A 60,948-nucleotide genomic window follows, 5' to 3' on the forward strand; every position below is an offset into this window, starting at 1 on the left:
TTGTTGAAGTTGGCAATGTTCCTACCTCATTTTATAAAATGGTGGATTTGGAACTTGATTTTGGGCATGTGTTTTTCTGTTGATGAGAAAGATGAATCATTGGAAGACTTACAATTAAGTGAGGATGATAATGATGTTTATGTTGATGATCTCTATGGTGATGTCTATGATGATGTTGTTGATGATGATGATGATGATGATGATATGTATGATGATGTTGATGATGGTGACATCAATGATTACGATTACGATGACATCGAATATGACAATGAGGATGCCTACAAGAATGATGATCTATGATGATTTATTATGTGTGCATTTTGAACAGATTGTTTGTAGAGAGATGACTTTAATCTTGAAGCAACATTACCCTGTCCCAGAAGTCTCAGTGTTAGTGTCTACAAAAGTCCGCGTAATTTCGGAAAGCTCTGGCATAACTTATGAATTTCAGTATATATTATATTTGTTCAATGATTTGAATTGGCTGCTTGTTTTATCATCCAGCCATGTTAGAAATGTGTGCAATTTCCTAAAAAGTTGTGTCTAACTTATATTATATCTCTGTGTTGTATCTTTTTAATCAAGCGGATGTCCATGCAAAAATTAGGCAGTGGATGGCACATTACACATTTTGTTTTCAATAAGTTTTCATCAGATTCATAAAACAATGGCATCCTTTTGCGAAGCTTAATGTGTTTTTTTTTTTTATCAATTCACTAACTGTAACAATTACATAGAAATAAATTATGTAGAAAGCAATGAAATCCATTGTCAAATTTGGAGATAATTCTTTATTTTGTCCAAAATTTGGTTGTTTTGTTAGGGAAAATCATGTTTTGAGCTATCCATTGTCTAGTTCAAATCTTTATGCCATTTGACATACCAGTAGATATGAAAGAAACATTTCATTTGAAAAAGGATTTCAGTGGGAGAAAGTTGATGTTGTGCCACATATATCATAGGATTTGCATGGACAGCCTCTCCAAACTTGGTATCTATCTATGAGATATGTACTTAAAACAATTATATGGATAATCTATATGTGAAACATTATATAATGATCAAATTTTAAAACATGTCATCAAAAACATTTACTCTAAAGCGTAGTTTAAGTTTAAAAAAAATAATAATGCACTTACACTATAAGACCATGGGAAATACATAATCTAAACCAGGCATATTGAAGTATTGGAGTGCCCCTACCCAGCCTCCTTGAGAAAGAACATAATCCAAGGATAATTACTAGACAAAGAACAAAACACAACAAAATTAACAAGTACATAGAAATAAAAATAAATGAGTAACCTGGATTCTACTAAAAATGGGAGCGCATACCAGGTACACCGGTAGGGTAATTGTCTTCTACTTCATATATAATCATTTTCTAACCTCAAAGTTGAAACATATTCGAAACAGGAGTGTATCTCATTGATACTCATTCGATTCATTGGTGAATTTACCAATATCTTTCTACTGTTGTTTTTTTTCTTGAATTCGTTGTATTTTGTTATCTTAAGATATAACTTTTCTAATTGAAATTAAAGAGCAAGGATTGTACAAAACCTTCTTTGATAAAAACATCGTATTTGACATGCATTGTTTTACCTTAAAGATGTAATTTATCAGTCTAAATCAAGGTAGTGAAAGGGAACCAAGATCCTAGCGGAAATCAAAAATCATTGTATTCAACGATAACAGACAAACACAACAACGAACATAAAATAACCAAAATAATACGTACAAAGAAACATAAGTAAATGAGCGATTCGGACTCCTTTATGGGCCTTGTGCATTGGTAGGTGTCCGAAAGACCACCTTAACTAAATACAATGGGACACAGTGACTTCCAAACTAAATATTGAAATTAAGGTTAAACATGTTTTTAAAATATTTAATCCAGAAAAGATATACATATTAAAAATTGGAGATGTGGTATGATTGCCAATGAGATAGTTATCCACCAAATGCCAGCAATGAACAACTAATCCCTACAGGTCAGCACACGGTATTCGATGATGGGCAAACCCCATACCATAAATTAAACATTAAGTATGTGGCGGTGTAAAACATATTTGTGAGCACGGTGTAAAAACATGGTTGTGAGTTTTCAATCATCCCCTAACCCGAGACAGCTGGGGATAGTATTGTCGAGATTACTTTAACAGCGTCAAAACAAAATTTTCTTCAACTTCCGGGGTCACTATTACGGGGCGCCGAATGGGAATTGTAATCAAAATCTATTTTGTATACACAAACTTTAATAACGTCATAACAAAATCATTTTTGTCGTACAAAACTAAATTAGACTTGTTTTATGACCACTTCAATGATTCATTTTGGTAAACGTAATTCATTTTTGTCATGACAAAACCACATTCTCATTCGACGAATCGTAATTATACGATGATCTTAACATCTGGTGAACTGTCATAGGTAATTTAGTAACAACTCTAAAGATATATCATACAAGGAGAATTATTTTATGAATAGCCTAGCTGGCCGAGTTCGAGTCCCACAGAGGGAACAACCAAAAAATTTGCTTTGCATATTTGAAAGTTCTAACATCGTTGGGAATTTTTCAGACCCTTATGTAAAGATGAATTAAACAACATTGCTAACTCGTTTAAACGACTCAGTATCTCATTATCTCATTCAACGAGATGCTAAGTCGTTTAAACAAGTTAGCTATGTTGTTAAAACGAGATACTAAGCCGTTATAACGAGATACTGAGTTGTTATAACGACTTAAAAATTAGTGAACACCTGGCACTAATAGGCTTCCGTACTTTTCAGTGATCAGTTCGCACCCATTCTAAAAACCCATTCTAAAAAAGCCTTTTCCGCTACAGTAAAAAAAAACTGTTCTGTGTAACTAAGAAGGCTGAGGTGTTCCGATTGCAATTTACTGTATCACAATTGCAAAGATCAAGGCACTTGAAAAAAATGAGAATTCGTCCGTTTTAATAAAATCAATAATAAAATAATGTTATATGTCAAATTGTTTATAATATTATATTAGTATGATACATGTATTTGCAATGAACTACCTTCTTTTTCATTAGACCGCCATGCTGGTCAAGACTGTGGCAGGTGTGTTAATGTACGTGTCTATGGAAATTTGAGCAAAAAAAGCGCTTTTGATTAAGTGACACAGGTGTCTAAGCGATAATTTGCACCACCCGAGTTCTATAGCTTATCAACTGAGAAATTGTTGTAGGTAGTTGAGATTTTTAAATAGTTCAATATAAACCATTTACAACAACAGCCTTATGATTGTTCCGATGCGTTTGAAGTCGACCTCCGTTCTTTCCTTATTCCCAGCTTTATCCTATTTTGCTATTTCACGATTGTTTGAGGCGTAAACAAAAGATTGATATAAATTGAGTTAGTACGAGAGTACTTTGATTGAATGTACAAACCACAAGTCCAATTGCAGCACGGAATCAGGCGCGGGTCAAAAAACGATTTTAATGTTCCCCGCCCCCTTTTAACTTGGAATCCTTGATTATCCCCTGCAGAATTAGGACAAAAGATGACCTACAAATTGCTGATAAATAAATCTTTAACCAGATTTAATATTCTTAAATCTGGTTGAATATTCTTTTGTAGGGAAGGTTTGTTTGTTTGTAAAACACAAACAAACAAACAAACATTCCCTACAAAAGAATATTTAATCTGGTTAAAGATTTAACTTGATTAACAATTTGATACGTCACAATGTAATGCACGTGAAAAATAGCGCCGAAAACGGTCGTTTGCTATTATATAATACAGAGCAATGCCTTAATTTGGAAAATAAGTAAGTTTTTTTTCTATTATGTCTCTATTCTATGATAATGAATCCATTTTGAGGCTTTGAAGAGCACTTATTGATGAGATTACAAGCTCACGTCGTTGGGGGTTCATGTTTCAATGTATCAAGCAAAAAAATATATAAATCGATATTTCACTCCTTGCTACTAGTATCAGCTTTTCTAAAAAGCCAATCCGCCTGTTAACTTGATCGGCCTATTTGAAACACATCTCCAAATAAAAGACAAAAATATTGCCTAAGTATCAAGATTTCTGACGTTTAAATATTGTCTCACGAGGTTCTCTTGTAGATGATGCACCTTTTAATAATGAACGATGATATTCTCACGAACTCTGGAAATATAACACAACTGTTTTGACAGACTTACATGGAGACACTTGGCGAAGACTGACCAATTCTACAAGATTCACATCACATGTTACAAGATTAACAGAAAAAAAAATAAAACTGTAGTAAAATGATGTTATAAATCTTGCATTGTCATGTTTTTTTTTTCAGACAATTCCATATATCTCAACCATTTTTAAACATGCACAAGATATGCCTGTCTTTTAAAACATTTCTTTATTTGTTTCTTTATTGTTCAGGTGTGCCTAGTTTAAGAGCACCATCCTGTGTTTTGTGTGGTTTCCCATCCAAATTTCAGCCAAACCAGTGAATTGACGAATCAGCACAAATTATTTTCTCACCTGTTACCCATGTTTTGTGACTGGTTTCCCATGTTTAGCTTTTAATTATGTATAATTTTCTGGGCAAAGCCAGTGATTCAGAGATTGGTCTTTTCAAATAGAGAAAGCATTCTTGAGTGTTATTACTTCGTCAGATAGGTGGCTTTTTGACATGCATGTTTCAGATTTTTTTTATTTTGCCCGATTTTTACAAATACTTACACTTAACCAACAGAATAGAAATAAAGTGGCATGTATCATTGTCATATGATATTAAAAATGGTAACAGATAATTGATAAACTTTATGAGGCTGTCCATGTAATAGTTGGGCTGATCATATATTGGTGGCACAGGGTTAATTTTATCCCTCTTTTTGTTCCATTGTAAGGTTTATATAATTATGCAAAATAGCAGAAAGGTTTTTTTAATTGACAATAGATGGTAATAATAATGATTCTAAATGAACAAATCTTTTACAATGTAGAGTTGTCTTCTCTTTTCAATGATTTTCAATTCTTTCTATACAATTTATTTCTCTTCCAACATTGCAGTTAATAAAAAAACAATTTTCAACTTTTCTAAAAGATGCATTTGTGACGTTAAATAGATGACAGTTTTTGAAAACACAATTTGCCACCCTCTGCTTGAATTTTGCGTGACCACCCTCTTACAATCACATGGAAACTTGGGAAGCCCCTTATAGTAGTGTATTAAACATGACGTATATGTATATGTAAGACATACTATAAAGGTGAAATTGAATGTTGTACAATTTTTCATTTTTTTTTGTATTTATGGGTCTGTTCTCTCTAACCCTGCTGCCTGGGTACTATAAAAATCTTAGATTGATTTCCTTAAATCCTAAAGTTTTTCCTCATATCTTCAATTTCAAGTGATTTGATATAATGAAGTTTGTGTTGAGGAAGGATTGGAAGAAAATCTCAATTTTGACTTCATTATGAAAAAGATATGCTAGAAAATATCATTTCCCATAATTTGCTTCGGGTTAGAAATATAAAAAAGACCCATTTAGTTGTACCAGTATATTGCATCTTACAAATACAAATAGCTTTTGAACTTTGCAAATATTGAAAATGAGCACTTTTAGATATGAGTTTTGTAGTGAAATGAAATTGAATTTCATTCGCCTTCACATTCATCTCAAAGACTAAACTTTCTTATGCGACTGTGACTGTGACATTGTCTGGGAAGCAAGTCCTGGTATTGGGAATTACCCCCTCTCCTCCCACCAATTTAGGGTACCATCCCTTAGATGATGTTTGTTTTTAACCATTATAAAAAAGTAAAAAAGTTTTCTGATTATGAAATATAGTAAAGAAATGTTAATATTTGTGTAATTTAGAAGAACTTTTGCCAAAAATGTATATTTCTAAAGATGCAGATCTAAGTGAAATGCAATATTTTTTAACCTTTAATAAATATACATGTATCAGAATGTTAAACCACAATAGAAAGCAGTTAAATGTTTTTAAGTGTTTGCCTTTTTAAGAGAATGTTTGATGATAAAAAATCAATTTGGAAACACATTGTATCTACGTATTAAATAATATCCTGGATAAAAACAAAGAGAGAAAAAAATATCTTGTAGTAAATTGTGAACAGAAAATATCAGTTTTATTAACACTTATTATGAACTGTTTAACCAAATAAAATCCAATCAACATCTTCCCATTAAAGATAATCTAGTTAAGTTCTTATACATGGACATCAACTAGATCTGAATGGTTGATCCATGAAGGCTCATCAAATCCTTTCCACTTTACATAAACTTCTTTTCTTTTTTTTTCTCATTCGTGTCTTTAGTATCTCCTTCACTTCATACAAGTCATCTGTGAATGATACAAGAGAAAAAAAATTCTAGTGTTACAGTAATGTTTGTTGTAAAAGGTATACTATGTGTAAATATAAATAAGAAATACATCATGGGTACCCTGTTGCTATCTTCTATATAAGTCAATGGCTGAGTTCATTTTACTATACGAGACTTAATTTCAGGCACTTTTGGCAGATCCTCTCAGAAAATTTGCACGAATTGTTCAGTTCTTTTTCAAAGCACTCTTGATGTTTGATATCAGAACAGCAAACATGTGGATGTTGAAACCAAGTTATTTATAAGCCCAAAAAATACCTTGTGATGGTGTGACAACTTCTTGGGTGGATGGATTCAAAATGTCAAGGAGAACATCAATATCTTCTGGTGAAAGACCTAGAAAAAAAAGAGTTTGTTATTTACCAGTATCTTTAGTTACAATATATATATTTCGTTTATGCCCCTTAAAGCAATAGTTGTCATTTTTGTCAAAATTTATTTAACTATTAACAATTTTCATTTGGTAAAATTTTACAGAGCTGAAAGAGCTTGTAACAGATGTAAAGTTTGGGGTTGGTGAGATCCGTTCATACATTCATGAACGACTGAAATCTCCTGTTTAACCCTTATAATTTTAACCCAAAATTTGGGAATTATTATTTTTATTTTTGACATGTGTTGAACCGATAATTGTATTTATAGAATCTAGTTATGTGACAATTTAATTTTGGGGCGAATTTATCTGTAATTAGATTTTAAGCATTTCAGAGTTAGAAATAGTAGCCATATAGTAAATATATTGAATAATTGTATTCAGGACTGGCTAGATTTTGAGTGAGTTTCCTGCCCTGAGCATTTAAAAGCTTTTTTTCCGGAGCTGAAAATTACTCTCGATAAACACACTGTACCGGTAAAATCAATGTGGGTGTAATAAATCATTCTTTCGGCTATATTATGCGTTTTAGTTCGTTGCCACACTCTTTTGAACTACAAGGCTGCCATACTGGTTTCAAGTTGACTGGCGTTCATGCATGTTACTGTATGAACCATCTGGCAAAGTTCATGCAAGTATGAACTTTCTGTTAAAGACGTTCTAGACTAGTCAAAAAAGACTATAAGCATGAAGAATCTTATGATTAGAATTATTCAAACATTCACCATGACTTTGTTTCTTTTATTACGGTGCAAATTATACCAACCTACCTGTTTCAATGTCCTGTTTTGTTGTATTTTCTAACTCTGTCCCTGAAATTATCAAAATAAAAAAAAATAATTTGAAACAAATAGGGTTGGTAGAGTATAAAAGGGAAATACTTTTTTTAATTTAGCATACTGTTAATTTAATCATCAGAGCTAGTTACACTTATTAATAAAATACAAATTTTTAAAAGAAGCCAGGTAAAAAACCAGGCTGTTTTGGCAGAAGTTAAGCTGCAGCAGCACTTGGAGGAATATGTTGCGAGTTAAAAAATGATGACATAAAAGGGAGAATAATTTGAAACAATTATGTTTCTCCTATTGCACTTACTGGTAGGTACTATACTGTTTTCTGTAAAGGCAGTTTCAGTCTTGATCTTCTTTGTTTTGGCTACACAGGAAATAGTGCAATGCAAGATTTAATGTGAATCAATCAAAAATTAAATTCTTTTAATATAATATTTTGTCTCGATTATTTTTTATTATTTAAGTAGCACTCCAGGTACGAATCATGCAAAATGCAATTCCTGGTTGGAAAAAGCCTACATATTTTTATTTTAAATATTTTGTTTAAAACGTTATAGTCAACAGAAATTAACAAGTAGCTTCTCATATAACCCATGCTCTTATGAAATAAAATATATAAAGAATGTACTGTAAAATTCAAACTTAAGGGAGATAACTCTATAAATGAGACTTAAATACATTAGATACTACTAGATTTTCATTGTGGATCATGAGCAGACAGATTAGAATGAATGATTACATTTCATCATGTAGACCCACAAAACAACTTAATAACAACAATAAAAATGTGTAGCCTTTTTTTATGTGTATAATTATAGAATTTGCATTATTTTTACAAAGACTGCTTCTTGGTAATTAAACACAGAATATCAAGATCCATCTTTAAGAGACTGTTATCATACTATTTCATTCTTGTGTATGTGCCTTCCTTAACCATTTTTATCTTTCTCAGTTTTCTCAGCAACTACTCACCACAGTGGCTTGAAATTTTGACATATGTTTCCTGCCACTAGTGATTCATCGCTCTTAGATTTCTTTTTGTTCATTAATTGAAAAAAGTTATTGTTATACTTGTGCTCTAAATATACTTGACACAAATAGGAATGATCTACTCTTTCAAGAAAAACAGACCACCTACTTTAATTGTGTTTTCATGCAAGATGTTAATAATGTACCTTTCTCATTTTTGTGTTTCCTCTTGACCAAACCTGCAAAGATACTGATATAGATGGGTCATATGTTGTAAGCTATTTTATGTGCTAACCATTGACTTCAATATCAACTTCTGCACAAGTGAAGATACATATTCGCGGCATGTATATATATAGCATGAAAAATTCAGTTTGCATTTTCGAGATAAACTCATTCTTCAAAAAAGGAGAATTACTTTCCTGTTTTGCAAAAAAATCAAAAAATGTTTACACTATCTGTAAATTTTTATTAATTTACATGTATAAGTTGATGGAAAATTCATAGAAAATCTACTATGCAGCTAACTAAATTGGTGAAAAGTTGCTCATTTATTTTTTTGCTTTTGTAAGTGTTTTGGAATTACTTTGTTCCATATTACTTTCAGAAAACACTCACCCAACATGGATGGTCTAGGATCGTCATGAGTATCCGTAACAGTCATATTTTGCAGATCAATGCTTGCAGGTGCTATAATTGTGCTATTATTGTTATATAAAAGAAAAAAAAACATACAAGGAAGTTTTTCAATATTTGTCTTGCTCATTACTTTCATTTCCAATTTTAAAAGATAATGATATAGAAAAATACTTTCATCATACCTATAGTTACTTTGTATCACTCAGAAGTATATTTTCAATACATGTAAAAAGTTTGCTGTGAGTATTTTTTAAACTATAATCTTTGATTTCTGGATCAGACATTTTTATATACTGTATTTTCAACTCATGATGCAGTTAGTACATCTGTGATATCAAACATGGCTAGTTAATATGCTACATATGATTTATGTTTTTGATAAGAAAAGAGGAAAAGCAAAAATTCAAGTTGACAAGACCTTTTAAGGTATAATTTTACAAGTGAGGTTATACTTGTAAGTAATTACCTGTACAGTATTTTCATTTAAGTAAAATTGATGGAATGTAAGCTATGACCTATATCCTATTTATGTAGATGCTCTGAAACATAAATTGTTCAGAATAATTCTGTCATAGGTGACAGAATTCAGAAATGATGTATGCAGTTGGGAAGTGATTAATGTTAGAACTTTTGATGCAGATGCACAGTTTAATAAGTGTTATGTAGGAAATCTCACATATTCTGCTGGTCCCTCACAGGCAAAGCCCAAATTCATATTTACTTGTACAATTATAATAACATGTAGACAGCTTATATACATACATGTATCACATTTAGATCTCTTTATTTCTTGATTTGCACTGTTAGTTCTTGGAAAGAAAAGTAACATTCAAACTTCTTCATATAATTTCATTTTAAAATATAGGGATTAATTTGTAACACTCCAATAACAAAAAAGGTGTACTGTAACCTAGTAACTTAGAGAAAAAAATATATCCATTAAGGTTCATAATATGTGAAAAAGAATACTGCATTGTACATTATAATTCAGGCATTTGTATTCATAATGTAATTAACTATTTAAAAAACAGAAATTCAAACTTACATATATATTTGAGGTAAAAGAAATTCAAATCAATCTTGAGTGAATATTGTGCATGCAATACTAAATACAGTATTTCATTTTAAATTGTGATAAAAAAAATATAGTCCCAATTCCCTATATAGATTTATGTGCATTTGTATGGTTCTCTACTGAATTGGGTTGTCTTTCCGACAGATTTCCCATTTCATAAATGCCATAACAAATTCATTTGGACTTATTAGTATTATATACTTTGCTTCAGTAAAAGAGGTTAAAAAACATAGGCAGTATGCACTATAATTATATGAATATACCGTAAATAGCCAATTGAATGATGGGGTAGAATAAAAATGCTTCTAACATCCCCACCAAATATCTTTATTTACAGATCAGCCCTTGTTGCAGAAGTGACGGATCCTTTAAAATTTGTATTGGCAAATTGTAATGTGATGGTTACCTAGAAAGTAGAGCATGTATATATATAGTTTTAATTAAATTAAAAATTTACTGGATATGATGCTTTTAGTTTTTTTTTTATATACCTCAACACAAACTTTATCTTGCATTGTAGAATTTTATTTAATACTGCATTTCCATAGCAGCTAGGATCATTTATGTTAATATCCTCAGGTAGTCCAGATATTATAAACTTCGATAAGCCGTCTTTTAAGTCTTTGTACGGCACGGGCTTTCCTGTACCAGTTGCTTAAGCTATAAAAATAGGTAAATTTAAAAAAAAAAGGTACATCTTTTCTGCATGAAAAACTATTCATATATTTTTAAAAGTTTTGAGTCATTAAATGTTGGTGTCACGCTGTCTCTGATATATTTTTAGATGACTGTAAAAGGAGATAATCTAGTTTGCTGTTTTATCATGATAATACGTTGTAAGAGCAAATCCTAACTAGTCATGACAAAATTTGAAGAAAATTTCATAGGAAGGTGGGAGATCTAATATACATGTATATGAAGTAATATAAAAGTTGGAACTACAAAGGGAGATAATTCAAGTTTCTTAATCTGAGGGAAAAGATGGGTGTCAAATATATTGTATGAGTATCATAGTCATAAATGTAGTACATATGAATTTAGTACATTAATGTATTTAAGATGTTTTTCATTGTATTGTTTGTATTCATGCCATGACTTGTAAATACGTTTATGCAAATGAATATTGTCTATTTCATTATATGTAGATGTGGATGGATTAAGGAATGTCCTTTGATATTACTGGTCAAAGTTAATAAATTGAATACCCTAAATTATATTAGGTATAGACAAGTGCTATCTTTGTTAGCTTCAATAATTATATAAAATGTATTGATAAACAAATTTGATTCCATTTGACTTCTGTGTAATACTTGAGATGTATGTAAAAACAACATAAGAATTAAGATAACATTATTATTCAAGTTCTTTTCACAATATCAAAGTCATACCCCAGGCTTCTTTCAAATAATTTCTGACTTGAAGTCTTAATTCCTTCTTTTTTTTCTCTTTTTTTGGTTGGGATGGAATTATTGAAACCAGCTTGCTCTTTGTACACAATTTGAATAAAATTAATGGCAATGAGATAAGATAAACTCAGAGGTTTCATGAAATAAATACCAGTATATACTAAATGAAATAAAATTATTTACTCGTTTGTCTACCCCGGAGTTGACTTTTTATGAGCAACTCGGCGAGTGTTTCTAGAAAAGCAGAGGACGCTTACCCTACCGGTGCACCTCGTCCATGCTCCCAGTTTTTAGTGGAGTCCGAGTTGCTCATTTACTTTTGTTACTTTGTATGTATGATTTTAGTTACTTTATGTTCTTTGTTGTGTATGTCTGTTTTCCATGTCTGGTCTTTGTCCCTGGATTACATTCTCTTGATTACCGCTATAACCTTGATTCCCTTGATTACTCTTTTATATATACTTAGTAATATTGTGCTAGTAGCAATATGGGTAGCACTATTAATAAGAATAGGGAATGCAACAAATTTTTGGGATTTTTTTATGTTTGGATTAATTAAATGTTCAGTTGCAGAGTTGGTCCAATAAAAGCTAAAACAAATACATTAAAAATGTATATATACACACAATTGCTGTGTATAAATCTATTTGAATAAATGGTATGTTCAAATATTAAAAGTTTATCTAGTTCAACAATTATATTTACAAAAGATGATTACCTGTTAAGAAATGTCGGAAATTTAATTCCATTTTAGGATCTGCAAACTTTATTCCGGCTGGAGATCCAAACAAAATAGGGGAGCATTCATCTGCTACATCAGTCCCTAAGCCACATACATCATAATGTAATGAAGAAAGCACATTAATCTGCAAAGAGTAAAGGTAAAAATATTAAACATTTTTATACCAGTAAACATTTAACAAAACTTCTGCTGGGTAGTAGTTATTGTAGTTCTTAAGTCTTGTTATGTTTTACTTATGAAGTATGTATTTTATTTTAATGCAATCTGATTTATACCTCACAAATGCTATGAAAATGCATACAGTTTCTAACTATCACAAGGAAAGATTAATAAAATTGTATCAATTAAGGCTTGTATTTCTTGTGTATCGAACAAGCCAGAAATGAGTGTATCGTGTGCTTGATTTCTGCATAACTTTTTACACATCCACTTATTGTCTTGGGGGCCTTAACAACCTGTCCAGCTGTATGTCCATTAAACAAGATTTCTGTGACAGATTTCTGAGGTTCTATTTGAGGGTATGCTTAAATGCAGTTTGATAGATTGCTTTTACCAAGTATCTTTTCCAGGATATTCAAAATTAGTTTTTACTTCCACTCGATTTACTGAATAACTTTTTATGGTGTAGATTTTTTTTTCAACTAAAGATTTCATGTATTTGGTATTGCTTTGGCATGATTATTTGTACAGAATATATTCCCCTTGACATGTTTGACATATATGCAAATGGTTGACTGGGAAAATTCTGAACACAATGTAGTGTGCAAAACCTTGTTTAATATTAAGTGGTAAATTTTATAGTGAGAGATCCGGTAACATATATGCTTGGAATATTCTAAGGCCCATTTACATGGTGATACAGGATGCATGCATTTTTTGTTTCATAATATAAACACATTAACACTGAATCATATGTGTGGACAAATTTTCATTATGTGATTTTAATTGAGCCAATAGGATGAGATGGGAACTAGATACTGAGGAATTGCAATATTATTTCTTATATATGAGTGTATTAAATTATTTATGTGCTAATAAATGTTAAAGTGAATGATCATAAAAAATAGAAAAAAGGACTTAATTATTGCATTATTTATAACTGTTAGCTGGAATACCACCAATTCTTCTCTACTCTTTCCTTTATGGGGATTATTTCTGATTTTGGAGCTCTCCTTGTAAAAGTGCTCCTTCTCATCAGCATCCAGATTTTTCCATTTGTCTGAATCTGAGTTTAAGAATGTTGGGCCATCCAAAGATCCTGAAAAAAAATTTATACTGTGTACAGTACTGTAACTACATATATAATTATAGGCAAGTTTAAACTGTGTTAACCTTATTTAGTTGAGGTATCAAAATAAAAATTGCTAATGCATATATTGATGATTAAGAGAGCAATATGAAGCCATTAAAAACTAATATCATCTTGTCAGTGCAATTCCTTCTAAACCTCTCAAGGGATTTTGATGAAATTTAGTATTAATGTTAGGCAAATATTTGCATGAAGAAATGTCACAAAGTTACTGTTGGGAGGCTCAAGAGGGATATAATCCAACTTCAAGGTTTTAGCATGTTAAAAGTAAATGTTTTAAAAGGGAGGTAATCCATTACTTTGTAAAAGTTGGGTATGCATAGTACCACAATGCCTGAAACGTAATGACTTTGATTATCTTGTCATGCACTGGAGATACAAAAATATTTGTCATCAAGATCAAAGGATAAAATGTAGACATTACCGATAAAATTGAATGCCTGCTTCATTGCAAGTTATGTAACGATCTTAAAAATGCATATTTATCTACTATCAGACATTATATACCACTTTCTAATGTGCTAACAAAGAAGGAGTAAGCATTTGGGCCATTAATACTCTTTTTTTCTTGGTAGGTGGCAAATTTCCATTTATTTTTCTGTTTTCTTTTGCCCTTTTGTTACCTATCCATACCTAAAAAAAATGTTATTATTTGTTAATTTATTTGCATTTAAATATATTGAATTTATAGTAAAATAAATAGCTCACATTATAGAACATCTGGCTTTTATAACCTTCAGGCAATATTGATTTTAGAAATACCAAGGACAGATTTTTTTAAATATCAAATAATTCACAAAATTTAAAAAACACAGTAAGCTTATTTCAATGATTCTACAATTTTTGTGGTTGTATAATTGTACAGTGTCCTGTTGTTGTTTGCGTTCTTTCATTTTCCACTAATTAATAAAACTTATCTAGTTTTTAGCTCACCTAACAATCTTTGATCTGGCAAAAACATGACCACCGTTACTAGAATATATCTATATTATATTCAAAAAATATCTCCGGCGCCGAACCCCAAAAGGGATTACACTTAAAACAGTCATGGTATTTTATTAATGTTTTGCACCTTTGAGATAAATCTGTATAGGGTGTACACGAAGTTTGTACTGTCAAGAGTTATACTTGATTTGCTTTGATTTAATCGATTTTAATGTGAGATGAATGTATACTTTTTTCAAAAGGGCAGATCGAAATATAGGAAAATTTAATGTTATCTAAAAATATAGCATCTGAGGACCGAAAAATTACAGAAGTGCTAGTGTATAGATCTGCTTAAAGTTGAATCGAATTGCACATCAAGGAAAGGTAGGAATCTTAGGGTTTGATTTTGATCTCATGGATTAACTAGGTGTGTAAAGCGATTTTGCCTAAATATATGCGGTTGTATCTAACTGCCATGCGTAGTAATTTATTTATCTTAGGATCATTTTTTTTCATTTTTATAAAATCGTAACTTCATCGTTCCTGTATAGTTTTGCTATTTAGTATATATTGAGCAATTTATAACGAGGCTAAATTCTATACAGGGTTCTATGGATTTCCGAAAAAAAAATCTAAGAAAAAATATTTATCAAAATAATTTGACTTCTCTGCTGTGGGCTCTTTCTATAGTGCATACAAACTATGGCAAATATTTAAAGAAAGTTATCAATAAAACAAAATTCGCATTCGGTTTAATGGAATTCTCTTTTCTTTTTTCTATGTTTGCTATGTAATTCAGGTAAATAACTTAAGTTGTAAAGGTGTGTAACAAAAGTACCAGTGGAAAATTTCATATTGAAAATTCCTTTAAGAATATTTATAAGGTTTATTACGTTAGGAACAAATATTACAATCAAATTTCCGGAGGAATTTGTATTCTGTAATATTTGTTCTTTTGGTATATGTGTGGAGAATGTCTGTTCCATGACAAAATGATGTTAAGTGAATATCTAAAGATTTCACTTTTAATGGCCATAAGTTCATTATAATAATTCCTAATCCTGTTTTGACTTATATGATACTGAAATTTCTTGGTGTTAAGGTTATTGCGTTTTCTGAACGCTGTATTTATAGTAAATGTTTGAGGGAAAAATCAAATCAAATAAAAATTTCGGGACTTAATCAGTATAGGAAATAAACAGATAAGCATTTGCTTGAAAATGGGATAAAAACAATGATAGTGTAGTTTATTGAACTTCATACTGCGGTAAAACGGAAAAGTATAATCGTCTATTCCTACATAGCTGAATGTACGAATTTTGATCCATCATTTTATTCTAGGTTGGGGTTGTTTAAAATGCATTTAATGAATATATGGTTCTATTATATTGTATAAAAGAAAACATTAAAAGGTAACTTTTTCTTAACATAAATAGGGTGCACGAGCTATTTGAAGCTAAGGGGCTGTCGTGAATCTTTATTTTTGTGAAAAGACTGCGTATTTATAAACAATGTAAAGGAACTTTATATGACTAGTAGTACACAGGTTTTTAGTATAGTGCAAAGCAGATCTTCATAAATAATATATAAATAAATATTTGATAAAACGCATAGGAATTAAGCAGGGCGGTAGCCAGGTTTTCTGCATTGGGGAGGGGGGTGCGAAGTAATCGCTGATAAGTAATTTTACTTAATTATCTGGTATGATTTCTCTTGAATTACAGGATAAGATGTAAATTAAAGTTGTTTCTTTCAAGAGGGGGTATACGGCCTTGGATTCTTATGCTGGGATAAGGATCTATTGATAAATTAATAATTGCTGTATTGATTAATTGGTCAATTTCCCTGCTTCCCTGGTATTAATATCTGATAAAGTACACCATTATACGAATGATACTTCGATGTTTTCATGATAAAATTGAACATGGTTGTATAAAAGAACCTAATTGCGGGTCTTAAATTGTGTTTATACATGTATTTGTACGTTTAAGAGGCTGTACATGTAAAAATATGGCAGATCCTATGATATTGGTGGCATAGGGTAAATTTTATAACACAATTTCTGTTAGAATGTAATGGTATGTGCAATGTATGGCTCAGAAAATTACTTTAAAGTTCCCCAACAAAGCAACCGAAGTTTGCTACTAATAAAGAGTGATATCCATTTCTTCAATGAATTTCAAGAAGCTTGAATTTCAATGTAATTTATTTATTTTCAATAATTGCAGTGCAAATATTGGAAAAGATAAATTTGTTATATAAAATAGATTTTAATGAAAATGTGCCATGCACCCACTGCCTGGATTTTTGCACGGACTCCTTAATAATAAGCATTGGGTTTGTTATTAGGGAAAATGAAATAATTCGAACTTTCGAAATTTAAGAGAAAAGTTATACATTACCTTTATTCAAACCATAGGAACAAAGTTAACATTTGCGTTGACCATGAATAGTAATAATGAATGAACTATGAAAGGATTTTAGGTTAAAGACCACCAATGCAACAAATGAGCATTTGGAACGTACGCAAAAATAGTCCTACGCAGAAAGTACCCTCTCATAGTGCTGTGAAAAAAGTTCTCATTTTATTTTAAAAATTGAAACAGTTTCTGAAAGGAAAAATATTTCTGTACATTTTATAGGTGCAATTTGCTTATTGTGATGTGAAGTCTAATCTCCATAATGATTTCTAAATATACCCCTATCTTGTGAAAACACTGGGATTTCCCATGCTATTTATAGACCCTTCACTTCCGGTGACCAGTACTGCACTGCAAGTCTGCTAACCCCACATGCCATTGTGAGGATTGTGAGCTGACATATGTAGAATCGTGCTGATATATCGTCCTTGCAGGATAAAGTTAAGGTAAAGTCCAGAGAAGCCATTGAATATTGTGAAATTAGCATAGAAGTTTCTAAGGGATTAGTGGTTCCTAGCCTTTTACGCATTTATTCGGAATTGGGTTCTTTTATTATAAAGACGTACACGCCTTGGAAATATGATGCCAGTGTTTACGTATTACATATTTCAGCGTTTTCTTGTTGTATAAAATAATGTTTGAGAATTACTTTTTACGTATGAAGTCGTCTTTAAATCTAGCATTAGAAAATAAATATTCCGTTCTGACCAAAACGACTGCCAGTACCCTTAGAACTTATTGCCCCTCCCCCTTTTCACAAATTTCTCTGAGGAGAGGAGAGTAATGGGGACCGATTCAATTATAAAGTTTATATAGAGGTTTGATATTTTCTAAAATTCTAACGATTTGTTAGTGAAATGCCCTTGTTTAGTGATCTATAACTTTGTACCCCAGGGCCGTAGCCAGGATTTCCGAATGGGGGAATTTATCATTGATAAGCACTTTTATTTGCTTATCTGGTATGATTGCTCTTAAATTAAAGGCTAAGGTGTAAATCAAAGTTGTTTTTTTTATAAAAGGGAGTGCGATCGCACCCCTCTGACTATGGCCTTGCTGTAACTGAGTGTAAAAGAAAGTGAAATGTTGTTTCACGTTGAACTATGTAATCTGAATAATATACCTACATCAACACGATCCATAGTTAACAGTTATTTACTCATACATGTATAAAGCAACTGTATTTTTTCTAATATGGCGCTTGTTTTGAATTTCCGAATATGATGCTGACCATGCCGTTTTCAAAACTGAAAATTGATTGGTCACTTACAAAAATGCCACGATAAAATATCCCTTGTCTGGTGTTACCGGTAGTAGCGCTAATATTAATCTGCTGTTAGCCGTTATTAGCGTTAATATAAATACTGTACAGTATGGAAGTCCGTCTTTGTTAGCACTAGTAGCAGACTAACAACACCAATAAATATTCACTGATAGTGGCTAATATTACAGGAACGGGTGGTAAGATCATATCCTGTCAATTTCTCTGTTGATACATAAATTTGGCTTAAGTGACTCGGCTTTCCTTTGGTTATTACTTTGCGGTGAGTGTGTGAAATATCTATTCGACAAAGATGTTCAACACAGAGAAAATCGAAAGCGCAAAAAAATGCATAAAAAGAGAAATTGACAGCATATGATCTTACTTGGATTTCCTTCCTCTATATTGGGAGTGTGATAATTGCCGTTACCGCACTCCCTTTGTCACCAGTGAATTTTGTGCAATTTTGTGTCGAAACCATAATGAACTGTACGTTCCTTTGCTTCGGTGTATTGAAAACTAATATTGTATCCACACTTGCCCAAAGTATACAGACTTCAAAACGCCGTATTTGTTTTGGACACGTGGATTTTAAAGAAATAAAAAAAAAACTTATGTACTGAAAAAGAAAAGGTTATTTTCCTATTTTTTTTTATCGTCACAACAAAACTGAAACTTAAGAGGTGTTGTTATATGATATAATAATTATGGCAAAACAATGTCAATATTTTTTGGGCGGATTCGTTTTAAGATATTTGTTTTTCTTTCATTTTTTTTTTGTTTAAGAAAACATTAGAATTTTGTTACGAGATTAAAAAAACAGAAGTTATTTCTAAAATGAATTTTAAATTATCAATTAATTAAATGATATGTGTATATGATTTAAATGTTTTTATACATACTATTAGGAGTCAAGTTTATTTGCGATGTTATTTAAAGTACTAGTTATAAACATGTAAGTTTATGTTCTAAGTTTATTTACCAATTTCACAATTGATAGTTATCGTGATAAATCATTAAAATGACATTTCATGGAACACTATCACCCATGCATCCCTTCCTCAAATTCAATTGTTTTCACAGAAATTTTCTGCGATATTTTAGGATACTGTAATTAATATCTACCAAATATACCCTCCGCACGTTATTTTCCCCAGTAATTTACTGCAATATTTTACAATATTGGACTGAAAATATTTCAGTTGTTTGGATTATTACAACAGTGCAAAACATATATATGTTTTTATTTGTTCGTATATATCAAAGTAACATAGCATGAAACACTATCATCCATGCAAACACTCCTCAATAGTTTATAGTTTCCAGAGTAATTTACTGAAATATTCGTAAAGGGCGACTTAATAGTGCTCAGAACTCTCGCCGGGGGCTAGGGCGGTCTGCTCATAGACCAACTGGGTTGTGTTTCCCAAGTGGTAGAAAGGGGTATCCCTGGCATGTTACATACTGGGGTCGTCAGGTCATAATACAGAAAACCTGACCGAAAATCATAGTAGTGACGTGTTTGGAAAGACGCCACGTTCCTCGCAGAACCCTTCTGTGGTATTCTATCGGAATAGGAACAATTTGGCTCAGGAACCACAGGAGGCTAAATTGCCCGAACCTATCAACCTCTCCCTATTTCCAATGGCAATCAAAATTTATCGACCCCATTATCCTTGTGTCCCATGTTTTTCATTTCATCATCATTTCATTTTCATTTTGTCATCCATTTATGTTCATCGCCTGAATATAGCTGAAATGTTGCTGCTCGGGCGTTTAACGCCAACAATCAATCAACCGTACTGAATATTTAAATATTTAAATATTTTATAAATAAACTAAATATAATATTATTAAAAGCTTATGGCTAGGTACCTTAATACAATGTCTTTCTTAAAAAAAATACTAAGACAACTGTAACCATACATTATGTTAGCGTCACAACAAGGTTTTCTTACCACCTTTATTCTTGTAACCGGTTAGAAGGACTGCATTTGTTTTAAGATGCAAATTATACATAGTGAAGTTGGTTGATTATTATATAAGGGTCACTAATCTTCGCCATCGTGAGGCAGAAATTGTGTTGTTATGCTGTCTTTCTTTGCTACTTCAAATTTTGTTCCTACATTACAATTTTGCTCAACTGATGAACACTTTTTTTTTATTTAATGCTTATGGACATCGGAAATAATTACATGTGAATCAACTTGTTATGTTAAAAAGGTGTATGTTGTTCTTAAACATTCATACCACATCATTTCTATCCAGTTATTAATAAATAATTCAAATCTAATTAGCATATGCCTTTTTCGTACATTAGGATTGGTTGTTCACCCTTTACGATCGATCTCAGCAGTAACAGTTTTTACAACAGTGTAAATTCAATGTACATTTCATAAAAAAACATGTCTACCATCGCCTCAACAGAAAAGGGCCGTTTAGAGGCTTAAAACGGTATTTTCTGCTTTATTCAATTCATTTTTGTATATTTAAAACAAAAATATTTGACAGAATGCAGATATCAGTAGCCCATAAATACTTTGTAATTGAATTTCGGACTTTAATTTGTTTTATGAGTTGATGGTCCGATTTTACACAAACACACATCGAGAAATTCTGGAAAAAAACAGCATTTAATCCTATAAATATAAGTTAAATAATGAAAAGTTGATTAACATTAAATATAAAAGAGCCCTTGATTAACATGTTAACATCAGATATAAAAGAGCCCTTGATTAACATGTTAACATCAGATATAAAAGAACCTTTGATTAACATGTTAACATCAGATATAAAAGAACCTTTGATAAAATAAAAATAAATGTGAGTTATTAACTTTATAGTTGTGCATCCATATCAAAAGATGATATAAGTAATTTGAAAATTAAATATTAAAACATAATTTCATTACATTTGAACATTAGAACTTATAAAAGTAAATTTTAAAAATTGTCATATTCCCTCAACCAATCAAAAGACATAGGACGTCACTGGTGACCCGGGGTTATATTTGAGAGAAACTTGTAAAACGAAAATATTACCTTCTTTCCTATAGCATTGTATAGCAAGTTGATATCAGAGAGCAATCAAAAAGTAAAAACATATGATCCATATATATAAAACCACATGCCAAATTTCAATCATTGCAACGAAATTCGGATGAACGGACAAGGTAATTATACACGTAAAATACATCTTACTCGTTGAATAGGGGTATAAAAAACAATTAGGACAGAAAACCAAACTACAAAGATAACCAATGAACAGAATATAGCTCTACATGTAAATGTGTATAGAAGATTTAATTGCAATATAAACATAACAAGAACCATATGGAATGTTTACAGAAGTGCCTGTTTTGCCAAAGTTTAGTCAAAATCTTTCAGAGGCATTATGGGAATGATTCGCGTTCCCATAAACGGCAAACAAGCCGGCAACACAGTAGGCCGGTCGCTAGTAGAACTTACGGAGTTCTTTGGTCAGGTATCTTGGAAACGGAGTTCTTTGGTCAGGTATCTTGGAAACGGAGTTCTTTGGTCAGGTATCTTGGAAACGGAGTTCTTTGGTCAGGTATCTTGAAGCTTGGCTCCTTACAAAGATTGTTTTTAACAAAAATCAACAGAATCTGCACAAGGATCTGTTCGTGTGATATCCACAACGATCCACTGAAAAGAGAAGGGTGTAAAAACCGTAAAGCATCATTTTTTTTCAAAATGAGCAGAATGCGAATCTATGTCATATCACAATAAAAAGATAAAAAAGACAAAAGAAAACAACAAAAAACTTGGTTTTTCCATGATGATAACTTCTTTGTTATAATTTTATTTTTACATTTAACTCATGTAGTTAATTATACATATAAAAGTAAATACAATTCGTGAATATTTTTTTCGTCATTTATTCATGTCATCAGATTTGTTTAAGACATCCTTGAATAATTTTTCATCAGAGAAATCTTCGAGATACAACTTAAGACTATCTTAATTCTATTCAGAAATTGGTTTTAGGACGCGTCTTAGAATGAATTTTATGATATTTTCGAGGACACCACCCTTGGTTTTCGAAAGTATCCTAAGATTGATCCTCAGATAAATCTTAAAACAGTCTAATGACTAACTCAGGACAATCTGAAATAGCATATCAAAAATGTCTTAGGATTGCCTTAACTAAATTGGTCATACGGTGGTCTTAGGAGAGTCGTATGATTATCAAAATGTTTACGGAATGTAAAGCATTATACCATTATTGATCAAACAAAAAAATGGGAATTCTTTTGAAATCATCTTTGATTTAATACACAGATTAACGCTACATCCCAATAATCAATCAAAAATTCGAGCATGAGAGGGCCACCCCAGTTTCGGTCTACCTTTTAAGGCTTACTTTGTCGACCTAAAAGTACCTGTATCATATTATATTTTTACAAAATATATAAAATTGCAATAGTATTGATATATTTTAATTGACTTTTATCACATTTTTTTTAACTTATTCATTAGAAAAAAATCTGACAAGAAATACTTAACATATAAATTATTGTTATAATAAATATAACGAGAAAGGATAGGCTTTTTATAAATTAAACATGTGTATAGTTAAACAATTTTGATATATAAAATGGCTTGAATGATAAATTTAAGAACAACAGTTTGAAAAAAATTGGGCAAAATATTCCAAGACTAGAGTGTGTTCTTTATATGCAGCTTAATCGGTAACATTCACACATTAGTAGACTATATATCAATATTGACAATCAAAGACTGGCATTTTCTTTGTAATTTATAACATAACATTAAATTTAGAGAAGAGACTGATACATTATTTCTATCAACCTCACTTGAAAAATGTGTGAATAACAACTTTTCCTAAAACAAAACTTGTGTTCATTGTAATCGTAAATGTAATTCTGAAATCATTCGCGAAAGATATGTTTATTATCATTAAAGGACTTGTCTAAAATTAAATCTCTTTAATCCGTTGTTGAATAAATATAGTAATTTGTACATGCTCTCATTCAATGGAAATGGTAACACATTAATAACAATGACAACTCACGATGTGTTGAGAATACTCAATTTCGTCCATTTCTGAAAATTACGAGCAAATAAACGACTAAATTTATAACTCAATATAATTTTACATGTCAGACAAAGGAGGGGTGTAATTTTTATGGATATTTTGAGTTATAACACATTAGAACAGTTTCTAAATATGATTTATAGAAAATTAATAAACTAAATCAATAACATAAAAAAAATCCAAATTGTGTATTTTATTAAAAAATATCAAATTGTTTAATTCATAATTATTTTCACACTTTTGTTTCTCGAATAGTACAAGCAAATGAAGAAAAATACTCAGTCGAGCGTCTCTTACACATTTTACAAGTTTAGCTGCAAATTCATTACATGAAATGCTCCCTTTACGGATGGATCTACTTTAATTACTTTCCTTTCCCACCGAAGATAAAATGATTGATAATTACCTGTGCTAACTGCTAGATAAAGAATGCAACCCTTAGCACAATTCGACCCCAACCCCATAAAAAAGGTGTTTGGGTTTTTTTTTTTTTTTTTTTTTGGTTTTTTTTTTGGTTGTTGTTGTTGTATTTGTTTGTTTTTGTTTTGTTTTTGTTTAGTTTTGTTCTGTTCTTGGTTTGTTTTGTTTAATTTCGTTGTTGTTGTGTTTTCTTCTTTTTTTTTTTCTTCATCTTCTTCTACTTTTTTTGTTTTGTTATTTTTTGTTATTTTTTGTTGTTGTTTTTTGTTTGTTTGTTTGTTTGTTTTTGTTGTTTGTTTTTTGTTGATTTCGTTGTTGTTGTTTTTTTCTATTTCTTCTTTTTCTTCTTCTTCTTCTTCTTCTTCTACTTCATCTTTTTCATTCTTTTGTGTAACCAGGCCATTGTAAACTTTTTTATCTTTACTTATTCAAGAATCAAAGTTGACCCTTCATCTTAGCATTCTAAAGACTCAATGGAAGTGACCATCCAAACCACAAAGCAAAACACAGGATTTCAATCAACAGTTTTGATCAATGAAGACAGTTATATTTGTATGCAATGCAAATATACCCTAACATAGGAACCTCATGAAAAGTCATGAACATTCAGATTTAACTTTGGGAATAGATTAATAAGTATTCTGGTCATCTTTTAAAAATTCACCAATTATATTTTTTCAAGCCATTTCTGCTAGTAAATGGGTTTATTTTATATTCATATTATTCAAAAAGATTGTAATTCATATTGTCTAAATCCGAAAATTGAAATGGGCTACCGGCGATAAGACCCCTCAAATATCTGCCTGCTGAATTTGCATCTCTCAATTTGGTAAATCTGAAATTTGTGTCCTACTATATTAGCATCTGCAAACATTTTTCTACGCGAAGAAGGTTTTATATTGCAAGATAAGGTTTTTCATGTATATTAGGAATGCTTCTTATTGCAAATTCACTTTATGAAGTGGCTTATATTTTAAACGTATCAACATTGACATGCAGGAAAATTGAACTTAACGAAAAAATGGAAGTTTCGTAGTTCAATGTCGTGCATATGTGTTTTTGGGCTATTCGCTTTTCGACATTTATAAATAATGAATAGATTTTGCATGTATGTATGATAAGTGAATATCATCTTCTAATAAAAAGATTTTGTGTGTGTGTGTGTATTTATCATATTGGTGGATTATACCTGTACATTTACATAAATGTTGGATTGCTGAAAAATTACTACACATCTTTATTTTTGTGGATTTTTTTCAGTGGTTTATGGCTTATGCGTTTTCTGATCCTTTAAAATTGTGTTACTTACCCAAATAATTTTGTGTTTGCAGCAATGTTTTTTAATTTATTTTTTTAAACTTCAATTTTTACCCTTTTTGATGCAACTGGTTAAAATAGTTATGACCGAATTTTCTTTATCAATTCCTATCAACTTGTGTATAATACTAAATGCAATAAAAGGGGATATGCTTAATGTTTTAACATAATATTTAAGTTCATATCAAACTTCTTTAATTTGTTTCGTGCTGTCTTGTTTTCATTATCTTCAGATTTTTTTTTAATATAATTGTATTTTATTTTGATGTCTAGATTCTGTATACAGATCGTCTCTAATTTCTATTTTCAAGTTTTTGGATTTTCATGTCTAAGAATTGCTACATATTATAATGCTTATGTTTCGAACTTCCTTGAAATTATATTATTTCATAGTAATTGTAGTTCCAAATTAAATGACTTTCATATAATTTTTAATCTACTTAAAAGGGTTATACATAATTTTATTTTAATTTTAAATATTTCATTTATATGATTCTGCTTAAAAGGATTATAAAATAAAATTGTAGAAATTTCAGGGTGTTTCTAAGAAATATTGCTTGCATTAAAGGACATTCATAAAGAAATATTTTGACTTTAATAGGATTTAAGAGTTTACTTTAAAATGACGATGTTTTGTCATTCCACGTCGGTTTAGTTTTACGTTTAAGCTAATTGTCCACTTGCTTGTGAAATTGCAAGGACTTATTTTTGAAACCATGAGTGTGGTTTCGAGTGGTATATTACTTAAATGGAATGTCGGAAGAGAGGTATTTCAAAATAGGACAAATCTGAGGCCAATTTTATGATGTATCAAATGAGCTAGACTCTTACCGGCCTTTACTCGTGACAGCTGGAATGTGACGGGTGCTTCTGTTGGAGCAGGAAATGCTTACCTTTCTGTAGCTCCTGGTGTCACTCTCGATCGGTTAAATTTGGTTTATCTTGCAGCCCTTTAATGTTTTGTCTAGTTTTTCCGGTTTTTGTATATAATTGTATTTTAATCTGTTTGTTACATCGTGTTTATAAATCGTCTCTGTTACCTGTTCTCACGTTTAGATCATATTTTGGGATTTTAATGTATCTAAATTGTCTCATTTTTTACGCTACGGTATTTTCTTTGATATTTACACATCAAAGCTACTGTAAAATTATGTTTTGGTAATTGGTCTCACATTAATCAATAAAGCGATTCTTTTTTAACATTTATATGTATAGAAACCACGCTTTATATTTAATTTTTTTTTCAAAATAGAGTTAATCGAAATTTCTGTGTATTACTTTAGGGGTATATCCAGTTTGCGGAGATGTCTGTGTCCTTGTGTGCCACAATTTATTTGCACCAGTGTTTCGTGTGTGCAAATTATTCTTTTTAATAAACTAAATTTCCTTTCTTCTCTCAACTACCCCGGACTCGACATTTTTTTAGCAACGCTGCGGGTGTTTATAGTAAAGCAGAGGACGCGTACCTTACCAGTACACCTGATCCAGGCTTCCAGTTATAGTTGAGTCCGAGTTGCTCATTTACTTTTGTTACTTTGTATGTATTGTTTGATTAACTTATTCTTTGTTGTGATTGTTAGTTTTCCATGTCTGGTCTTTGACCCTGGATTACATTAGTTTTATTTCCGCTAGAATCTTGGTTAACTTGATTACTCTTATACTTAGTCTAATGTAAACTTATTTGCGTCATAAATTCAGTATTCGATTATTTCTTCTTGCTTCATCCTGACGTTCAGTTTGTAGCTTTTCGTAGCAGAATTAAAGTCATTTTGAATATTTTGATTTCTATATTTTTAAAAGAATTACAGAAAAATGGTAAGAATATTAGGTTATTCAGTACCCTTTTTAAAGACAATACACCAAAAAGTATTAAAATATTTTCTGAATTAAAAAAGAAAATCAGTGCAATACATGAGCAATGTTTCAAATCGACATGGCACATGTAATTAAGTAGCTGTCTTTGTAAGAATCATGTAAAATCTGAAAAATGTGATACACCCCAAAAAAGGCTACACATTTTTATTTTTGTAATTAAGTTGTTTTATGGGTCTATACTATGAAATGTGTAATTATTCATTCAAGTCTGTCTGCTCTTAGGAGATAATCGACATTGAAAATACAGTATGTTCTATTGTATTTGAGCGCCATTTACAGATTTATCTCCCTTAATTTTGAAATCTACAGTGCATTCTATATAATTTTTATCTCCTAAGAGCACGGGGTATATGAAAAACCACATGTTTATTTCTGTTTACTATGACATGTCAAACAAAATATCAAAAATAAAAATATGTAGGTTTTTTACCCATGAATCACATTTTGCATGATCCTTAACATGAGTGCTACTTAATTACAAATAGGTATTCTCCGCTTTTTTCACCTTATTAATTCAGTTAGAAGATGCACTTTTCTTCTTAAGTATTACTTACCACATGCTCCAGATTTATAGGTTAATTGAAATGTGTGTCGTTGTAGACTCATGCAAATAAGTTAATTTGACATTTTTATTCAACTAAAACAGATTTTTAAAATGTGAATTTCGCAAATGATACCTCTGAAAATATGTAAAGGATTCCTCCTACGTCAGGAGAAAATCTATGACCTATGACCTATATTCTTCTAGAGTGGGTGCATTGTAGATATCTTTTATGGTAAAATTAGCGAGAAATTAAAGTTTCAACCTAAAACTGCCTAAATCTACCCCTGACAAACCATGCTTTGCAAATGTTAGTGGGGTGCACGCCCGCCACGCCCCCGCCTGAATCCGCGCCTGTCAAGGGTAATTTCTATTTCCGTTTTGTTTTAAGGAAAGTATTGCAGGCCTTCAAATAAATCGATTCGGCTGAAGAAATGTTCCTTCAGCCACGGTAATTTACTGACTAATTCTACTACAACGCAAGCAGGTCGTTCTGCCACAATAGGATACAGTTTCTTGTTGACAAATGACATTTTGTGACGACGTTGATTTGAACTCTTGCTCGCTCTACCATCAACTTTTCAGATCAGCTACACAACAACAAAAAAGACAAAAAAAAATGAAAATTGATTGATTTAAATGTGTGTGTGTTTGTAATATTTTATTCTTTTCTACATGTTGTTCATAAGACAATAAGACTACCATTTGAGTGCAGGTCCCTTAAGTGTCAGTCCCTGTAGGAATCAGGCATAGATGAAACATGGTATGAAAAGACCCATAATTTTGATATTGTAAGTTGACTATTTGCATCATCAGAATCAAGGAAAACAGACAAGAGTTTCCATATCATGCTTGACCATCGAGTTACAATTTCATTGAAGTGCACTGAAAATGAATATTTCAAGGGCAGATAACTCAGTCAGAAACCTCATTTTTCTAAGATTAGAGAAAGCATCTTGAGACTTATTTTATTATCAGATCGGTGGGGTTTTGACATATTTCTGATTTTCCCATTTTGCCTGATTCTTACAAATACTTACACTTAATGGTCATTTGTATGTTTTTGAGTCAATGAAATATGAAGAAACAGTTAAGGAATGCAACCCCAATTTTAAAATTAGATTTCAAAAATACAATGAAACGTGCATCATTTATCTTTGAATACTGAGTAGGATTCCAACTAAACGTTAGGCTCTTGAACGGCACCTCATCCTGTCTCATCCTTTTGTAACAAATTCTCAAAACCAAACACCAATTTTACTATGACTATGCAATACAAAAAGAAAATAAAAATACGTGAACAAGATATCCACTAAACATATTCCTGGATTTGGCGGGTTACCTCGTATTTGTTTACGCTTTTTTGAAAGGCAGATTGAAAATGAGAATTGAATACAAACTGCCTAATTGTCTGATCCTTAACTCAACTGAAAGCACTATAAGCTGAAAGAATTCGATAAACCTCCGCATATGCAAGTCACGAAAAACATTTCTGAATTCGTTATGTATTGGCATTCTTTAATTGAATAATTCTAATATAGGAAGCTGGTTCCTGATGGAATGTCAAGTATTCATTTCTATGGTAACTTTCTGTGACTGATTACAAACTCCTAACTAAGGGAAAGTTCTATTCGATGGGTGATGTTTCTGTCGCCGACTGTCTTTTGATAAGATCGAATCAAAGTGCTGAAAGCATTGGAGATTTTGATTCTTTTGAAAATTGTAGCAGAAACAAAATTTCAAAGATTACATGATGTAAAATAAAAATGTAATTATACGTAAACATTTCCAATATTACGTGTATTTACAACTGTTTTTTTCCTGATATGTATGAATTAAATGTTAATTTTGACTACTGATTTCTGAAGTGTAATCAATAGTTAAAAGTATCCAACTTCACATACACTTACAAATTTTGTTCCATTTCAACTTTTTCACAAATTTTTAAACCTGTCCAAAAATTAATTTGCATTTACATTCAAAATATATTTTAATAAAGTATTTACTCACATAAAACCAATTTCAGCTTAAGAAGATAACTTCTTTAATAGACATAAGATTTTCCAAAACTAGACACTTTTTATCCATTTTAATTTTCCCGCCAATTTTACTTGGTTTAATCCCTGTTTATCAATAATAAAATGTTGATGAAAGCACGAAGATTTGTTAAATGGAACATGCGCATTACGTTTAATGTTTTTTGACGCATTACTGCAAGAACGAAATTACCTTAATTTAAATTTACATTTAAATTTAAACTCTACATCTTTCAAGACCAAAGCGGAAGATCTTTATTTATTTGCAGAAATAATATAATATCACTGAATTGAATAATTGCCAGAAACATATTTACTGGTTATAAAGGAGGTATTGAAAGATACAAAAGGAATTACATACGGACTACATTTTTGTGCAGTGTTCAGAAATAGTAAGGAAGTTCTGGACATGAACCGGTGACGCGATGTATTTTGATCCTGAAGGATCAAAAACCCAAAAACTGATATACGTATAACAATTGATCAATCACTGGTTTTTGTCTCCAATATTCTGCTTCATCTTTGAATAGAATTAAAAAAAATAACGTGATACAATTAAATAACACGTATACCCAAGATTAAAATAAGTTAGATTTCTGTAACAAAAAAAAAATAGTGTAGAAATTTATATTCCTGCAGTGTATAATCCAACTTATAATTCCTCTTAGACAGACCACTTTGTCATTTTTCTGAAAACTGAAGTACCATTTTTAGAAGTGGCGGATTGACTACGGTTATGTTTGTATCTATCCCCTGTCTGATTTTACCCCAAATGCGACAAATTACGCAACCATGTTTCGTAAGGCAATGTTTTCTTCTCGTATTATCAAAAATACAAGAAAAATAAGTTTAAAACACAACTTGTCTGAGGACAATGTTGGAAGGACTTTGAGGAACAGTCTCGAGGAATATTCGGACATTCAATTTGAACCACTCCGTGTGCAAAATTACGTTGTTGGAACAAGTTTTTCTAAGACTAAGAGTGGCGTTACCATACAATCGTGTAACGAAGAGTTTGATATCCTGAGGAACAATACAGAGGACAGATATATTAACAGTTGTAATGTTTCGTCACAGATGTTGGACTTTCGGACATTATTTATCAATGGATTTAGAGCCCTTGAACAAAACATTGAAGGAGTGCTAACTCAAAATGAAAATATAAATTTCGCCCTACAAGCCTTTAGAACAGAGTTCCTACAAAACAAAGGTGAAAGTACAAATGTTTTCTTTGTTTAAGAACATCTAAATGCACCATTAGTTATTTGTTATGGTTCCTTTTGAAAATTGCATGTGTTTCAAAACTCTCATAGACAATATTCCAAAACTGTTACTCATGTACATGTACACAGCCCTACTGGAAAAAACCAGTACCATGATACTGTAGTTCTCTCTACACTTATTGACATTTAAGTGTCAGTCTCTATAAGAATCAGACAGAAGGTGAAACATGGTATAAAAAAACACCATTGTGAAAGTTTGATTTAACCATGTATAAAGCAAACCCTTTGTCTGACACATTGTTGGCCTTATTAAAAGTTCATAATCCTATGCCAATTTTCCCTTGTAGATCTTTAGATACATTTGTACATGTACATTTCCTGTGTAAAAATCTACAGTACCTTGCTTTTCACGGTTTGACCTGCCATTTTACCCCAAATAATCTTTATAGTTCTGGAGATGGGGAGAAGTCTAAATGAGTTTATCCCTAACTTGGAATATCATCTATTGTTCACTTATAATGCTGTAATTTTTATATTAATACTATCAAAGTGTACATGTACATAATCATGCTAATACATGTCGGTGTACAATGTACAATGTACTTACCAAAGCATTTGGCTATGTGTAAAGTGTTCAGCTTGTGCAAATCCCCATTTTGATTTACATGGCCTATCATGCCCCCCTCCCGTAAAAAACCTTGATAAACACATGATTTTAATGTGCACATTTACACACAAATATACCCTATTTTAATTTTTGCAAACTGATCAGGGTTGTCCCATCCCCCCATGGATTAGCCTATGATTTATTAGAGAAATTGAATAGAAATAAATACAGTAATACATGTACTAATGTATGTGTATGGTGTATTTTATTTGAAAAAAAAGTTGAATCAAGCCATCCCCAAATCTGGGATCAGCCTTTTTTGTATACTTACTTTTAGTAGTCAGGCTGTATAATGTATATTGATAGTGGGAGCAAGTCCCTGTACCACTCTTTGAACATAATACTCTTACATTTTTATTGAAATTTTAATATCATTCAAACTCAACTTACAGTTTACAAATATATATACATGTATGTACATGTACAGCACAGTCCTTGAACCGATCCACGCAATGTTTTGACGGATCAATGACCGTTGACTGATATCTGACGTATCGATGTCCAGTTACCGATCTGATCGCAGTTTTGTTATGTAAAATGGCGTATGATTTGTTTTAAATCAAAGAAATGTGAAATATAAGTATAAATTGATGTTTAAAATTTATTACATTATATAAATATGTGTAAAATTGACAAAAAAAACAACAAAAAATGTAAAACACATGGACCGCTCTGTATTCACGTGATGCGATTACCAGTTAAATGGATCGGTTTGAAACTGATCGGTGATCGATGACTGATCACAATTTTTGTTGCACGGATCGGTTCAGGTACTGTAACAATATTCATGTACAATGTACAATACATGTATGTAGTTTGGCATTAGAGTCATGTTCGCGCATACTAGCATTAGTAATCGTATACATGTTATGATGTACATTTACAGATATTGTTTTTATTTATCAAATTTAATTCTGTCTGATTCTGTTAATATCATCAATTTTAAAAAAAATACATGTACATGTACATGTTTTTAAATGAATTTAAATGTTTTGATTTTTATCCATATAAAATTCTATTTATTTTTTTTTCTGTTTAGATGTTCATGAGGAATGTTTGAGGAAAGCTTTAACGGAAGAAGATATTGATGGAAATGAAGAGTTGTATATCACAGCTTTGCTAGCTAATCACCTGTTTGGGAGAATGACAGCCAATTTTGGCAAGCCCTATTTTATTTCTAATGAATATCCACCTTCCAAAATGTTTACTAAATGCCCTTGTGAAATGTGTGGTGAGAAAATTATCTACAAAAACTTAGGCATTGGTAGGTAACATCATTTATAAGTTACTTGATAGTATGAAGGAGGTAGACCTAAGGTAAGGGACATAACTCATGAAGTCAGTGATATGTTTGTAATATATTCAATTTCACCAAATCCTCTCAAGCTTTTGTTTGAAGCAGAATAAAATGAATTCAAGTTAATTAGATGCTTACATAAGATTGATTAAAATGCCGAATACAAACGTTCCTATGATTTTTAGGAGTTGTGTCCCTTACTCTAGGTCTACCTCCTTAAGATCAGTTTTGTGTAAGAATCAGGTTATTGATGGCACATCATTTTTTTTCTCAGTTTGGTCTTTTTTGCCTTAAATATATTCAATACATCAAGAAAACAACTAAAAACCTATTTAAACTTATCAAGAACCACATACATTTATAACATAGCTTTTTTGTAGGAAAATTTCCTGCCATTTTTCCATAATACATTTTAACTAAATTTGACCTGTCTTAAAAAGGAAAACTTTACACACTGGATGTTATGAAGTATAACTTAGATAATGCAACAAAATATATGCCTAGTTTTTTTTTTTTATGTGCCACACCTTATACTCAATTTGCCTGTTTCTTAGACAGAGAAGTACCGATACACATACATGCACGATGAACTTAAACATATGAAGTATATGTAATGTACAAATGTATGCAGTGTACTTAAACAAATTTAAGTGAATCAGCTTATGAAACTCACATTTGTTGCAATCACATACAACATACCTGTAAACATGTACAAATTTACATGGATATAAATGTACTAGTATTCCAGCTAGCATAAAACCTTTAAGACAAACAAAAACCATATTTACTTACTTCAATATAAAATATCACTAAATCCCTTTTTTAAGCTTGAAGGAGATATATACATGCACTTGTATGCACACAAAAAAGGTTTCAGTATCCCATTGCATATCCCTAAGCAGGTGTATGTCAAAACATGGAGGCTATAAAAATTTAGTGCATTCTTTTTGTTTCTCTACAAACTAATGTTTTGTCAAAAGATATGAACAAACATCACACTATAAGATGACCAACTTTTTTAAAGGAAAATCTAACATTATTACATAAAAATATTCCACTGAAAAGGTTGGTTGGATGAGTGCAAAATGAAAGTGAAAGTAGAGAAAATGGCTATTTATAGTTCAAGAATACTTTTCTGTCCGACCTTTGTGGACTCACCCTACTTTCTTTGCTGCAAATTGTTTTTTCACATGGCCTTAGAAATGCTTCATAAGTGAAAGTTTTAGTGAATTAATTTACATATTTTTTTGTAAATCCTAAATATATGCTCTTCACTATAGAAGTCTATGTGAAAATTAATACGATACTGAGACCAAACATCATTGATTTTTTGTTACTTTTAAAAATTGAGTAATCTCCCCTTTTCCATAATTAATGTCAATTTTCCCTTATGCTTGCAGGAAGTGAATTGCTATGGTATGGATGCCCAGATATTATTGTATATTCTCAGCAGGGCTGCTGTAACGTTGTGAAAGCTCGAGAATCTGATGAAGATGAAGATAAACCCCAAAGAAATTCTGCTTCAGATAACAGCTTTAAAAAGAAGTTATATGAACATGAAAACGAGGCTGTGGCATTACTACGTAGTAAGCATAATGTGTCAGAATTTGTCTCTCAGTGCATAACATTTTCTTTTTACCACAAGCATTTGCAGATGAAGCGAGGGTTGGGGTCAGTGCCATCTTCATTTGTTCCAACCATAGCCTTAACACAGAATGGTAGTCACTTTGATGTGTATATGTATGATTGTGACAATGATATACTCCTGAGAAACAAGGATGGACCTGTTCTGCTGTGGAACCATGAATGGCCAGAGACCTATCTGAATATGTCATCTGTATTACAAATATGGATGCTACTCAATCATCTGTATTTAGAACCTAGACTGTCTACTGAGGCTTTTGCAGAAATAAAAGGATCATTTAAACTTCAGAAACAGCTGAAGCAAAAACATATAGATCGAATACTCAAGACTGTATCAGTGAGAGGGAAATTTTATCCAAAGATATTGACTGAAAGATGGATGGCTGAATATGATAAATATGCCAGTTAGATACATGTACATGTACATGAATTTGATTGTGTGTACTTGTTGAAAATGTACATTGTACTGTACATTTTTATCACTTAGAATCTAATATTGTTCTCTCTACACTTTAACATTTAAGTGTCAGTCTCTGTAAGAATCATGCATTGGATGAAACATGGTATGAAAAAAATACCATTTTGACAGTTTGATTTAACCATGTGTGCTATCTTAATCAATGAAAAAAGACAAGATTGGTTGCTGAGTTATAATTTCACTGAAACGCACTGAAAACAAACATTTCAATGGCAGATAACTTCGTCAAAAAAGCATTTTTCTAACATTCTATTGAAAAAACTTCTGATCAATCCAGTATTGCAGAGATCACATCCTTCAGTGAAAATATATTGTCAAATCAATGGGTTTTGGACATGCATGTTTATAATTTTTGCTATTTTGCCTGATTCTTACAAAAACTTACACTTAAATTATTGCTCCAAGCAGGTTTTATTGCATTACGGGTATGTGATTTGTATCCTAAGGCCAAAAACGAAATTTCCTGCTACCAGCAAGAAAAAAATAGGATATCTACAATATACATGAAGGTACAATTTTTTTTTTTTTTTTTTTTTTTATATAGATTCAATGAGAAAAACAGACTTTAATGGTACTTGAGCCAAACTGGCCATAAAATGTTTACATGGTTTAGGGTAGGCACAAAAAAAGGGTAGGTACATGTAGGGTAGCAGGAAACAGACATATTATTTTTTTGGCCTAACATGTACATGTATGTTCAGTTTACATTGCAGTTATGTAGGTATTGAAATTAATTTATGAGCTGTATTATATATTTGACTGTATGAAGCAATTAAATTATTTTATGAACAGTAAAGGTGTGTACATATTAATGTACAATGTACAGTATGTTATTTCCTAAATCATTAGGATTATATGCACATAACCTTCCTCAAACTCAAATTTCAATTAAATATCAAACTTGTTTATGTGTATTCAGTACAACATAAGAATTTTATGTGCAATCATGTAAATCCCAAATAGGAATTATTGATTTGTGTTTGTACATAAATGGAGTATTCACTAGAGTTTTACATTGGTCATACATGTACATACATGTACAAGCAGGCAGAATTTTTTTTCTTGTGGTGTATGAAGTACAGTAAGACTGAACCCCTTTTGGACCGATGTTCAAATTACAAAGTCAAAATACACTTTAACTGATAATAAGGGACTTAAAACGAGTTTGAACTGGTTTTTAGACTATTCATGGGTCAGTTAAGACTGATTTCACTATAGCCTGTCAGTCGAAAAAAGCCAATCATTTCTGTCATATCTCTAATTTTCTTCTATCCCTTTGTCTGATAATCATAAATGCCAATCATTTCAGGCATATCTCTAATTTTCTTCTATCCCTTTGTCTGATAATCATAAATGCCAATCATTTCAGTCATATCTCTAATTTTCTTCTATCCCTTTGTCTGTTAATCAAAAATGCCAATCATTTCAGTCATATCTCTAATTTTCTTCTATCCCATTATATAACAGAAGATAAAGTCAGTCATTTCAGTCATATCTCTAATTTTCTTTTATCCCTTTGTCTGTCAGTCGAAAAAGCAAAATCATTTCAGTCATCTCTCTAATTTTCTTCTATCCTTTGTCTGTCAGTTGAAAAAGCCAATCATTTCAGTCATATCTCTAATTTCCTTCTTGATGTAAAAACTTTCTGTTTAGTTATGCTAACATATAAATACATTCTTGAACCATGAATTAGTGTACATTGTAGTATTAAATAATAATTTTACCCAAAATATTTGAAGTGGAACCAATTACTTTTGGTTATGCGTACATGTACATTTGTAAGGGACTACTTTGCCAAGACAATGCCCCTCTATACCCTGATTGATTACTATTACTTTCTTAACTGTGTTGGGTAAAAGTCTGATTTAATCATTCTTACCCTACACCTGGTTCATGCTCCAAGTTTTTGGTAGATTCCGGAATGCTCATTAACCTTTGTTTCTACGTTTGTGTTATTTTTTGTTATTCTTTATTTGTTTTGTTGTTATTTCTGGAATATGTTCTTTTTTTATTACTATTCAATGTTCATTTGAATTCCATTAAATTAAGGCGGTAGACCTAGGGTAAGGGGCATAACTCTTGAAATCAGTGATGTGTTTGCATCATATTCAGTTGCGCCAAAGCTTTTCAAGCTTTCCTCTGAAACAGAAGGAAATCAGTCCAAGTTACTTTGATGCTTACATGAGATAGATGTCAAATGGTGATTGCAAACGTTCCAATGATTTCTACGAGTTGTGTCCCTTACCCTAGGTCTACCTCATAAAAATGAACTACAAGAACGAAATTTGTTTCCATATTATGTTTCTCAAAAGTTCAAGGCAATCAAATTCAGTTTCTTACAATATGCCAAGTTAGCTTTATAATATCGTGTCCTTTTCGCATCTTTATGGGATGAAAGATATGCAATTTCTGTTTAAAGTTGACCTATTTGAGCTATATTTTACTTTATTCAGTTTCTCACATTTTCATTGTATATTAATTCATCAATGATGAACAACTACCAGCTGTGCAGATCTGATGGGGGTCTCGGGGTTGGAACCCCTGTTTTGTTGCGAAGTTTGCTAATTTTGTGCAGTGACAGTGTAGGATCCAGGGTGACTCAAGGAGTTGGGACTCCCATTTTATTGTAAAGTTCTGTTAGTTGTGAAAGTGTTTATAAAAGCCACTTGACTATGTCCGTTTGTCTATTTGTCACAACTATAGACTGCACAATCTTACAATATGCTAAGTTGGCTATATTTAATGGCGTCTTTTCACACCTTTATGCACTGAACATGTTCAGTGTAAGTGGCATAATGTTGTGCTATATTTCGTTTGATTTCTTTAAATATAACCAGTCTGAGATATATTTATACAGTAAATTTAAAATATTATATATTATATTTCTATACATGTATTTCGTTTCTGAAAAGTTCATGAAAGTAACACTGTATTTAGTTTCTCATATTTTCATTGCAACGCGTAAATCGTAAACCTCTAAAGAGGACAACCAGTGGGTTCTGAAAGGGGGCTGGCAGTTTTAATCTGGTCAGAAATTTTCGAATCAGTGTCATTTTCAAATGTTTTACGGTTGGATTATTTATTTTTATTTTTTTATTCGTACTGTACGGTAAAATATGGAGGCATGCAGAAAAAAATCTATATTGTTTATGAACAATAACTATCAGCCCCCATCTGAGTCAAATGATCGTTCCCCGACAAACCGTGTTGGCTTAAAGGAGGGCGTTTCTGTGGTTGAAATCCCCGTTTTCCCTATTTTTGTGCAAGTTTACCCTAATATTGATATACTTGTGAAAGTGATGGGTCTAGGGTTATTCATGGGGCTGGGTCTCCCATTTTATTGAAAAGTTCTGTATACTCTTATTTGCATTTTTACTTTTGTCACTGATAGTGAAAGCGGGGCTAGAAGCCACTTGAATGGAAATGTGCTATGATTTCATATGAGTCATCCACCAAAAGCCAAACAACGAACAATTAATCTTCTACAGGTCACCACACTAGTGTTCAATGATGGGCAAAACTTAAGGAAATACTCTGTACCTCATGCTTTTAGACGGTGATTAATCTTAAATATGCCAAGTTTGTTTCATTTAAGGAGGTAGACCTAGGGTAAGGGACATAACTCATGAAATCAGTGATATGTTAGTATTATATTAAATTTCACCAAAGCCTCTCAAGCTTTCGATTGAAGCAGAATAAAATAAATCCAAGTTAATTAGATGCTTACATAAGATTGATGTAAAATACTGAATACAAACGTTCCAATGATTTTTAAGAGTTGGGTTCCTTACCCTTGGTGTACTTCCTTAATTTTGTCATTTCAAACCTTTATATATGTAGTTTGTAAATAACATGATGGTGTGAAAAATATGCTATTTTCGTTCGATGTCTTTAAATTCAACCGGTTTGAGATATATTTATACAGAATATTCTTTCTACATTATTTTCTGAAAAGTTCATGAAAATAATACTATATTTAGTTTCTCACATTTTTTTTTATAATGTATTTATCATAAATACCTCAACAAGCTATGGCGGATCCAAGGAGAAAAGGGGGTCTTTAGGGGTTGGAACCCATGTTCTGTTGTGAAAGATGTTAGTGGTGGGTCCGTGGTCATTCAAGGGATCGTGACTACCACACTATTGTTCAATTTTGTATTTGTGCATTTTACTTGCGACACTGAGTGTGAAAGCGGGTCTAGTGGCTGCTAGACTGTTCGTCTGTCACGTTTAGGGACAGTGTATAATATTACTCAAAAGGTACTGAATTCTTCTCCCATCTCTGAGGCGCAACCCACTTCTCTCTGTGTAGAATACAAAGAAACGTAAAAGTGGAATGATTTTGTTTAATATTCTATTTCGAATTATTATAAATCTTCTGAAGAAGGGTTGTGTTCAGAGATAGAGTGACGACTGCTTGCAGTCAAGACTGATGTGTTTGAATAGGATTACATACTCAGTGCCTGTAGGCTATAACTCGAAGCTTGATTGGTTAATTGGGGTTTAACGCCCGAGCAGCAATATTTCAGCTGTATTGAGGGGGGGAAGCGAAGCTTGAAGCAGCAGCTTTCAGGTACCGTGTGAATATCCACTTAGCTGACTGGTTATATCCACTGAGCTAACTGGATATATCCACTTAGCTAACTGGTTATATCCACTTAGCTGACTGGTTAAATCCACTGAACTAGCTGGTTATATCCACTTAGCTGACTGGATACATTCATTAATCTAACTGGTTATATCCACTGAGCTAGCTGGTTATATCCACTTAGCTGACTGGATACATTCATTAAGCTGACTGGATACATTCATTAAGCTAACTGGTTATATCACCTTCGCTGACTGGTTATGTACATTTAGCTAACTGGTTGTATCCACTAATCTAACTGGATGTACATGTATCCTCTTAGCTAACTGGTTATATTCACTTAGCTAAATGTTAATATTCAACTACTAACTGGTTATATCCAACTAAAAACTGGTTATAGTAAAATAAAAATCTCCGCCTGACACTTCCGTATTAATTGAAAGTCAACTTAAAGGAAAATTATTGATGATGGATGAACAGAGTGAGTTGGTTAGTTCATCACCTGAAACATTTCAATTGTTACACACATGCAAGATACACATTTGAGATTGGCAATTTTATTTGTATGACGTCAGCCTTTTCCCCACACGTCTATATCAACAAAAGGCAATTATTACTTTTCTAACATCTATATTACATCCTGGCTAATACAATTCCATTAACTTAACACACGGATAAATGTGATAAATCAACATTTAGGACATTCGACGAATTTTCATGTCTGCATACAACAAAGATGTGTCAGATACGAACGTATCCCACCGAACTCCGTTGACGTCAACGGTCCCAGGAGTTAGATACAGTCCATTTAAGTTAGCATAGCCACAGCGGTCATGCCACCAAGCCCCTGATCTTATTATTGGACAATCATTGCTGCCATAGTCGTCCTTTGTTATAAATTTAAAACCCGAATTTGCTGTTAGTGAGTCTCCTGAAAAAAAAAGAAAAAAAAAAGAATTTATATAAAAAAAAGTTTTTACAACAGTGTCATACAGATTTGAAAGAATGGGAACAGTTGCAAACCACCGTCTTCCTGCCTTAACACATTGATAGTGCATTATACAACAACATATTGAAACACTTAGTTTAAATGTATACGATATTTGAAAATATGACCGAATAATTCAGATTGAGCATGCGTCAAGACTATGTATCGTGACGGGATTTATTTTCATTGCAAGGACCAGTAGAACTCCATGTTTAGCGATAATTTCGAGTGGTACATTCTTAAAACCAAAGGAGTAATCACCATAAAATGGCTACAACTAATACATGTAAGCGAATATTCAAGGAGCTGAAACAATATTATATTTACATTCACGTACGGATCACATGGGTTTGCTCCCATTATTAAAAATGTAGCCCAACTAGTATTGAACACGAAATATACAAACTGGGCTACTTAGTTAATAGTGGGAGCCAGTCGATGGATATTGACAATGTACAGTCCTGTATTCTACGTACCTGCCGTTGAGTCGGAATCATAACCGTCAACTCTGAGCTCGTATTTTGTATCTGCTGGTCCTATAGAGAAATGATCAAATAGGGCAAACTGCGCATCACCTTCAGCATTTTTTACATCTACTCTTAATTCATAATTTGCTTGGTTGGTTATGTGGTGTATATAATGATTTCCTTAATAAAAATTCAAAATAGTGAGTTACAAACAAATCGATCAAATTGAAAAAAGTAATACATTTGGTTCACCAGTATTTTACCATAAATAGATCAATTAGGAAATAAAAAAATGTCTAAAAAATCCTTCAGCTTTTACTCGAATTCGACTCATTGCTTGGTTTTAATTTACATTGCATGATATGCTAGTTGATCTATCATCGCGAATTTTGTAAGCTCCAATGATTTCTTTTTTTTTTCACAAGCTGTGAATTGCATTATCATAAGCATTGATGATTAATTCAAATGAAAATAATAGTGCGATTTAAATTTCATTTCATGTAAAATGAATTTCAGTTCCATGTAAAAACATAGCTAGTACATGTATGTTTACCGAGGTAAAATTCCTCTGCTGAATTCCCAAAACCGAACTCAAATTCATCCCAGGTCCTGGAGAAATCTACACTACCATCTTTTCTTCGTAGTATCACCTGAAATTGATGAATATTTATATATATTCATTGTACATGATTTCACTTTAAATTTACTATCCATAGTTTAAGATATGCTTCTACATATATTTAAAAACACGCATCAGAACTACATGTACATATATATCTATTTATTAAAAAGAAATAAATTACATAGAAACTATTGGAATTCATTGAAGAAAGGGAGATAACTGTAATTATAGCAAAATGTTGTTGCTTTGGTAGGATTTTCTGAGCCATCCAAAGTCGACCACTAAGTAATTTAATACTTTTTGACATGCATAAGGACATTACATTGGAACAAAAACAATCAGTGGGATATGATTTATCCTGTGCCACTCGTATCATAGGATCTGCAGGATTTTTACATTGACAGCCTCTTCAAAGTGACAAGTTTCTAAAACCATATTTTAAGAGCGTGTTATCGTGTTATTATCGTCGTAAACTTTTATCAAATCCAAGATCATAGTATTTAGCGTATCGAGTTACCAAATCATAAAATTAGTAAACCAACGAGGAGCTAGAATCCCAATCGTTTGAGTCATTAATGACACGTTTATACATGTAGAAAACGTCATAATATAGTTCAATTCAGAGAGTAAACAATGTTTCCTTGACTAAGCAAACATGTTTTAAAATTTCGATTTCCTGCCGAAGCTATTTTAGAAAGAGGTGATGTTTTTTTTTCTAATGCTTTGGCTTTGCTATATTGTTATGTGTAAATGTTGTGACAAATGGGGATGGCTCCTTACCGTGTGATATTCATCAAGATTGTTCACAGGTCTGGTCTCGTTTTTATACAGTATCGCGCCAGATAATTTTGATGGCGTTTAATGATACGTTAATGCTAAACAGCATCAGCTTTGTCGACTTTTACACTGAATCCAAATGTAGCTTTACTCACCACAGTAGACCATACGCCCACACGTGAATGGTCTTACCACGATTTTTTTTAATTCAGATTTTTGATCTTCATATAGTGTATGTCAAATGTATGGTGGTTGCGTGCTGGCCTGCACGTGACAGTTTGTATCGCTGATTTGCTTTTTCAGGGAACACTATAGGTAGAATTGGGGTGTTAACATATTAGCAAAAGTCATGCAGTTCTAGATATGAGCATACAGTATCCTTTCAAATCTTCCATTAAGACATGATGATTTTGAATAAATACGCACGCTTAGGCAGCAACTTGATCTTCTGGGTCGGGGGACTTTGGATTTTTTTCCCAAAAGACACCATTTTTTTTTTTTTTTTGCCATCGGCGAAAACCAAGTATTTTCTTCGGATCAAGCCGAAATAATTTTTTAAATAAATTGTTAAAAAAGCTAAAAAAAACTGAGAGTAAAACACATGTTTCACATTAGTGGAGGCAAATAATAAAGGCTTTAATTTTTCTCAATAATTTGGAAAAAAAACCTTTTTCACAAAAATACATAGCTCCCCCAATCCCCCAAATCAAATGGTTGCTGTCTTATTTATTTGATACGTCGAACGCGTAATGCTCCGATATAACCGATTTATTATCGATTACAAAAATGTAGATTTTGTCGACGATTTCCGACAACCGATTTATATTAAACAATTTGTATTCTCAAACACTAGATCACTAACTTTTGTTGTGGCTCTATGTGTCCTGATCATGAGAATTACTTCAAATCCCGAGTTTTTCCTCAACTCTTAAATTTGTAAATATCAAATTTACTGGAATTCGAGTTGAGGAAGCATATAAGGAAAATCTAAATTTGAGATGTTTTAGCTGTGCTATTGCCATCACTTGGCGTCCGTTGTCGTCGTCGTCCGTTGTCGTCTGTCGTCGTCCGTCGTCATTAACAATTTTTCACAATTCTCCTCCTCTGACACTACTTGACCAATTGGTATGAATGTTCCTTTCGGCTATCCTGTATATAACTGATTGTAAGGATAATGATCCGTCTTGAAACATGACCGCTGTTACTAAAAATAGAACAAAGCGGTCTGACAGAAGATTTTCGCATGTATCTCCTAAACTATTAATTTAAGCCAAGTTCTGACCGGGTAAAAGTGTTCAGTGTAATGAGATCTCTGGTCAAATTTTAGTTTTGATCTGTTAAGACATGTTGGAGTTACTACCCTTTTTCGACGTTTTATCCCTTAGGCTATTTTTAATGTTATTTATTTCCAAAAAATCTTCTCCTCTGAAACCACCTGACCAAGCTTGGTATGAATGTTCCTTAAGATATTCGTCATAGAGCTGAAGTGGGGATTTTTGATCCGTCGAAAAATATGGCCGCTGTTATTGAAAATAAAACAAAGGGGTCAGTCAGATGTTTTTCTCTTATTTCTCCAAAAGCCGTTAGGTTTTAATTCTTTTCATTGCCGAAATGATCATTTGATAAGTCCTACTAAAGTCTTCTTGAAATTGTCACACAACTGTTTGTTAGTAATTGCCCTTGAAAGGCAAAATTTAACCAGGTGAGTGATTCGGGCTCTTGGGGGCCTCTTGTTCTGTAGTTAAAAAAACGTTGACCGTGGTTCTACTTTTTTCCTTTGAAATAACCGCATTCTAAAACGGATTCCGAAATCTAGAATTATTGTATCGCTTTTCAGCAAACTTTCGAATATATGTATAAGAAGTTATCAACATGAGTAGACCAATATTAATGAAGGTTACTCCAGAAAAGAAACTGTGTGCGTTTATAGACTGGACAGAGGATCGACATTTAGAAGGAAAATTATTCAAAGTTACAGCAGAAAAACATTAAACTGACTAGGACTTAAGTTGAAGGAGGGGTCAATATAAATTGCACTCTCCGAACAGGAGTGACCCGCTTATGTTGACGTGTGATCAGACTACAGACAATGAAAGGAAGCGCATGCAGCTGCATTTTGTCCGGTGCCTTCTCTGCCAGAAGGCCGATTTGAATGCTAAAGATAATTTTGGGAGAACTGCATTAACATATGCGTTTTTAAATGGTAATTTGGAAATCGTTTGAATTCTTGGCGTTAATAGAACTCCTGCTTGGGCATGGGGGTTTGACTTAGACTAACAGAGAAAAGTAAGCAACAGCGTCGTTATAGCTTCGTCATTAACAATGCGCTTCGTCCGATGGAAATCAGAAGATTATGCTGCAATATAAAGACAGATATAATATTTAGTTCTATGCAATCACTATTTTATTTTATTTCATTTTTGTTTTTGTTTTTTACTTTTTACCAAAAAAGTATATTATGTTTTGTTCTAGAGATTATATGGGATGCTGCTGTAAAAAAGAACTACATGTAATTACATAGTCAGCTGTTACATATTTTATGCATCTTACCAGTGGGGAGGGTTCCGGGGTCGGAATTTGCCACCCTCCCCCTTTTTGTTGCAAAAGTTTGTGTATAATTTTGGACAAAAAATGAGAAAATAGTAGCCTGGACCATTCTCTTGTCTTGAACCTTCCTGGAACCCTCTTCCATAATCTCTTGAATCGCCACTGCTTTTAATTTGAATACATATACCTTAGTTAGAATGACATATACCTATTCTTATTTTTCTATTGTACTTATTATTAGCTAATAAAAGAACCTAGTGCTGGAACCTTGAATGTAAAACTTTAAATTTGATTATTCTCCCGTGTTTCCATCTAATTTTGACAAAGTCGAGAGGTTTGGGTGTTTTTATGTAGTCAGAGGGTCTTTGCCTTATGATTGCAACTATTATTATTATGCTAAATACATCCAAACACCTAGTGCGGAATCGGAATACTGATAAGAAAATATTAGGTAGATACCAATCGAACGCTCTTTTTAAAGCAAAATAAATCAATAAGTAAAACAATACATGTAGTATACGGCTCACAACTATAACTTACAAAGACTTGTTTCGATAAAACAAATAGCTAAACCAATCATGGACCAATGAGCACTGCACAGTTACAGGGAGACATTCTTAATTCTGCTAACATATAAAAAATCTTAGAATCATAAATATTGATCAGTTAAATTTATTGCTTCTTATCAAAAAAATAAAAAGCTAAATAGTCATGATGCTCAGAGCAATATGGCAATATATGAACCGGTATGTTCTCCACAAAATTATCTGGACCGAAGCATATATTATACAGGCTAAAAACCACTAATTCCACTTCCCATAGGCTTCTATGCTAATTTCACAATATTCAATGGCTTCTCTGGACTTTACCTTAACTTTAACCTGCAGATGACTATATATCAGCATGATTCTACATATGTCAGCTCACAATCCTCAGAATGGCATGTGGGGTTAGCAGACTTGCAGTGCAATACTGGTCACCGGAAGTGAAGGGTCTATAAATAGCATGGGAAATCCCAGTGTTTTCACAAGATAGGGGTATATTTAAAAATCATTATGGAGATTAGGCTTCACATCACAAGAAGCAAAATGCACCTATAAAATGTACAGAAATGTTTTTCCTTTCAGAAACTGTTTGAATTTTTTAAATAAGATGAGAACTTTTTTCACAGCATTATGAGGAACAGGGGTAATTTCTGCGTAGGACTATTTTTGCGTACGTTCCAAATGCTCATTGGTTGAATTGGTGGTCTGTAACCTAAATAGTCACTTTTTGTCTTAGAAAAAATAAATAACTATACAGGTATCTTCCTACACACATACTGAATGCATTTGCAAAGTTTCAGTGAAATGTGACAAGCACTTTTTTAAATATTTAATTTTTAAATATAGGGTAACCAAGTTGTGCGAGCAAAAAAGTGAAAATATTCTACCATAATGAAATGCATTAAATATTTGCAAAGAACTTTTTCTGACTTTTCAAATAAAAAATATCAATCACAACTTGTTTTTTAACAATATTAATGAAGAAATAGTTTTAAAAGTAATCATTTTCTGAGAAATTGGTCTATTTTTAAAAATTTATTTCTGACATGCCTCCCCCTTTTTCTTGATCACATGTCAAAAATCCTAAATCTTTAAATTTTCACAAAAGGTGATATAGTTGGCTTTAAATTTGTAAATACAGTGTTTTCACATTAGAACATGACCAGTAAAGGGCACCTAAAGCAAAAAAAGTGCTCAATAATGGATTTTCCATGTTGCCATAGGGGAATGCTTATATGGCCTTAACCGCAGTAATGAAAGTGAGTTTTTCCCCATTTCTAACCTAATTTTTGCTCAAATCTACACAAAACTTGATTTCAAGTGCTTATTACCACCATATTTAGGTAAATATAGCCCTCAAAGTTTAATATTTGATATTTTTACTAAATTTTCTACACTTTTTACAAGATAGGACATAAAAATCAGCCAAAAAGACCAATTTTCCATAATTTGGACCTATAACTTAAAAAAATGCATATTTTGAAGGATTTTTGTAGTGTATTCCTCTCATGGCAAAGTTAACAAGATCTTCAAGTAGTTTAAAGCTATTTCAAGAAACTTTTCATTTTGCCATGGCTTCAGCTTAAGGCTAAAAACCACTAATTCCACTTCCCATAGGCTTCTATGCTAATTTCACAATATTCAATGGCTTCTCTGGACTTTACCTTAACTTTAACCTGCAGATGACTATATATCAGCATGATTCTACATATGTCAGCTCACAATCCTCAGAATGGCATGTGGGGTTAGCAGACTTGCAGTGCAATACTGGTCACCGGAAGTGAAGGGTCTATAAATAGCATGGGAAATCCCAGTGTTTTCACAAGATAGGGGTATATTTAAAAATCATTATGGAGATTAGGCTTCACATCACAAGAAGCAAAATGCACCTATAAAATGTACAGAAATGTTTTTCCTTTCAGAAACTGTTTGAATTTTTTAAATAAGATGAGAACTTTTTTCACAGCACTATGAGGAACAGGGGTAATTTCTGCGTAGGACTATTTTTGCGTACGTTCCAAATGCTCATTGGTTGAATTGGTGGTCTGTAACCTACATGTACTATAGTTCATGATATTTCGGGTCAAAAAGAAAATAACGTATGAACCAGATGGGCGCCCCCCCCCCCCCCCCGCCCCCCTCCCCAAAAAAAATAAATAAATGTACACTTCGGCCCAGAAAGTTTTATGCAACTACCAACCGTCCACATATATACCCTTTACCACAATGAACTATTTGCTAAACATAAGAAATATAAAATAAATCATAGCATTCTGTTATCAGACTTGAAATCTAAAGATTTAACGGGGGCTTACCCAGAGCCCGAAATTTTGAAAAAAATAAAGAATTTGTTTGATAATTGCTCTATATATGAGCGTTTTTCAATATTTTAACAACAAAAATTACTTTTTAATATCCAAAGGGGGTTTTGAATTTTCCTATAAGGCAACACATCACTGTTTGCTTTGACTAATCAAAAGCTCAAATCATGTCATGGAAGGATTCACAGCGAGGCTCATGTGAAATATACAACTCATGATGCGTAGGGTGCTGATCAAAATAAGAGAAAAAAGATTTTTGAAAAAGTCCACAAGATATATGTCAGAAGAACAAAAGTCGCCTTATCATTAGAAACTAGGTCAGTACCATGCATTCATATAACTAGGTCAATACAGAATAGACATGTTTGTCACGTATTGCTTATACTAGGTGAAATCAATATAACCCGCACAGACAACAGGTGGCTTGTACATTTTAAGATTAAATACTTGTAGTTCTGATGTGAATTACCTGATCGTTGTAGTTACACGTGATAGGCTCTTTCGTGGCAATTCTATTTCAGTCTTGATCGCAAAGGCGATTGAGACATTCCATATGGAGAGAAACTGTATCTCAAGCGACCAATAAAGTCGGTAACTCGATTTTGTTCTAATATGTTCCCACCTATTGTCGTTCTGTCCATGGGGAAATCAACGTTTTCGGGGCAAAACTAAAAATTTTCAACAGGTAGGAAATATACTTAGTATTAAGGCATTTTTTCTGTATAATATTGATACATGTATTTTAAAATAAAATCTGGTACAGGGTATCTATATTTATAGAAATCATGTTCTTAATGAGCGACAATGGTTATAATGGGAAATGATAATTTATTACCCATTTTTCCATGTGATCTTTTATTTTTCATAAGAGATGGAAGTATTATGACATTGAAGCTTTTGTAATATTTGTTAAATTGCAATATTTCTATGATTGTGTGCTTATTTCAAACTATTTGAATTTTGTCTTAGCGAGCAGGACTATTTTTTTAATTGACCTGACGCAGGTCAATCACGGTACCTCCAATAACCGAAAACATGTCTCTTTTCCGAAAACTACATGGAAAAACCGAAAACCACGTGTATGTATCTGAAAACCTCAATGAAATATGTTTTTTGTTGTCAAATTGCTTCTTACATTATTTAAATATACAATTATGAAGTTTTTTCGTGAAAAAAAATGTTTTATGTATATTTCAACACTTTCTAAACTACCCAACGAGAGTCTCTAATAATCAATATCAATGGCGTTGGAAGGACAAGTGACTAATTTCAAAGTACTGACGCCATATTTATTATTACACCTTTCGTTGGAATACTAATAAAAAAAAACTTATTTACAAGTGTGTTTAGATAACACAGTGAGCAATTATACCACCCAAAAACGTCTTTTACTGAGGTTTTCGGATTTTCAATCTGGTTTCGGTTAACCCGGTCAAACATTCACAAGAAGATGTCGGGAGTTTTGATGATATTGTTAATGTCTATGATTACAAGATGGTTCCTGTTGGTTTGAAAGTGTTAATTTTTTGTCCATTTTACCAAGGAGTTAAATATAGACTACTATCAGGACTATAAAAATCCTTGATCTTATACTGTTATTGAGAATGTCGGGAGCTTATAATAACGGATTTTCGGAGCTGCAATGTACCCTTTTTGTGACGTTCAAAATGTAAGAGTGTAGGTGCATGGGGTTGGCATCCCTCCTTTTTTATGGGAAAATTTGTAATTTTCATGTGTAAAGTTGACAAAAATGGCAAATAATGTCCTAGCACCCCCTTTTTCTGATGAACCCAAGCTGCCACCCCTCATTTTCAAAGTGTGTGGATCTGCCCAAGCCAGATGGGTCCTGAAGGTTTGAAAGTGTTCTAGTGTTGTAATTACAGGTATTTTTGTGAACAATTTTGATGAAAAATATTTCTACACATGCTAAGAGTTTTCAAGTTGTTTTATATTTTATACACATTGTACATATATAGAAAGGTCTGAAAAATTTCCAACGATGTTAGAACTGTCAAATTTGCGATGCAAATTTTTGGTCGTTCCCTCCTATGGCAACACCGCCTGCACAAAGTCCAGCGCCCTAGACCACTCGAGGAGGAATGACCCGGCCAGCGAAAGCTACATTTTTTTATATAGCCTAGCTGGTCGAGTGGTCTAGAGCGCTGGACTTTGTACAGGCGGTGTTGCCATAGATGTCACAGCGATACGAGTTCGAGTCCCGCGGAGGGAACGACCAAAAATTTGCATCGCAAATTTGACAGTTCTAACATCGTTGGGAATATTTCAGATCTTTCTATACGTTTACATATCTTCCCTGTATCAATTTGATCCGATGGAGCAGTGTAGCGAATAGGGTCGTCACATTCTGAGACGTTGTATATATATATATCTCATGTGTGTATGATTTGATCCCAGAAATTTAAAATGCAAGCAATGTGTACATGTACATGAATAAACATACATGTAGCAAACAATATGAAGTATTTAAGAGAGAAAATAAACATTCGAGTCACGGAATTGTTAAATTAGTATGATTTCAAAGCAGAGACATAAACAATGTCTGTTTCAAATATAAGAATGAAAGGCAATATAACTAAAATTAGATCTTTATTGCTCCCCTTTTTTCTACGTCACATGAAGTCATGCGACAAAGAAAAAAAGGAGGAGCAATTAAAATCTAACCTGAATTAGATTGGGATGAAATGAGGCAATGACATCATTATTTACATTCCTGCTGGAAATTTTCCTAAATATGTTAAAAATGTTTTGATTACATTTTGATTGTATAAGAAATTACCCCATTTTCAAATTTTCAATCATTATCATTGTGGCTGACCTGTAATTTTAATACCCTATATTACACCTCTAGACCTATATTGCATACCCTATATCACATCTCTAGATCTACATTGCATACCCTATATCACACCCCTAGACCTATATTGCATACCTTATATGACACCCTACACAAAACACACTTGAAATATAATTAAAATATATGATGGAATGAACATGACATGCCATCATCTGTATCTGATGCATTATCAAGCCTCTACCTATATCACCCCAACAGCCCTAAGTGGGTTGACATAGGAGTCTTGTGTTGATAGCGCATGTGATACAGATGTTGGCATGTAAAATTCAGTGTGGAATTTACATGTGTATTATATCTATATACATGTAAGTCAGAACTGATTATCAATATGGTTCTGTTTTAGTGCATTGTCAAGATATACCAGATACATTTACTTAGAATGAAGATCCTAAAGTCAAATACAGGATTTTCATGATATGAAAGACACAGTCTATATTGATATGCATTTCATTAAAACATATGGTTACTCTTTAAAAAGACTAAGTTTTTGATCGGTTTATTTAGCTGGTAATTTGGTTACATGAATATTTATGAGGTCTTCTTTGACTCAGTGCCTCAGCACCTTGATTTTGTACTGAGATGACTTCTGCTGTCGAATTCGAGGTAGGTGACTAAAATGACATGGCAGTAAAATGATAGAGTGGTAAAATGACACGGAAGTGAAATGACAGAGTGGTAAAATGACACGGAGGTAAAATGACAGAGTGGTAAAATGACAGAGTGGTAAAATGACACAGTGGTAAAATTACACGGAAGTAAAATGACACGGAAGTAAAATGACAGAGTGGTAAAATGACACGGAGGTAAATTGACAGAGAGGAAGTTGTGTCAGTTGTCTCCTTTGTCTCTTTGATATCTAGTTCTGAAGAATAAATTAACAGAAGTCAACCTTAAAATTTATAGTACTGTTACAGAGAGAACATCGAAAAAATATACACTAGTAATCTGTTCTTTATTTAAAAATTCTGTTAATTTGAAAAAAAATCATAATTTGTGAAAACGAATTTTACGATATCCGTGTTTTCCCTTTAAAGACAAATTAAATGTCCAAAACAAGCATATGTGTGTAAATAAAAATGCCTAACATCACTACTATTACCTTCTGATTTGCGCACACTTCGATTATCCGAAATAAAACTAAGATGATTTATAAGTTTATTTGCATGAAAACCGTACAAGTCACAACAAAATATTGTGTCCCCATTACATACCACATAGTCTGGACAATCTTACCGTCCATCCACCACCGTCGGTTTCCATGTCACAAAAGACCTGTTTCCCATCCGGTTCGTTCTGGGGAAAAATTCTGTAAACACCACTTTCTCCAACATTCAGGATATCATTGCAATCAATAAACGCTGAAAAGATGTTTCAAAAACAACTCCTTAGTTTCCTCAGGAGACCGAACGCGCTTGCATGCACAAAATTGACATCTACAATATATACTGCATATATCCCCCTTCCCCGGTGTCCTTATTCTTCATTATCCCCATCCCCATTTTATATAGAGAATTTTCTAATTCCCACAAAAATTCCTATCCCGAAAAAATCCCAATTGCATTTTTCTTTATTTCTAGTTATCTAAAGCTGTTTAATTAAACCGTAGGGAAAACCAATTTCTATCTCCTGATAATCATCAATGTATGTGCTGTAATTTAAACTGACATTATAGTATACATACTAGTTTTGAGATCGTAGTACTGAGCATCTGGTACAGATAGTCCGTAAGTAAGATCGTTAAATTTCCACCCATAACACACACATGATTCCGTGCTGAATGTACAGCTTGTGCCTCCGAATAAAAACCAACAGAATCGAGCACATCTAGCTAAAGTATTGATTTTGGTATTTTCTTCTAACTGATGAGCTGAAAACTTGAATCCTTGCAATGCTGTATTCTGTTTATAAGTGATATCCGTGTCTAATGAACAAAGAACTGCAAGGATAGTATATATTTCAGGTTAAAAAACGATTTTGTTTTTTAACCTAAAAAATTACGCTTACGTTAAACTTGCATTCCACATTAGCATACCTTTTAAGGAACAATAATAACAAAATTAAAACAAAAAACAAAAAGCGGAACAAAAGAACAAAGAGTAATCAAGGGAACCAAGGTTACTAATAGGCTTCTGGAACAGGGTTATGTTGCTACAAGATTGAAGTGTTCCTTAGAAGGTATGCTAATGTGGAATGCAAGTTTAACGTAAGCGTAATTTTTTGGGAGAGGTATTACAGATAGAAAGTTTCTCAGCAGCACCACGTATACCGAACTTGAAATCTCGAGCGTATTTGGTGAACTACGCTATATCATTAATAAAATAATGTGGGGATCGTACCACATAAGTTTAAAGGGAATTATATACACTCTTGTTAAGTGTTCGAGTGTTAGTTATTTTTAGTTATGTCATCAACGAGAAGTCATTATTTACGTTTTGCCAACAGCAGTCGTAGCAATTTAATATCTCTATCATATTTGCCCGCATATAAGAAAAGGAGTGCATCAATTCACAACCTGGAAGTTTGAGTAGAATATTCACTCCCCACGTTTCTCTTAAATATTACCTCTGGTCACTATGGACGTCTTCTGCCTTTTGATTGGGTATGATGTTATTTTATTATCTTTAAATTGATCTAATATTCAAATTAAAAAAATATATGTTTATGTATTAATTTCCTTTTAAATTTCTTATATTAATATGAGGAAGGTGAAACCTTAAACGCTCCCGAGACACGCTCGGGTCAAATTGTCCGGTATTGGTTACGTCGTTTTTGTCAACATTTGGTTGCCATGTCAGTTGGATAACCGGTATCCCCTGCGTAGGAAAATATCAAACCACAGGACAATACATTGTCATCTAATTCCAAAGTTGTGAGTTGTTAATTTAGTTTAATTCGGTCATATGTATTTGACACAGTTATCTTTTATAAATGGCAATGCCATTTCTCACATGATTTTTATGATCGTCATAGGACATGAAAGAGCTCTGACGACGCGCATGGTCACTGATTAGCATATCACATTTTGGACATAAAATGCACTTCCGGTTATCTAATTGTGTTTTGATCATCCCTTTCTTAGAAAAAGCTCAGATTCGATTTGTATTTAATCATGGAAGCTAGACTGGTGTTGTCCTCAATCGCGTTTACGAAGTATACAAAAAAATGAAGCTGTCATGTACTGTTTTTAAGCTACCGATTTTACATGTACAAACCGGAATATTGATGCTTTTTCTGCCCATAAGTATTGGAAAGAAGCAAATTACAATCACCTCCGCAGACATATAACCGCTTCCTGGACTACTACGCATCATTCCTCTACTATAAAGGCTCTGTTATTTCAGGATGAGAAAACTATTCACAAGGCACGACATTTAATTTACCCATAACAAATATGCGAAGCTTTTTCCTGCGTACTGTTTTAAGGCTACAAACCACTAATGTCACTTCCCATAGGCTCCAATGCTAATTTCACTAAGTTCAATGTGTTATGGAGCTTTTACCTTAAGTTTAACATGTAGAAGACTATAATCACCTAAAAGCTGCATGTTTACACTGACAGCCATGGCAATATTACGGGGTTTTACTACCTTGCAGTGCGACACTTGCTCCTAGATGACAATGAGCTAAAAATAGAATGGGAATTCCTCTCCATTTCACAAAAAGGGGTCTTCATGCAGAACTCATAAAACATATTTAATTCAGTAAGTTACAGTAACCAATTTCTGTATAGAAATGAAGAAAATATAATACCCTGCAAAACACAAGCTCCCTTGTGTAGATTTGATGTACACTTTTTTCCACAGCATCATAACACAAGTGCACTAAAACTAGTGTAGGACTATTTTGCGAAAGTTCCTAAATCTCATTGGTTGAATTAGTGGTGTGTAACCTGTACCGTACGTAATTTGCAGAAGGAGGCGGGGTTTACCATCGAGTGTGACAAAGGTGTAAAGCTTTGAAATAGCGAATATACCTTCTATGTTGGAGATTGTATGGTCCATATACATCGCTGGTGTATATTTTGACGATCCTGTGGTCTTTTACGATAATGGAAAGGAAGCTATATCAATTTCCTGCATATAGGGTATATTACTATTTCAAAGCTTTACACCCCTGCCACAATCCGTACTTAATCCCGCCTCTTTGTGCAAATTAGTACAGTATACAATGGAAACAATTTAACGGATTGTGATTTTTTTTTCAAATCCTGTGTTGCAGAACCTATCAGCAGGAGGAGTGATGTGTAGTAAGTTAGGATTATAGGTCTGCGAAGGAGGTCATCAAAAATTGTTGTACCGAGTTGTCATGTTGTGATCATGTGACTGGTCGTACATTTAGTCACATTACAGATAGATGATTTTTGCCTTATGCCAATTTGACATTTCTACTACCCTCTTCCAGCTTTGCTATCAGAATTCATTATTCATTATATATTTATATATAATATGATCAAATTCTTACCTTTCAAGATAACTTCAAAGTATAATAGAAATGCAAGCATTGTAACATCAGTTTTTTTATAGTTCGTACTAAAACTCATATCAGCTTTGTCACTGCGAGAATAATAATTGAAGAGATTTTAAAGTACTATCCGAATTATTGACATTCATACAAGAAATAGAAGAATAAAGACAAAGGAACTGAATGGTTTGTAAATAAAGCCAAGAGGATAACAATACAAATAGATTGGACAACAATCTGAATACCTTTGTCATCTCAGCTAGGGCCTTTGTCGTTCATTTTCTGATTTTTTTCAGATATGACCTTTTATCAACGACCATAGCAAACAATTGCCATAAACGCTACTGTAAGCTATCGATCAGAACTAGTACCATAAGCGTTCATCATTACAACAGGGTGTAGACTGGTAGACAAAAATTGATTGAACTTATACATCAACAGAGCAAACAATTGCGACCATGGTAATCACTGCAGCAGGGGCAAGAGTCTGGCAGAAAAAAAGGATCGATCTTATACATCAACAGAGTGAACAGAGTTTGGGTCCGTGAACTTTAACTTACGATAACTTTAGTAAAACTTATCCGATCTTTTTGAAATTTAAATACATTGTTTTATGTTTTCATGGTGTAGGGCTCTGTAGTATTTGGAGGTTTTTCCCTATCCTTTTTTTAAATAAGGAGCTAAAATACGAACAATGGGTCCTATCGTTAGAATTTATTAGAATTGAAAGAAAAAAATAGTTTTTATCCGATTTTTATGATTCAGATGTCGTAGAATTAATCTAGGATTATAACTTAGTGCTCGATGTATGACAGTACGGGACAGCTCATTTAGGTGTTGAACATTATGTGGGATAGAGGATCAAATTAACGATACGTCACAACAAATCAATATTATACAAACTCAGAAGCGGATACAGGATCTAAGGATGGGGGTGTAAATAGAATTAAAGAAAATTTTTGGGTAAAATTTATGAAAAAATCAAGATTTTATGCCAATTTTTTGTTCAATTCTAGTGGGGGCGTACGTCCGGCACGCCCGTCTTTAGATCCATGTCTGAAACTATTCGCTACACTGCTCCATCGGATCAAACAGGGACTGAAAATTTCCCAAGGATGTTAGAACGGTCTAAATTTGCGATAAATGTCACAACAAAACAAGATTCGTCTTCGTACATTTGACAGTTATCTTCATAATATTATCTTGCTTACATTATATTCCTTGTATCAATTTGATCCGATGGAGCAGTGTGGCGAATAGAGTCGTCACATTCCGAGACGTTTGTGTAATATTTATTTGTTGTGACATGTATCGTTAATTTGATTCTCTATCCTACATAACACCTAGATGAGCTGTCCCGTACTACCACAGAGTTGGTAATTATAGCCCGCCCGATCGCCTGAGACTGCCTGTTTTACGATCCGGCGGTCAAATATTAAATTTCAAGAGCCCGGTGGTCGGGCTATTTTTACAGATGACTGGGATTACCCTTTTCTATTTTTGTAACAAGTTCTCGGTATTACCTCATTCATAACGGAACTTAAGAATCAAACCGATCAAGTTACGTCACATTATCACGTGTCTTGACTAGATCTCTGCAGGGAGCATGGTAAACCCTTGTGTGTGTCAAATCCAATCCCATTGGCTGATTTTTTATTTAATCAACCAATAGCGATCGCGCTTATAAAACAAAAATATTGACGGAAAGAGGAACATAAATTTGTTTTTTGTTTAAATTTGTAAAAGTTGTGTCTTCACGTGTATCAGGACAGGTAACTTTTTGATGTAGCCAGCCCTGTGGTCTGGTAGATATTTTCTATGAGTTCCCTACCTTGACTACCATACATCGTGTACTAAGTGACAAAGACCAGACAGGGAAAACAGACACACACAACAATGAACATAAATAACCAAATTAATACGTACAAATAAACAAAAGTAAACAACTGTGAGCAACTAAAAACTGGAGCATGAATCAAGTGCACCAGCAGGCTAAGTGTCGTCGGCTTACTCTTAGAAATACCCGCAGAGTCAAATACATGTACGGGGTAGACGAATGAGGAAAGGAAAACTATAAAGCTAAATAAATTTAGTCTAGTAGGACCTAAACATTGTTTGAAGGAAATTGAAATCGACATCATATTAGGTACATATCAATATAAAATTCAGACACTGCCAATTATATTAGTGATTTATGGTGTTAAAAAACCCACCGAACAAACGATGCTCTCTGGTCCACAAATGCTATATTTTTACGTAGTGATAGTCTTTTCTGCATGAAGATCTGCATTTTTTTTTTAGAAATTTAAACCATACTTTCATCTAATTTGAGGAAGGTGAAACCGTTTAACGCTCCCATAGAAACATTAATTGAAAACACCTTTCATAATTTTTGTCAATTCTGATTTGATATATTATTCTTATAACATTCCGGGTAAAGGATTCGCATCTCGTAATTTATCGCAATAACTCCCGTGGCGAGATTTCAGTATACTGGCCACAGCTTCTTGCCACCTGTACTACTATTGAAGTCAAAATTATGTCATATAAAACATTGATGATCGTTCTGCTTTTAAAAAAGGAAGGAATACCTTTATCGAGAGCGTGACTTCGGCCGCCATTTTTTTATATCAAAAGTTGGTCAAATAAAAACGTTGGTATCACGAAAGAATGGGAGTCTACAGCTATAAAATTTCCTCATACTATTTTTGTTCAATTTAAAAGAAATTTTATGACGATCGTTCGGGTTTTGAAAAAGGAGTTTGAATTTTAAATTAGAAGGGTAAACTGTCCTCAAGGGAGTGACTCTGGCCACCTTTTTTTAAAAAGTGAAAAAGTAGGTCAAATAAAAACGTTGATATCACGACGGAAGGGGGAGCTACGGTTATAAAAATCTATATACACCCTCAGACTATTTTTGCTAACTTTAAATCAAATTTTATGATGATAGTTCGGGGTTTGAAGGAGTTTTAATTTTAAACGAGGAGGGAAAATGACCTCGAAGGCGTCACTACGCAGTCAGGAGTCAAAACTAAGGCATATAAAAACGTTGATATCACAGAAGCAGGGAAAGCTACAGCTATAAAACTCCTTATATACACCCTCATACCATTTCTGGTCAATTTTAAACAAATTTATAACGATTGACCAGGTTTGGAAAAAGTAGTTTGAATTTAAAATGAGGAGGGAAGACCGCCTTCGAAGGTGGGACCAGGTTGAAAATTTGATAAGAGATTAAGGCCTCGAATCGAGGTATTGATCAAAACAAAACATTAAGATGGTCGGGAAGCAACTCAAGGTGAGATATTTTAATTTATTTTTCAAGCCTTATGGGTCAGAGTACCTACATTTATCGTGATGAAAAATTGAAGCGATGGAAATCCTCCGCCATTAACATGGCATGCTCAGCATCAACGAAATGCATCATGGGTAATCACGCAACATATTTATTATCGTATTACGTAAAATTGCACGAGATTCCAATCCTTGCTATATATAAATCCCTGTCCTAATGCATTACTTTAATAATTGTTATGTTCTTACACTCCTTGAAACGTTCACGTTTCCCATTTTAGCGTTCGTGCATCGTTTATGATTCGTTTACCCATCGTTTTGCGTTCGTTTAAATGCACTATGAAGGTACGATAGCAGCGTTCGTTTAAACGCACGATATGAACGTTCGTTTAAACGCTCGCTCGGAGCGTCCGTTTAAACGTACGATGGTAGCGTTCGTTTACTTTTGTAAATTCATTATTGTCTTTATTCAATCGTTTTTTTTTTGTATTTTTTATTATTATTTTTCGTATTTTCATTAATTCTATTCTTGATTTTTACTTTCTTCATCAATATTTGTAAATATTATTATTTTTCATCGTTCGTCTATCGTGCGTTTAAACGCACGCTGGAAGCGTTCGTTTATCGTGCTTTTGAGCGTTTAGCTGAACGTCTCAAGGAGTGTAACTGTCTATGCACCGAAATGTTCGATCTTCGTAAGGAATTATGGGTTGTCGTGGTCCAAAATGTTTTTGGGTCGAATTGTCCGGCATAAGTAAACATATGGTTCCTATAAACTGCGAAACGTCTTTAAAGATTTAAAAATTAAAAAAAAACATTCAGTTTCGTTTCATTTTGTTTCGATTTGCATCGTTTTATTTTGTTTTTATTTCGTTTCGTTGTCGTTTCGCAACTTTTAAATACAGCACAGGAATTATGGACAGTAATGATAACGTCATATTCGTAAACACCTGAGCGCCATACTGTAGTCAGTTATGGCCAACACTATCTTGGAAAAGCTATGATTCGATTTGTATTTAATCGTCGAAACTAGCGAATATTTTCCGAGACTGGTTTGATTTCCAATCGCATTTCATGTTCGTCTGTCACACTAACAGGCATTGCTTAATCTGAATTTATCTTGTTTTTTTCACACTTTATGAACATTGTAAATAGCATGACGTTGTGCCATATTTCGTTAGGTCTCTTTCAATATAACCAGTTTGGGGTATATTTATAAAGTATACACTTCTTTAATCTCATTTATAATTAGTTGCGGTGTATTATTAATATTCTTTTTTGTACGGAACTGATTGCACGTGTTTGGGTCAGAGGTTACCGGCACTGATACTTGCTTGTTTCATCAAAACAATAACTAATGTTAAATTGCCAGCATTCCGTGAAATTTCAAAGTTTAAAACACAATATAGAATAGTTCCAACAATTAAAAAAAATCTGTATGCCATATATATTAAATCACTTTTAGAAATGTAGAAAATATGCATGGAACCAATGAAATGAATCATTATTGATTTATCGTCTGCCATTTGCAAAGCTTCCCAAATAGCAATCACGTGACAAAATTACGGCATGCGTCATGACAAATTTAAATATAAAAAATTATTATTTTCTTCCCCCATCTTATAGGTTATGACAATAATAATGGCGGATAGTTGACATCTGATTTTCATTCATTGGTTAACTAATTAAACAAAGATAAGAATATGACATAATGTACAGAAGTGGAAAGTAAAATGTACGAATTTTATTTATTAAAATAACATCAGGCTGAGCGTTGTCTGGTCAGATCGGTAACTCGATTGGACGAATAACATTTTGACTACCGGCGTTTGGATAACATTTTTCTCTACTTCGTTTCTAAAAAGTTCATAAAAATAGTACTATGAAATTTAGATTCTCGCATTTTCGTTGTAACGCGTAAATCATAAACCCAAGTAAACAACCATTGGGTTCTGAGGCGGGTGCATGGCAGTTTTAATCAGGTTAGAAATTTGCGAATCATGATTATTTTCAAATGCTTTCCGATTAGATTATTTATTTTTATCATGCAAAAACAATTCTATATTTTTATTATCAATAACTGCCAGCCCCTCAGAATCAAAAGGTAGAGGTATACAAACGTGGTGTCATCTGAAAGCTAAATGAATCAGCAATACTCTAAAAACATCATTTTCTTTATGCAGTGTAGGGTAAAACAATTCTGAACAAAACCTCTAAGCCCCTTGATATTGCTGAACTTCAAAACAAAGGTAGTGGCTTCTGCACCTGTCTAATTTCACTTTACCGTTCTTTCTTAGAAGGCACATAAGGTATGTTGGTATTTTTATGAGAGTAAAGGGTGACCATCATAATGACACCCCTCTAGCACCATCTGTACTGATATAAGTTTTTTGTAGCCTTATAAAAAGCTGAATTTAACATAGAAAGTAATGGAGATCAGAAATAGTGGTATGACACCAACAGAACGAAATCAGTCAAGTTACTTTGATGCTTGCATGATTTTGATGGAAACGCTGAATACAAACGTACCAATGATTTGTAAGAGTTGTGTCCCTTACTCTAGGTCTACCTTCTTAAAAGAGATAGAGTAAAATCTGGTCGAA

The 60,948-nt window shown here is 32.7% G+C and overlaps 1 protein-coding gene, 1 long non-coding RNA gene and 1 pseudogene across 2 annotated transcripts; 2 read left to right on the top strand and 1 right to left on the bottom strand.

Moving 5' to 3' along the window:
* The window catches only part of LOC148613977 (uncharacterized), a 6,589-nt pseudogene extending 6,289 nt beyond the window's left edge, over positions 1-300 (top strand).
* Positions 301-30,312: 30,012 nt separating this feature from the next.
* On the top strand, positions 30,313-37,735 carry LOC148613978 (uncharacterized). The gene is made up of 3 exons (XM_088587674.1): positions 30,313-30,761; positions 32,481-32,705; positions 34,139-37,735. Exons 1-3 carry the CDS (start codon positions 30,344-30,346, stop codon positions 34,789-34,791), a joined length of 1,296 nt encoding a protein of 431 aa, XP_088443800.1. The 5' UTR covers positions 30,313-30,343; the 3' UTR covers positions 34,792-37,735.
* A 2,301-nt stretch (positions 37,736-40,036) lies between these two features.
* Positions 40,037-41,593, bottom strand: LOC148613979 (uncharacterized). The gene is made up of 3 exons (XR_015923526.1): positions 41,457-41,593; positions 40,913-41,083; positions 40,037-40,379 (listed from the first exon to the last, which is right to left on the bottom strand). It is a non-coding gene; the product is annotated as an uncharacterized LOC148613979 (long non-coding RNA).
* Between the last annotated feature and the right edge of the window lie 19,355 nt (positions 41,594-60,948).

This window comes from Perna viridis, chromosome 6 (assembly GCF_037379345.1).
Source record: "Perna viridis isolate PV_CMFRI_1.1 ecotype Kerala chromosome 6, ASM3737934v1, whole genome shotgun sequence".
Classification (NCBI taxonomy): Eukaryota; Metazoa; Mollusca; class Bivalvia; order Mytilida; family Mytilidae; genus Perna; species Perna viridis.

Excerpts from the sequence above, each read along its gene's own strand:
- LOC148613978 (XM_088587674.1), top strand. The coding sequence starts at position 30,344 with ATGTTTCGTAAGGCAATGTTTTCTTCTCGTATTATCAAAAATACAAGA. Across the intron at positions 30,762-32,480 it reads AGAGTTCCTACAAAACAAAG|ATGTTCATGAGGAATGTTTG; the intron begins GTGAAAGTACAA and ends TTTTCTGTTTAG. Across the intron at positions 32,706-34,138 it reads CTACAAAAACTTAGGCATTG|GAAGTGAATTGCTATGGTAT; the intron begins GTAGGTAACATC and ends TTATGCTTGCAG.